The sequence below is a fragment of the Rhamphochromis longiceps genome, linkage group LG1 (genome assembly GCF_057381845.1).
Source record: "Rhamphochromis longiceps isolate RC_006_pf linkage group LG1, R_longiceps_female_GT1.1, whole genome shotgun sequence".
Lineage (NCBI taxonomy): Eukaryota > Metazoa > Chordata > Actinopteri > Cichliformes > Cichlidae > Rhamphochromis > Rhamphochromis longiceps.
Genome location: NC_140557.1, coordinates 29535106 through 29585936, shown reverse-complemented (window position 1 = coordinate 29585936; position 50831 = coordinate 29535106). Strand labels below are relative to the sequence as shown.

Here is a 50831-nt window from a genome sequence, read left to right as displayed (position 1 = left end):
CCCCACACACCCCTCACACACACTCTTCACCCTGCTGCCTTCTGGCAAGAGGTATCGGAGCATTCAGGCCCCGACTGCCAGACTGCAAAACAGTTTCTTCCCCCAAGCCATCAGACTCAGCACTCAGTGACTGGACTGACACATGCACACTTTCACGCATCAAGTTACTTTTTGCACAATGCTCAGTCTTTTTGCACAACCCACTGTCATTGTTGCACTTTTCTATTGCACTGTGTCTGCACTGCCTTGTGTCTGTATCATTCTGTTCTGTCTAGTGTTGCACTGTTTTTGCACACTTGAACTTTATGTAGTCCTGTGTTGATTGTCTGTAATATGTAGCACCATGGTCTTGGAAGAACGCCATCTAGCTTCACTGTGTACTGTACCACTGCACATGGTTGAAATGACAATAAATTCACTTGACTTGACTTGTTCATGGGGTTTCTGAGTTTCAGAAGCTCTCTGTTTGGTCAACGTCCTGCAATCCCACTTCGTTGATGCTGCCCGATCCTCTGGAAGCTCATGCGAGGCAGAGTGTGGCGTGGTTTGGGGCCAGGCTGCAGGAGAGGTGTGGAGCAGCAGGTTCAGGGGACAGTGTCAGCGCAGAAACAGCTGATGCTGGTCAGACTGATTACTTTGCTCTCCTCATTTTAGTAGCTGCTGGTGCCTGGAGGAGACAGTCTGTTTGAGGCTGAGAGAGTGTCAGGCGGACTGGAGCCGAACGGAGTGGACAGCTCCGACTTATATGTGGACGTTTGTGCATATAAACATATAAATAAAAAGTGAGACAGAGACCGGAAAGCTCTTTCCCGTTGTGTGTGGGTGTGTGTTTTGGGTGTCGTGTCGGGGACGGTGGCAGAGTGCTACACAGACGTATCAGGGTTCTTTTCATTCTGTAAATCTGCAAATTTTGGTAAAGATTTAGACATTTCTGTATCTAAGTGGGCAAAGGAGAGGTCCAAGTTTTCTGTGGGGGAAGTTGTGTTTATTCTGCTTTTGTGTCAACTGGTAACCAGTCTGAGTTTTCTGTCGCTGTGTGTTCTGTTGCTCAACCAGGGTATCGGGAAAAATATTCTGCTAGGAATTATAGATGTGCTTTGTTTCTGTGTCAGCAACGTCTGTGCCCATGCATTCACCTCCAGGGCCTGAGAACAATAATACTGAGTTGGTTTCTGAGTAACTCAACAATGATGTGGTGTCTCCTGAGCCTATGGAATGTTATGTATGTTATGGAGTCTGAGTGTTTTGATTCATTTTCTGTTTCTGAGCTGGTCAATGCTGAACAAATTTTTTGTGTTCATAAAACTGTCCACTTGGAGACTGTTTGTTGCGGTAGTCAGCCAGCTAAATCTGAGACTGTTTATTGTGCAAGGACACTAACCTCCGCAGAGACTGATTATGCTCCTGAGCCAACACCTCCGTAAACTGTTTGCTGTGTTCCAGAGCAGCCGCTTTTGGAGAATGTTTATGCACCACACCCTGAACTCCTAAAGATTCTTGCTGCGCCTGAAGCCACCCCATCCGTCCCTGCTCCTAGGGTGAGGTCAGGATGGCCCAGCCTGTCCCTGCACTTGCATCAGTTCCTCGGGTAGGGGTGGCTGGTTCCAGCCAGTCAGTATATATTTCAGTCAGTTCCTGCACCCATCCTGGTTCCTAGGGTGAGGACAGCCAGGACCCGGCCTACCTCTGCACCTAAGCCAGAGGGACACCCATCACCTGAGGCGGAACCTGAGCTCAAGTATCGTGGGCACCCAGAGCCTGTACCAGAACCAGAGGCTGAGGGTCCAGGGCTCCGTCATAGTCCTGGGTCAGTTGACCCAGTGTTATAAGTTTGTTGTGGATTTTCTAGAGTTCCTACAGTTGGCTAATGTTTATAATGTTTCATGTACTCTTCCTTGTCCTGTCACTGTGTCCCCCTTTCTCCTGTGTTAATTCCCTTGTATTTATCTTGTCAGTTGGTGTTTCTCAGTCTCTGTCTCTGTGTTTATGCTTCCTGCTGTATTTTGATGGTCTCTCATCTTCTGTGGGTTATGTTTAATTTGCTTCCCTCTGTCTCATTTCCCTGAAGCAGTTCATTTTGGTCTCCTGGTGTATTCTATCTCCAGGTGGTAAAAGTACAGACATTCTTTACTTAAGTAGAAGTACAGAAAATAGTGTTAAAAAATTCTACTTAAGTACAATAATGAAGTATTTGTACTTCCTGCAAAAAGTCACATGAGTGTTGCCTGCAGAAAGGATCTCCAAATAAGGAGATGCCCAGAAAGCTGCAGAAGAAGAAACATGAGCTGCTATCAGACCTGAGGCCACCCTCACCTCTTTCAACCGATGTTAACATTCAGTTTCTGTGACCCACAATAAGTGTATACTACCTGGGCGTGGCAGCTTTTGTCTCTGAGACAGAGAGAGGAAGTCCATGGAGCCATATAAAGCTAATTTGAAATTCGAAACGTTTTGATAATAAATTGTGAAAACTTAACATTTAAGCATATTTGTCTTCTCTCTCATAGAAAACCCCAACAGTCCTCAGTTTCCCTCTGTTATTTGTCACGTTGTCATCTTACCTGCCCTTATGCTGCTCGAGTGTTTGTTTTGTGTTTTCTATGTCTTCCTCTGAGTTTGCTAGTTTTTTGAGTAATTGTATTTTGAGAACACAGCAATAAAGCTGTTTTTGAGTTCACACCATGCCTCCTGATTCCTGCATTTGGGTCCAACTTCCTGCTTCAGCACAGCCAACACATGACAAAGGCCAATATTAAATGGACTGGTTCTTATATTTTGCTTTTCTGCTTGAGCACTGAAAGCTCTTTATATAACGTGTCTCATTCACCTGTTGATACAAGCAACTTATTTCTATGCATTTTCTAACTAACATTCACACACCAATGGATGCATCAGAGAGCAACAAGGACCCAAGAATACTTTGGCACACACACTGGAGCAGCCAGGATTGAAACTACCAATACTCTAATTAGCAGAAGTTTAAATATTTAGTTTAAATCTTGTGTTGTTTCATGAACTCACCTAACGCAGAATAAAGTGATTAGTGAATAGTATTTTTGAAACCTCTGTAAATTTATATAACACTCCCACATATATATAACCCAACACTTTCAAGCTCACCCATCTCCTATAGGCCACACAAAGCAAATACATAACACACTATGTTAGCGTGTGAAGCATAAGGAGTGTGTGTAGACTTGGCTGCAGTGACTTTGCAGCTCTTTGGAAGTTGGATTTGAAATAACACCCCCAAATGATGGAAGCCGTTGCATAAAATTAAGACACGCTTCTACATACCTTGTAAAAATGAAAACATCTACCAAAAAGTAAAAAGAGAAAAACAAGCAGGCTAGTCACGCATCTTGCTCGAGTTTAAAAGTACGAGCCGCTATGATCGCCTAAGGGTAGACTGCACAAGGTTTGCAACCCTGCATACTGCTGGGGTGTGATTGTTTGTGCATTTGTTTTAATACGTGAGTAATCATCTACAAGGGAGTTGGCATAGGGACAACAATGGCCTAATGTGTTAGGCTCTTCTGTTGGCAAAAGTATATAAAAGAGGCAGCCTGCTGGAGGAGAGAAGGAGTAAAAGAGACACAAAGGTACATAGGCGTTTGCTGTCACGTGCCATGATGGAGATGTATTAAAGACTTTTCTAATGTTTACTAGACTGTTGTGAATGTGATTAAATTAACTCTGCAAAGGTTATTAGGCTCAACATAAAACACTTTTTGGCATAAAAAAATTAAACGGCTTATGAACTGTAGTGTATACATTGATACCAAGGGAATAATATCATTGTACTAATTTTAACAATTAATCCTAAACAGTTACTGAAAATAAGAAGGGATGCTTATGTGTGTTTATAAGGTTTAATACCACACTTCTGGATTGCTGAATAAGCTTTGCAGATTTGCATGGAAAGGTTAAACATCATGATGAACTTGTGTTTATTATACCGTCTGCCTGACTCAATTAGATAAATAAAGTCTTTGGCATTAGATTAGATTAGATAGAACTTTATTAATCCCTCGGGTGGGTTCCTCTGGGAAATTCGATTTCCAAAAAAGCACAGCACCGACAGAAGTTACAGAGTTACAGAATATTATATATATATATATATATATATATATATATATATATATATATATATATATATATATATATATATATATATATATATATATATATATATATATATATATATATATATATATATATACACACACACACACACATATATATATATATAAATACAGAGACAATATAAATAAAATATACGAAGGGGATAAATAGAGTAAATAGGAATAAAAATAAAAATACAAGTGAATTGCACATTTCAAGTATTGAGTCTATTGCACCGTTGACTATTTACAAAAGTATTGCACAAAAGGTATTGCACAGTGAGGTGAAGAGGCACTACAGCTTAGTTGTTCCCCCCTCCTTTGTCCTCCTGTTTCCCCTCCCTCTCCCCTCCAGAGAGGAGTTAAACAGTCTGATGGCGTGTGGGACAAAGGAGTTTTTAAGTCTGTTAGTTCTTGTCTTTGGGAGAAGCAACCTGTCACTGAACAGACTCTTCTGGTTGTTAATGGCCGTGTGCAGAGGATGCCTGGCATCCATTAAGTTGGACCTTGAAGTGTAGTAGAATGAGCTTTGCCCTTCAAATACTATAACATGTCCTCACCACAGCTGGGTCATGCAGTTTTTAGAGACCGTCACTGTGTTACAACATTACTTAGCCTGTGGCCATAACATTGCACTTTAGGTATGTGAAGATGCCATCTAATTTGAGAAGGCGTGTGGGTGACGTGATTACAAAACAGGGCATGTTAGCACCCATGTGTCTTTTATCTCAGACCCACAACTTTTCTGGAATTGTTGATTTGTGCAGAGAAACACTGCTTATTTGTGAAGCTTTTGTGTTGATGCTAACCTAGTGCAATTAATGAAATGATGACAGACAAAAGACACACACACCACTGATGCTGGAATGACGCATTTCATGCATGCAATAAAGAGGTGCACCCAAACTGTATTGCATCAAATGCATACATGTCCATACCAATTAGAATATTTTTCTTTCTATTTAAAAATTTGCAGAATTACATTATATAGAAAATGCAATGACTGCCTTCCATGATAAATGACTGGGGATAGTACCCAACTATAATAATAATGGATTGGATTTATATAGCGCTTTTCAAGGCACCCAAAGCGCTTTACAATACCACTATTCATTCACTCTCACACACTGGTGGAGGCAAGCTACGGTTATAGCCACAGCTGCCCTGGGGTAGACTGACAGAAGCGAGGCTGCCATATCGCGCCATCGGCGCCTCTGGCCAACACCAGTAGGGTAAAGTGTCTTGCCCAAGGACACAACGACCAGGACAGAGAGCCCGCGGATCGAACCGGCGACCTTCCGGTTACAGATACGCTTCCCAACCCCCTGAGCCACGGTCGCCCTATGGCACATTAACACACATACATTTGCATATGGAGTATAAATATGAACATTTTTGATACTTTAAAACTTAGTCAGTCTGTGACTTTAACTTTCTTTCCTCTGGTATTGATGTTAGTGATTCATGTCTGGACATTGTAAATATTATGGCCAACCTGACTGCGCAGGATGATCGACTTTAGTTTTTCACCCACACTCATCAGGATTTTTTTTAAAAAATAAACTTATGACACATAACTTGATGACACAGGAAGATGATTGCGTAAATGTTTGCAACTTGAACTAAATCAGTTCAGAAATAAAATCTTTCACATGGTTAAATGTGGAATGACCCCCAGAGTGAGACAGAGAGGCTAAAGCGGAAAGACATGCTGCCAACGGGCTCTTTGTGTGGCAGCCAAGAGTGTTGAGGAGTCACGAAATCCTGTTGCCGTGAACTTGATTCACAGAGCTAACTGAAATCTAACAAACACAGATAGAATTTAAGTGGATGTTAACTAGCTGAAAAAAAGTACATTATACATTGTACTTATTTGAAAAAAGTACATTTTTTTCAAATACTACATTAGTATTAGTACAATGTTAGTGCGCTTAAAGGCCAATTAGATTTTTTTAAATCTAAAATAATAAATTTCATATTCTTAGTGACAAGGTTTGCCTTTGAAATCAAAACACTTCAGTTTAACCATAGTACTTGAGTAAATGTACTCTTCTTCCACTAACAGTAAATCTAGTCAACAAGTCAAAAGCATTGTTATAAAAATTATCTTACTGTCATGTCACGTTATGACGTCCACGTGAAACCTCACGTATCAGTCGTGATCCAACAGCGCCATCTATAGACGGAAGTGTACCCTGCGTCTTACCGCCCCGACCCATCACCTCACTGCTGCAAAACACAGCACAGGCCGGGCTACAGTAGTCTGTCTGTGAATAACAACAAGGAACACCAGCAAGATGTCTGACATGGAAGATGATTTTATGTGCGATGATGAAGAAGATTACGACCTGGTATTTATAAATAAAATTATTCTGCTTGCTTGAATATTGTTAACGTTTGTCCGCTGAGCGCTGACACAAGTCCCGACAGTACATGCTAGCTAATGTTAGCGCTTTAGTTAGCCTGCTGGCTAGCACCAAGTTGACAGCGAATGAATAAAGTTAGCTTCCTAGCTGGCTATCCATAGTTGGTTTTGGCTGATATGCTGCTAACTGATATTAATATACTTTAAACACGTAGTTTAAAGCGTATCCAGCTGTCATTTGGATTTGAACTGCAGTCAGGAAAATCAAGTCAACTGGCTAGCTAGCAAGCATGACAATAGCTAACATTAGCTCATGGTTAATATTAATAGAATATTTTCACAGGCGGTCTGGCATGCTTAGTTTTTGCGTTAACTTGCTGAGAGTTTGTGGTGAACATGTGTTTTATACGTTTGAAGTGACTTTTGCGATCTAAGTTTTTACATTCTTGTATACTTAAACTTAGGAATACTCAGAGGACAGCAATTCAGAGCCAAATGTGGACTTGGAGAACCAGTACTATAACTCCAAAGCCTTGAAGGAAGATGATCCCAAAGCAGCGCTTAGCAGTTTCCAGAAGGTGGAGTCATACGCCAGAACAATAATTTCTTCTCTGTAGCTCTCTATTTAAGTTACTTAAAAATGGAATTTACTAACGTATGTTGACTTTGGTGTGTTCAGGTGCTGGAACTAGAAGGAGAGAAAGGAGAATGGGGGTTCAAAGCACTTAAACAGATGATCAAAATCAATTTTAAGCTGGTATACTTTGTAAAACCTTTCACCATTTTCTTTTACACTTACCCCACAAATTATTGAGAGGTGGTTTAATGTGTTTCTCAACTCTGTAGACAAACTTTCCAGAGATGATGAACAGGTACAAGCAGCTTCTCACGTACATAAGAAGTGCTGTTACCAGAAACTACTCAGAGAAGTCCATCAACTCCATTCTGGACTACATCTCTACCTCCAAACAGGTGTGGATAGACTGTTTGACATGCATATGTTTTGGGGACTTGAAGCGTTTACCGTGTTCAGTGTTTTCTAAAATCTACTTCTCTTGTCACTAGATGGACTTGCTCCAGGAATTCTATGAAACCACACTGGAGGCTTTGAAGGATGCAAAAAATGACAGACTGTGGTTCAAAACTAATACAAAGGTATACAACGATTTCCCATTGATTCCAGGTAGTCTTAAATAATTCTCTAGTAAAATAAATGTTCAGACTTTATTTTTTAATTCAGTTGGGGAAACTGTACTTGGAAAGAGAAGAATATGGGAAACTGCAAAAGATCCTTAGACAACTACACCAGTCCTGTCAGGTAATTTGTTCTGTTAATCTTTATTTTGCAGAATATGGAATATGTGTCTTTGGTTTTATCACAGCATTGTCTTGTAGATCTAATTAAATGCAACGTGGTTGCCCGGTTACTTCAGGCTGAGATAATATCCATTTCTTAATTAAGAGTTCAAATAAGTCTTTATTCACTACTTTTGTTATCATGAAGCTGCTGGTATGTTAGAAGCGTATGTATATTTCACAATAGTAATTATTTAATAAATGGTTGCTTCTCTCTTTTTTTTTTTTTTTTTATGAACTACAGACAGATGATGGCGAGGATGACCTAAAGAAAGGCACGCAGCTGTTGGAGATCTATGCTCTAGAGATCCAAATGTACACAGCACAGAAAAACAACAAGAAATTGAAAGCCTTGTATGAGCAGTCCCTTCATATTAAATCTGCCATTCCTCATCCACTCATAATGGGAGTTATTAGAGGTATGAAGGCGTAGCTCACAGAGCAGTTGCATAGTTTAATGTGCAACTGCTACACTATATATTGTCAAGCTTTTTGCTGCATAACTTGTGGTTTTTGCTTTTTTGTTTTTGTTGTGGTCCTGGCCAGAGTGTGGTGGGAAGATGCATCTGAGGGAGGGTGAATTTGAGAAAGCTCACACAGACTTCTTTGAGGCCTTTAAAAACTACGACGAGTCTGGAAGCCCACGAAGGACGACATGCCTGAAGTATCTGGTCTTAGCAAACATGCTTATGAAGTCTGGAATTAACCCCTTTGACTCTCAAGAGGTGGGAATTAGTTGTTTTATAATTTTTTGTAAGGTTGCTTTCCGTAAATGGTGATAGAGTGTATCTAGTAATATAAACAACACACAGATTAGCTGGTTGCCATATGTTTTTGCAGGGTTTGTTGTTGTTGTTGTTGTTGTTGTTGTTGTTATTTTGAAAAGGCATCCAGTGGATTTTATTCATTAATTTGTAAGTTGAACTGTTTTTACACAAAAAAAAGTGCACATGCAGAATTACTGAAGCATTCATGAAACGTGCGAACTGCTAATATTGTTATCGGGTTAATTTGTTTGTATGCATGATCTGAGGCAAGGCTAAATTTTTAAATACTGATCAGTCACAGATTTGTGCGTGTAACATTCGTATGCATTGTTAATGAATGAATAATGTTTTATGCTTAAGCTGCAAATAAGTCCTTTTTTCCCCCCCCAAGGCCAAACCATACAAAAATGACCCAGAGATCCTAGCGATGACAAACTTAGTAAGGTAAGCATGCATTCATATTCTATTCACTAATAGTACAGCATGCATCACAAAGTTAGTTAAGCGCACAAATTGTTAAACATAAAAAATAGTGCAGGTGTTGTTTAATCCAAAAAACACCTTTTCCGCTAGTACTTACTCAGATCGACTCAATGCAACTAGACTCTACTCTGTTTTGGTCATTTTCCTTTAGCTGAAAGTCCCTCGATGACATTTGTATGCAACAGGAATACCACAGCAACAGTGATGGTATATATTCTGGTTGGTGTATTGCTTTTTGTCAGACACGGGGACCATGGTGTTGTTTTATTTTTTAGCCTTTTCTCCTGTTGTGGGGTTTCAAAAATGTCTGGTTTGATTTTCATAAACGAGATGCTGTCACGCCTCATTAAGCGATATCACTGACTAGGCAATCGGTGGCTAGTCTGTTGATGTCGCATCTTTGGATTGCCTCAGATCAGTTGGAACCCTGGCTGAATAGGTTTTTAAAAAAAAGTACCTGGTACAGGTACTACCACCTAATGGAAAACCCTAAGTCGGTACTAGTTAACAAGGGCTATAAGTTATTACATACAAGTAATAAGAATAATCTAGTCCTGAACGGGTCTTAAAACGAGTTAAATAGAACATCAGATGAACTACAAAGTATGACATATTATACTGTGTCGTCGTTTATTTAACAAAAAATAGGGCAAAATGCAGAAACGGTATGCTGAAAACAAAGCTTTTTTAAAAAAAGAGGAGTTCATTGTTGATAAAATGACTGCAAGGTGCCCAGGTCACGTGGCACTTTGCAAGGCAAGCTGACCGCCCCCGTGCTTGACAGTTGATATGAGGTGTTTTTCCTGATATGCTGTGTTTGGTTTTCTTAAAAGGTTGTGCTTTCTGTTATGGTCTCCACCTTAGCCTCCTCTAGCCAAAGGATATTGTTCCATAAGTCTTGTGGTTTGCTCAGATTCACTTTTGCAAACCTAAGCTATGCTGTCATGTTCTTTATAAAGAGAAGATGTTTTATCCTCGCAGATCTTCCAAACAAGCCATACTTGTTCAGTCTTTTCCTCATTATACTGTCATGAACCTTGACATTTAACGTGTTAACTGAGGCCTGTAGAGTCTGAGATCTAGCTCGTGGATGTTTTTTGCAAAATCTCTGAGCATTCCACAGTCTGACCCTGTTGGGATGTTCACTCTTGAAAACACTTGTCTTGAATTTTTTCCACTTGTGAAAACAGTGGTATGGCAGACTTCATATTGTTTGGAAATTGCCTTAGAAACCTTCCCAATATGATGAGCAGCAACACAAAAGATCATTGATGATGCCTTTCATCCTTGGCATTGTGTTAACACACACCCAAATGCTCCAAACTGCCAAAACATCTGCTTTCATAGAAGTGGTCACACTTGCTAATAATCAGTTAATCAAGCATATTTGATTCACAGCACATGCTCCTACTTACCTTCTGGATTTCTATGGAAATAGTAAGGATGTATTTAGTTTTTCTCAGAGATTGCTTCTGCATTTTGATTTAGTTTTTGTTAAATAAATAATGACAATGTAGAACGTATTGTTTTGTAGTTCATCTGAGGTGATATTTACCTACCTGATCCTTAGTAGTTGTATTTATCTGCTAAGGGCCAGATTGTTTTTATTACATAATGATCTCTATGATCACTGTGTGGTTGTTGCTTGCACACTGTCTCCAGCTCCGTCACTAAACCAAGCATTTCACTACATATCGTACTGTGTATGACTGTGTACGTGACAAATAAAATTTGAATTTGAATTTGAAATTGAAATTTTAAACCGTGTCTGTAAGGAGAGAACAAGCTTTAACACAAAAAGAGACTTTTAACTGGCAGAGATTGCCATCAGTCCCAGGCACATCATGTATAAAAATCATTTCTCGGAAATCCCACGTTCTATTCAGGTTTACTTAGGGTGTGTGGGTTAATAATTTAAGTTGTGCAATTGCATGCTAGTTGTAATCGTTTTTAATAGCCTGAACAGTGATATATTAACAAAATTAGTGGTAGTAGGCTTATTCATAGCAGCTCGCAAAGCAGTAAGAGGATTTTTATAAATGATCAGCCCATATTTTTTTTGTCTTCCTGAAACTTTTACTGGTCTTCTGCTTCCTCTTTTACACTCTTTAGTCTGCATGTTTGCATAAACAACAGGCACAATTTTGTGTTCTACGATTAAATTTAAGACTTATTACATAAACAAGAAGATCGGAATGCACGCTCAAAACTGCAATAAGAATGGTGTTTACATAAAAATGTAACATTTTCGCAATGTGTTTGACAGCTTTCAGGATGAGAGTTTGTGTGTGGGTCACGGGGACACCATAAATACAGTAAAACAACAGTGACTGTTTTCCCTTTCAGCGCCTACCAGAACAATGACATCACTGAATTTGAGAAAATCCTGAAAACAAATCACAGTAACATAATGGACGACCCTTTCATCAGAGAGCACATAGAGGGTGAGTGGTGAACGTGACTTCAGTCCACGTGCTCAGTGAATGAGTTTGAAAAGTGTATCTGATTATGTGATGTTCTGTTGCAGAACTCCTGCGCAATATTAGAACTCAAGTACTTATTAAACTCATCAAACCGTACACAAGAATACACATCCCTTTCATATCAAAGGTAAGACCAAGGGCAATAAAGTTGTCCCATACATTGACTCTGTCTGTAGTCTTTCCTCTTTAGATAACCATTTATGCTCATTTGAATTTTTTTTAGACTTTAAATGGGTTCTACTGAAAAGCATTCACTCAAATTCAAGACCAAAAGGCTGAATGTGGAGTACAGAACAAAGATGGTGTTCAGACAGAATCTCATGTTGAAATGTTGTTGATTCTGGTTATACGTCACATTCTTTATTATCAGTCTAGCAGTCTTCGCTTTCAAAACTGAACACAGTGTATACACTATGGGAAGAAAGGTGTAAATGTGACTCAGGTGTAAAAAAAGCTCCATTACTTTTAGTTTAACATCATTGCCTTGGAATGTGCAGCTGTCATTCCGGCACAGATGAAAGGAGCTGATTTGGTGAGAGGCATACGTTTCTGACTGAAAGGAAAATTTGGTTTCCCTTCCCAGTCTGTCACTGTACTTTCAGTCTTTAAAGATTAATGGAATCAAGTATAACAGAAGTAAATAAAATACTGTTTTGGCATCAACATAACTTTATCCTGATGAAATCAGCATATGGAAGTCAACAGGTATATAATCACATTAATGGATCTCCAGAAAGAAGTACTAAAATAGTATGGTTCTGTGGTATAATATGTAAAAATGTGAATTCAAACAAAAAAAAAGAACTGAAATGTACATTGTAGGTTTATTTCCCCTGTTTATTTCAACCTTGATTAGCAACGTTTGGTTTAAAACAGAAAAGAGAGCTAAAGTGTCTGATAAACTGATAATCTTCACATAAGTAGGGGAATTATTAATAATTCAGAATGTTTAGGTATACTTGTTGGCGTGCATCTGAGTGGATCGGTCTTCACTTCTTCCTTTGTGTTTCAGGAGCTGAACATTGATGTGTGCGACGTGGAGAGTTTGCTGGTGCAGTGCATCTTGGATAAGTAAGCTTCTCACATGTGTGCTGAGAAATTGAGCAGAAAAAAGATCCTTCCTGTAGATAGATGTACTTCCTCATATTTTGCATCCTTTGGCCAATAAGGGAGTAAGGCGGGTATGAATAGACAGTTTCAGTTAGATCTTCAGTTTAATTTACAGTCTTACTGTAACAGTGACCTTACGTAAATGCTTGTGTAAATGACATGCCAAGATGTGAAAACAACACACAGCGTGTTTTTACTTTTAGTCATTTTCTTGTTGTCATCTGCAAGGTTTTGCTACAAGATTGAAAGTATCAGGAAAAGAAAAACCACAGTTATTATTTTCTTTTCCTAAATATGGTTTCAGAAACTGAAATCTTTAAGTTTTGCTTCTTTGTCTTCTCAGTTATTCTGCCTCTGAAAGGAGGGCGTATGTAATCGCTTCCTTCTGCTTGTTCCTCTGTTTGTCTATTTGTTAGTAATCTAGTGTCCACAGTTTGCAAGATATCAGATTTTGGGTGATGTTAGATTCCAATAATGAGCTGATTTAATTTAGGTGGAAATCAAGTTCAATGTGAAAATCAGTAAAAACGTTATATTACTCACAATTAACAACAATATTCTGGGTCTTGGAGGATATTAGTACCTATGTTGGCTTAAGTATTTGAACCTTGACGGACCTTGTTAGCGCCCCAAGGTCATTGTTGACTTTGGAAAGAAAAAAAAATTCAAGAAACCATATAGGGTAGTCATGACAAGGCATGGAGAGGGCTGTACAAAAAACTGTTTTATTTTTTTTCTCATGCGCTACAAAATGTCACAGTGATGCCATAACAGGGTGATGTCATCATATTGTATTAAAAGCAAAAAATTTAGTATAGCCGTTGCTCTTCGTTGGGGAGTTACACTCGCTGATTGGTCTTGTGTTCTGTATTTTCTTATGTGTTTTTATTGTATCACATGGTAATGGTATTTTTAAAAATAAAAATTGCATTTTAGTGCTGCACTTTTTAAAAATCCACTGAACTCCTATATAAAATCAAGTGGAAGTCTTGTAAACACACTGATACTTTTCTTTCCTTTTCCTTCACAGCACAATCCATGGACGAATTGACCAGGTGAACCAACTACTAGAACTGGACTACCAGAAAAGAGGAGGGGCTCGTTACACAGCTTTAGACAAATGGACAAATCAGCTGAACTCCTTGAACCAAGCCATTGTTAGCAAGCTCACATGATGGCCTGTAAAATCAAGAGACAAGGAGAAATGGCATGTTTGAATACATCCATAAAGTTATGCTACTGTGCTCCTTCAAGTTTATCCTCTGAGTCAAGAGGCACAGCACAGGCTTTGAGAATGCGTCAATATCAAGAAGACCTCCAGCACTCTTAAGACAGTGTTCAGAGTGTGTTGTTTTGTGCTGATAAAAGGAAATCACTGGCACTTGTTTTTGTTTTCCGTGTTCCTAATTGGCAAATCCTTTCATGTGCAACACAAAGTTGCTTAAGTTGTGAAACAAAACCTCCAAATGTGTATGAAAACCTGTACACAGTATTTTAATGTATGCTGTTGCCTGTTGGTAATAAAGATTTCTCTCAGCACTAAATGAGTTCAGCTGCCTTTGACTAGCTACAAACTTTGTGCTTTGGGAATTTGATCAAGTAGAATTGAATAAATAAAGGTTTTGAAACTGTTAGCATTGAGATTCATTAGCATTTTCTTTCGTGTTACTTTGACTTCCCCTTTGAAGATTTTTTTGTGCGCTCGTGACGTAAAACGGTTTCCAGTCGCTTGAAACTTTTTGGACCTCAGCGGCTTCCGTTCCAGGTGACACCCATTTTCCCCCTGACAGCAGTCCGCTCCTCGACACCAGCTACTCTGCTGAGAGCGCAGCTAGCTGACGCAGCAGCAGCAGTTAACGGTGGGGGTCTGCTTAGAAACTGGGTGTGAGTGACTGTTGGTTATTAATATTTACAATGAAGAAATTAAAAATACTTCAATCCTGACGTCCACACTGTGGTCGATGACGGTCTGGCGCGGCGTCGGTGACTGACATGGACGCGAGTGACAACAAGGTACAGTTTATTTCAAATTGGTGTGGGGTTTTTTTGGAGTGCTGCTAACGCTTTAGCCTTTAGAAATTGATAAATAACGTTAGTTTATATCGAGGCCCCAAAAATTCGGATCCTTTTTGCATTGCTCTTAAAGCGATAGTGTAATTCAAATGGCTTCGTTGCGTAAATGAGCTTTTTGGTGTCATTATTCGTACTAAAGCTACAATGAGCTTCGGTGTTTTGTCAAGCGACAGCAATAAAAGCACTCCTCTTATTTGGCTAGGAAGCTAATAGTAAAACGGCTAACGGCATTTAAAGCGTTAAGGGCGATTTTTTTTAAGGTAGCACACGGTGTGTTTGTTCTCTATTGTTCCAGCATTTTTGTTTCTGGTCATTTTTTTGTCTTGGGAATATATCTGTGGCAGTACTCCAGTGGTTATGGACAGACTTGCTTAAATGTTAGCACGGCTTGCTAACTAAAGCTAACACCTTTGCTGTTCTTTGAGGGTGCTTGTCATTTTAGTCAGAACGATAGGTGGGCGGTAGCAGTACTTTTTTTTTTTTTTAAATTAACTGTGTAATTGTGATCGTAATTTCTTCGAGACTTCAGAAAAAGGTTTCAGTCAGGTGGGTATGTTTGCATGTTTGCTGTTGTCATCGGAGAGGCGGAGAGGAATGTCTGGTTCTTCTGCATGTCTGTCATTCCTCTGACGCTGTTAGCTATGCAGAAAGTTGACTTTTCTGTTCGGAGGCTTTTGTTGCCAGTCTCTCAAAATAACCTGGCATCAAAATCGCTCCCTCCTGGTGATTTTTCTGGATGAGACAGGTCAAATGCGATCCTTTTTTCTAAGAAAATACATGTGACAATGCTGATGATGTTCTTCTCCTTAATTTATGTGTAACATTCTCGCTGTCCACCCTGGTTTCAGCACACAATCGCATGCTGTTTGCCGGTGTTTGACAGCAGCTGGTGTGAGAATAAATGCTTGCACAAACAAAGGCTTGTGAGATCAGTAGCCCCCCAGTCCATCATCCCCAAGGGATGCACATCTGGGTCTGACCTCATTGCCCTTTTTTCAATCACAGCTGACGCATTAACCATCTCAAAAACGAGGTTAAATCAAGCTATGAATTCTGACCAGCTATGTCTTCCTTCACATTGTTAGCTGGATTCTCTACTACTGTTCAAAATGCAAGATTCACCCAGAGTGCACACAAGGCCTCCATATTGTGGCTTGGCTGATAATTAGCTTATCCTGTCGTACTGTCCCTACTTTATCCTCTCAAACTTAATCCTGTAACATCGTCCTGTCAGCCATAGTATGCAACTGCATACATTTAGAACTACTGCTGTAGTTCTCAACTCTGGGGGAAGTATCGTTCTGGTCATGGACATTGCTACCGTTCTCTGGGGGTCTGGGAGTTTCAGAATCTTTCATTTATGGCTGTGTGATCGTCACCAAACTGGCAGAGCAGGCTCCATTTACCATAACGCTCTTTAGATTTAATGAGCTCCATAGGTTACATAAGAAAAGGTGGTAACTACCCACAGACAATAGCAGTGGGAGACAATAGCTGTCTGTGACATCCCCTGGCTGCACTGATACTCCATTCATGCATCCCGACCAGTTTCACAGAAGTGAGGGGCCATCTTTGTACTCTGAACTCTGTCACCTCTCTTCATCTTTTGCAAAATGGCAACTTAGACCACGGTCTCAGAGGTGTGTCCGGCTCTTGTAAACAATAAAGGAAAAACTAATGACGCACAAGAGGGGTAGTTATATTTGGTCCGTAGTGCTTTACTTAATATTTTGCATTTTGTTAATATTAATCAAATGTATTTCAAATCAAGTCTTTTTTGGGGGGCCTCAGGGCATTAGTGTTTTGCTTATTTTTCACCAGGACCTCTTGTTTGTTTATTTCGTCAGACAAGCATTTAAGGAGCATGTAATAAGCTGTAAAGCGTCTTTGGTGACATGATATTAAGTAAAGTTTTTGACTTCTACTTTGAATGCAAATTACTTCTAGACAAATGGCAAAGGAAACATTTTGAGGAGAGTTTGGAACTGAACTTTTAACTTATATTTTGCTTAATTTTTTTTTAAATTATTGTAACGTTCAAGGCCTCAAACATTATCTTTGAATGTATGATCGCGATTGCCCTAAAAATAAAAATGAATAGAAATTGCTAGTTAGGTAACACCCATTATAAATGACATAAATGTGTCATAAAAATATTCCAAACTCCTCTTGGCTTCAGTCGACCATATAAACGGCAAGTGTTCTGTGTATGTCTCCCTTCCAGTTGGGTGTTAAGTCATATCTCATCTCAATGAAGTTTTATGTCCTTGTGTTAAGGCCCTCCTGTTTGTTTGTTTTGTTTTTTAGCTCTTTAAGACTGTAAACCAACAGAAACTGTATGAGGAAATGTGTGGCATAGTTTATGATTACTACAAAACACATAACACTGGTCAGTCTGCTGGTAGTCAGTGAATTGCACTTTGTCTCTTTTGGATGTTTGCTGCTATAGTATTAATGTTCCTGGGTATAAATTGTCCCCTGTCAGTGTTGTTTTGCAGTGTTTTTAGAATTAAGGTTGTAAAGTGTTTCCATTAGCTAGAATTTTTTTTAACGTGAGAGCGATAGCTTATCAATCATCACAAACCTGCCCGGGCAGAGAACATAGAAGGGTTTTCATGATTATATTGTTATGACCTGTTGCTTCATTCTACAGCTATCTCAAGTAGGTGTGGGGTTGCAATAACAGTACAATAATGTTATTCATTGCTCTCTTTAGTTACATGTGTGGAAAATGTGATCAGCTGGCTCAGTGACTAGTTAGAATTTGAAAAATAGATCTTAGGTGGAGATATGTTTCCGTCTTCTCATGGAGCCAAATATTGTCTGCCTTTGTTCAGCATCTGTCATTAATCTTTCTTCATTCATCTCTGTGCAGAATGTGAAGCTTTCACCTGAAGTGGAACCGTTCATCCCACAGAAGAAAGGTCTTGACGGATCACTAGTCAGCATGAGTCTTTCTGGCGAGGCAGGTGGAGGAGGGGGCGGAGGCAGTGGAGGGGTGGAAAGTACTCCCATTCCAAGCTACCTCATCACCTGCTACCCTTTTGTCCAGGAGAACCAACCCAACAGGTAGTGTTACTCTCCCAAAATGAGGGGACATTTGGGTATGGTTGAAACCTTTAAGGCTGAAACCCCAACTCTTGTCTCTGAGCTGATGGGACTGGTGGTTCCAGTTCAGGATAATTATGGATTTTTCCAGTGTTGCTAGTGTTGAAATATCGCACCCTGTAGCATTGTGGGAAGTCTGGTGACTTTTGAACTGCATAAGAACAATCTGCTCTCTTCTAAACTGTTCGCCACTACTTCTATTTTTGGAGTAACTCATTTATTCTTTGTCACTAAAGTCATTGAAAAAAACACACATTTCATTCCCAATGTTGTGCTTCACAAAACGAGATGCTGATCAGATCCTTGAAACAATGCGCTGATTCTGAACCATTACATTGCTCTGTAATGTAAGACTGTTTAATTATGAATGGAAACCTCCATAGCTTTAGAGAGTTTATATCGAGGGGTAATCTGTGTTTCCAGTCCCTCTTTCTTTGTCCTGAGTGATCTGTTATATCCTGCGAACATCCGTTCTTTTGTTTCCTTCCCTACAATTTGAATGCAAGGAAATGCCCACTATAGCAGGCTGGCTGTGAAAATGTCAACTGGATCGTTATCACCATTTGTGTATTTTGTGCATGTACCCTCTTACAAACCAGCATTACATATGATAACCTTTCCATTATAGCCCTCTTATTTTGTAGAGGACATATTAATCAGTTGTCCCAGCAGTGCTACATGTTTAAAAAAAAAAAAACGAAGACACGTTTTAAACACTGGAAACAAATTCCACAAAGTAGAGATGCATTGGTATATAAAAAAATTTCAGTATTTGCCGATATTTAGCTAACATGCAATGTTCTGTGGTGTACTGTATGTTGTTGTTTAGTGTGCTCAGGGAAGGGAGTATTGTTCTGTTTAAGTTGTTACAGAAAATTTTTAGCTGGCTTTAGACAGCTTTCCACAAAAACCCTGTGGTGGAGAAGACATGCTTGATTTTCATGGTTGCGTTTAGTTGAAAGGGTGTAATATTGGTAATAATCCAACATGTCATTTTTCTGCTGCTCCACAGGCAACATCCCATGTATAATGGAGGAGAGCTGCGCTGGCAGCAGCCTAATCCTACCCCTGGTGGTCCATACCTGGCCTACCCAATCTTGTCTTCTCCCCAGCCGCCTGTCTCTAATGACTACGCTTACTACCAAATCATGCCTGCGCCATGCCCACCTGTGATGGGCTTCTACCAGCCCTTCCCTGGCACCTATCCAGGTCCAGTACAAGCTGGAGTGGTCAGTCCTGTGTCTGCAGATGTCAGTGAAAGACCCATGGCACTGGGGCCAGCATATGGAATGACCAGTCAGCGGGGGAGAGGCATGGTCCGGTCTAATGTTCTCCCAAAGGTGCAGAAGATCAACAGCTTTATTTGGATTTTGTTCTACTGATGTTATTCCACACTAAAACGTTTGCCCCCATTTATCTCTATCAACTTTGTGAGAATGCCCTTTCTTTGTTCTACAGCAACATTTGGGTGTGTGCCAGCCTACAAGAGGTCGTCGGCCTCCAACCAGGAGTGTAGCTGTACAGAAGGAGGTGTGCACCTTAGGGCCGGATGGCAGGACTAAAACCGTAATGTTGGTGGATGCAGCACAGCAGACCGGTACGAATACTGTGGCTATAATTAAAGATATGTTTAATTCCTAGCACTCAGGCTGTATGCAGGATTTATGTAACAATAAACAATGTCAAATAAGAAAGACTTTTAAGTCTGAAGACTGAATAATCTGAGTTCAAATATGACTACGGTCAGTCATGTTCCTTTTTTCCTATCGCTTGAAGGAAGCTGAAGTTGAACACATTCCAGACTTTGTTAGAGTTAATTGCTTTACGTAACAACAAGACTCTTTCCTGTCAGCGAGGAAGTAGGACACAATACCAGTAAGAGCTGGGTCTAGTCCTACAGGTTGATGTTGGTGATGTCTGTGCTTCTAAAAAAAATAAAAACAAAAAAAAGTGGAATGCTGATTTTCTAGTTAGAGAGGTTAACCTTTCGCAGACAAGTATGTCAGCAATATTTCTTTTGCTTGAGTGAGCTAACAAGCCTGTTTAAATAGTTTGACTCCACAGCTGGGATTTTACAACCATATAATAATAAAATGTCACATTGATGGTCGGAGTAAAGTTGACTGAAGTTTTATTACATTTGACGGTCTAAGTTTCCTCTACCTTGTCCTCAGATTTCCCAGGTGAGGTATCAGGGCGTTGTGCTGCCGAGCGAGTAAGTCCTCTGCTGTGGAAAAACCGAACAAAGAGAAGACGGGCTTCCCATCCAGCTGAAAGCTACAACGAGACTGGTGCAAGTGAAGCCGATATAGACAGTGATAGCGGCTACTGTAGCCCCAAACATAACCAGGGAACCGGGGCGATGCAAAGAACAGCAGAGAACGCAGCAGCACCCATGGTATGTTGCCTACTGACAAAGTCCTCCAAAACCAATAAACTTACCTTTGAAATATATATTTTATCAGCAAAGGATATTTTTAACTCTAATCATGTGAAGGATAAAATAAACAAAGCTGTACAGATGTAAGATGGGAAGAGGAAGTTGAATATTTTTAAAGTCACACCGAAAGGTCAGTTACAGTGTCTCTAGCTTTAGTAATGTGATATCTGTCAAAATGTTCTGATGTGTACTTAGAGTGGAACTTAAATGATTGCTTTAGAGCAACACACAGCCTAGAAGCTGCATAAGCCTAAGGACTAATGAGCGAAAGTGATAGGTAGCATGTACATTTTTCATCAGATGTAGCTTAAATTAATTTACAATTTTACAGTAAAGGTGCTGAGGGCACTTTGAATCAGAGGATTTGTTTTTGTTATACTTGGAAAAAGTATAATAAAAGTATAATGTAGTATAAAGTGCCACATTTCCAAATTTCTCTTTTAGTCTATTTTTTCTTTTTCATGTTTGCTATTATAGTTATAATAGAGCCAATTTAAGTACATAGCAGAGCTAACACCAATGAGGGAGCTGTACTAAAGTCTTTAAATTTATTTGCCCACGTAGTGAAACACACAAATGGCTCAGCTTTTTTTTGTCCTTTTGTCTGTGTGTGTTATAGGGAGTAGAGGCTGGTGTAATGACTGGTAAGTGTGGTCTAAGATATTTTCTGAGCTCAATTTCACTTTGTGTTTTATTCTGATATCTATTACGTATCCTGTAGTTATTGTATTAAAAAGGATGGAGGTGCTCCTTTTGTATGAGAAATACTTCCCCCCCCCCCCTTTATATTTACTAGCAGGTACCTGGGTAAATGTAGCATCTCAGGCTACCTCAAAGTCCTGGGTGGACAGAAACGGTCAGTTTCACAGAGCAGATCAGAGGAAGAATCCCGAGCAGAGAAACTTCTCACAGGTAAAATAGATCCCAGTGGAGCAGAGACAGACTTGTTCAGCATAATGTACTTTAAAGAGAAATAATTGTCATGTTTCAAAATTACATAAATCATTAGCATTCTTCTTTTTGTTGTTGCCATTTTTAGATGCCTTGAAATACTGAGTCAGCTATATGTGTGAATTAGTTTATTTTGCTATTTTTGCTCTGGCCTCCTTTCCCAACAAGTTCCCCTCCTTTGATACTAGCTACACAAATAGACCGGGGTTGAGAAACTTGTTGAATATCAGTGGTACCCTGTCTGACTGGTGTGTTCACTCTCTGTTTCTGCCTTTCAGGATTACCACAGTGGGTGTCAAGGGCGTATGCCACTCAACCAGTCGGAACAAAGACATCCGCCAGTAGCAGTCACAGGCACAGACCTCACTCCAGAGCCCCTCTACTTTGAGGTGAGCGAGTGTTATCTGTGAATATCTCAGTACTGTTACCATGACATGTCTTTTTTTTTTTAGAGAATTTGAATTTTGTGCCAAATGGATTTCTGTGGATTTGCTAGGATGAAGATGAGTTTCCAGATCTTGCTTCTGGTGGGGCCGCTCAGCGCAGCAACAAACCAGAATCAACTCCAGCTCAGACACATACGCAACCTAAGCTGCCCAAAAACCTGGTAAGGCAAAACCCCTTTTGAACACAGTTCTCTGTGCCATCATTTGAATATAAGGGCTGTGTATGTGTCCTTCTTATATAGGGAGTGCAGAATTATTAGGCAAATGAGTATTTTGTCCACATCATCCTCTTCATGCATGTTGTCTTACTCCAAGCTGTATAGGCTCGAAAGCCTACTACCAATTAAGCATATTAGGTGATGTGCATCTCTGTAATGAGAAGGGGTGTGGTCTAATGACATCAACACCCTATATCAGGTGTGCAAAATTATTAGGCAACGTCCTTTCCTTTGGCAAAATGGGTCAAAAGAAGGACTTGACAGGCTCAGAAAAGTCAAAAATAGTGAGATATCTTGCAGAGGGATGCAGCAGTCTCAAAATTGCAAAGCTTCTGAAGCGTGATCATCGAACAATCAAGCGTTTCATTCAAAATAGTCAACAGGGTCGCAAGAAGCGTGTGGAAAAACCAAGGCGCAAAATAACTGCCCATGAACTGAGAAAAGTCAAGCGTGCAGCTGCCAAGATGCCACTTGCAACCAGTTTGGCCATATTTCAGAGCTGCAACATCACTGGAGTGCCCAAAAGCACAAGGTGTGCAATACTCAGAGACATGGCCAAGGTAAGAAAGGCTGAAAGACGACCACCACTGAACAAGACACACAAGCTGAAACGTCAAGACTGGGCCAAGAAATATCTCAAGACTGATTTTTCTAAGGTTTTATGGACTGATGAAATGAGAGTGAGTCTTGATGGGCCAGATGGATGGGCCCGTGGCTGGATTGGTAAAGGGCAGAGAGCTCCAGTCCGACTCAGACGCCAGCAAGGTGGAGGTGGAGTACTGGTTTGGGCTGGTATCATCAAAGATGAGTTTGTGGGGCCTTTTCGGGTTGAGGATGGAGTCAAGCTCAACTCCCAGTCCTACTGCCAGTTTCTGGAAGACACCTTCTTCAAGCAGTGGTACAGGAAGAAGTCTGCATCCTTCAAGAAAAACATGATTTCCATGCAGGACAATGCTCCATCACACGCGTCCAAGTACTCCACAGCGTGGCTGGCAAGAAAGGGTATAAAAGAAGAAAAACTAATGACATGGCCTCCTTGTTCACCTGATCTGAACCCCATTGAGAACCTGTGGTCCATCATCAAATGTGAGATATACAAGGAGGGAAAACAGTACACCTCTCTGAACAGTGTCTGGGAGGCTGTGGTTGCTGCTGCACGCAATGTTGATGGTGAACAGATCAAAACACTGACAGAATCCATGGATGGCAGGCTTTTGAGTGTCCTTGCAAAGAAAGGTGGCTATATTGGTCGCTGATTTGTTTTGTTTTGTTTTTGAATGTCAGAAATATGTATTTGTGAATGTGGAGATGTTATATTGGTTTCACTGGTAAAAATAAATAATTGAAATGGGTATCTATTTGTTTTTTGTTAAGTTGTCTAATAATTATGCACAGTAATAGTCACCTGCACACACAGATATCCCCCTAAAATAGCTAAAACTAAAAACAAACTAAAAACTACTTCCACAAACATTCAGCTTTGATATTAATGAGTTTTTTGGGTTCATTGAGAACATGGTTGTTGTTCAATAATAAAATTATTCCTCAAAAATACAACTTGCCTAATAATTCTGCACTCCCTGTATCAGGCAGTGATACCATCCCTGACATAAAACATGAACAGATGTGCCATTCTATTTTTTCTACATTAATAGTTAAATGTGATTTATATAAGAAATATATTTTATTTTTTATTTAAAAAAAAATAGGAAATGCAAACGTTTTGATATAATGGCTAACTATTACTTCATACTTTGTGTATATAGCAAAGTGTCCAGCAAGATTTCTTTATCTAACTAGTGTCAGTGCACATCACCTCCTTAAATAAGTACAAACATTTGGAGTGTATCCTCCTACTCACCATCACTCAGTTGTGACACAATTATGTCTTTCAGTGTGTAAATGTAGTTGATAATTGAAGTTGTACATGATTGAGGGGAAATTGAGAGTGCAGTTAAGATGTACCAAATCACACACAGGATGGAAAAATTGTTTTCTGACAGCTGGATATTTTGTTGTTGTTGTCCCCTGATGGTTGTGTATCAATGCAGCCAAATCACCAAATATTGTATTGGGAAATCTTTGCATCTTTGCTAATGTGTGCATCTACTTTCATAACAGCTGGAAAATCTGCCAGAAAACTCCCCTATCAACATTGTACAGACACCCATCCCCATCACCACTTCTGTTCCCAAGAGGGCCAAAAGCCAGAGGAAAAAGGCTCTTGCTGCTGCCTTGGCCACTGCACAGGAATATTCTGAAATCAGCATGGAGCAGAAGAAACTACAGGTATGAACTCTGCTTATGTTCCCTGGGCTGGAACAGGCTGGAACTCACCACTTCATGGCCTTAAAATATTATATTATTATTTTTAGCACACAAACCTGGTATTCTTCAGTTGTAATTAACCTTTTAAAAATTCTATGTACTTTTTGTCTCTTGTCATCTGACAGGAAGCTTTTATCAAAGCAGCAGGGAAAAAGAGCAAAACCTCTGTGGAGCTTGACCTGGGAGACATGCTGGCAGCTTTGGAGAAGCAACAGCAGGCTATGAAAGCCAGGCAACTCACCAATACCAAGCCACTGTCTTTTACAGGTATCGGGAAAGTTAATCATATGTTAAAAAGTGGCTTAAAACCTACAATACAAATTGGAAATAAGGATTTAAGCTAAATCTATCAAAAGTAAGCTCTTTACTTTGAGGCTTGTAGTAGGTTGTGCTCTGTAGATTTATAGTGATTGTTGCCTAATGCTGCAGAATTTGTGTTGCTGGCTTGGTAACGGTAACTGACTGTTACCTCTGTGTCCAGACAAACCAGGGCTGCACAACTATGGCCAAAATTATATTTACAATTATTTTGTTCAAGAGCATCTCTTAGAAGAAAAAAAAAAAAAAACCTTTCAGAATGAAGTCAGGACACTGCTTTCACCATTACAGTGTATTCCTGTTGATCTTTCTAAATGAATCTTAGCAGGAAAGTAAGATGAACTCTTTCATTCCATTAATTATACCCACACGATGGATGTGAACATATGCAGCAAAGCATTCAACAGCTATGAGATCCCTTTTATATCCTGTGACGTTTTGCATACAGCATGGGTTTTGCTACTTTGAAAAAACTAACTGCACGAGAGGAAACGTTTTTCCTAAAGCATTTGTAACTGTTCTTAGTGGACATGGATCTTTGGCATTAATTCTACTGCAGTTTGTCGTGTGTTTTCAGGCAGCTTGCAGGATAAATCTGAAGTACTCCATTTAACAACTATGTAGCAACTGGCTGCTTTGAGTTACAAGCTCTTTGCCTTCTGCTGTGCATAAAGTGCAGGAAACTTCAAGCTGCACACAGTGGGGAGCAGCTGTGATTGGCATGTGGTCGAAGTTAGGCAGCACTTAATTTGCTTTGCATTTTTTTAATTGGCAGAACATGGAATTTAAATGTTGCCCACCTGCTCATGTTCATGTAATTGCAGGAAGCAAAAATCGTGATCAAGATAAAAATTTGATTTGTCATGCAGCCTTGAACCAAACATCACGACCCCTATGTTCACACACATCTACATATACTTAGATTTCATTCTCTTTGTCTGCAGTTGGAACAACTACTCCCTTCCACAGCTCAGGCTTTACCAGTGTGCCATCTATGTTGAGGGGTCATCAGCAGTCGCACTCGACCCCGCAAAATCCCTTGGACTCCACTGCACCTCGTATAAAGAGAGGGAAGGAGAGAGAGATCCCCAAAGTCAAACGACCAACAGCCCTCAAGAAGGTTAATAATTTAAGAAAGTATATTAAAATTCTCTTTAAGTACCTTTGTGTTAGACATTATTTTTTCTCTTTGTTTATGTAGATTATTTTGAAGGAACGTGAGGGGAAGAAAGGGAAGCCATGTGCAGAACAAGAGTCATCAAGTCATGACGAACATGGGGATGAGTGTCTACATTTTACTGATGATCTTACACAAGAGCCTGCTTCTCAGGAAGGTCAGTGTCATTACCAAGAAGTGAAGTAATTCAGTACCCACGCTTTTCTTTTTTAATCCGTTATAAAGTTCCTCATTCTTATTTGTGGTCTGTTTTTTGTGATCCAGAAAATGGTCTGAGTGTGCCCAGTGATACATCCCTTTCCCCAGCCAGTCAGAACTCTCCTTACAGCATCACCCCAGTGTCCCAAGGTTCTCCTGCCAGCTCGGGTATCGGAAGTCCCATGGCTTCAAATGCCATCACAAAGATCCACAGCCGACGTTTCAGAGAGTAAGTGCTCACTATTACCCCGCGTGAACTGAATAACTGTGACTATCGAATGGGGCAGACCTTTAGTAAGAAATGCCTGGAATGTCTGCAAAAACCAAGTGTGGTAACAAAACTGGTTAGTAAAGCAAATACTTGCCCCACTCAAAAATCACAGAGCCTCTGCTTGTAAGACGCATACTCTGAATGTTATCGGGTGTTTTTAAGGGCGGATCTGTACAATAAAGAATTGTAGAGTATGGCACAGATGCCGAGCGCATTGTCCTCTCTCTGCAAAAATGTATGCCAGCAGTCACAAATACAGCATTGTCCCTCTCTGGCCCCTGATGTGGGCCTATTGTGCCAACCCACTCGTCTAGAACAGATTTAGCTTTTAAGTCTTCAAAAGGCCTCTGTAGCCACACTCCTCCTCTCAGCTATGACCCCCAGGACACTTGTTCCCCAGACCACACCAGTAGAACTTCCAGTAGCAAAGTATAGTAGCATAAGCATTATGAACAAAGAGGCAAACAAAGCTGTCATGAAGAGCTGCATAAACTTTGAAAGTCATTTAAAGCCTTGTAGGACATAAGTCAGTCCCAAGTAGATATCTCCTAGTCCTTTTTTGTTAGCCATAAGACACTCTTCAATTAACTGTTACAATTAAAAGAATGTTTAGCATTTTATTGTCATTTTCATTTTCTTTCTTTCTCCCTCCCTCTTCTGCAGGTACTGTAACCAAGTGCTGAGCAAAGAGATCGATGAGAGCGTGACTTTGCTGCTACAGGAACTGGTTCGCTTCCAGGAGCGAGTCTACCAGAAGGATCCGACCAAGGCTAAATCCAAGCGTCGCCTGGTCATGGGTCTCAGAGAGGTCACCAAGCACATGAAGCTTCATAAGATTAAGTGTGTCATCATCTCTCCCAACTGTGAGAAGATTCAGGCCAAAGGTGATTATTGCAGCACTACCTCCAGCATCAAGCCATATTGGGTCATATTGTCTAAGGTCTGACCAGCTGAGCTGCCAATAGGTTTGAGTTCATATGATTATTTGTTAATATATTTATGTTGCAATTAGAAATCAGTCACATGTTGCAGCTAACAGAGAAATGTCTGTTTTTAAGGACCATTACAGCAGTTTTCATATTTTAGCTCTCCAGCCTGTTTTAATTCACTGTTTGTGGCCTAATAGAGTCATTTTCAGGAACAACAAAAAAAATAAATGATAAAAAAAAGCTAAATAAAAAAACTATACTACTTATTTAGCACTAAACAGCTCACACACTGAGCAATGACGAAGCTCAACCAAAAATGGATTCAAGAAGGGGAATGCAGTACCTGTGTTTGCTAGGCCAATGTGGTTATTTTGTTGCCACGAGATATTAGAGGTACTATTGCATTACCACAAGTAATGTGGTAATGTGTGACCATAAGATCAAATGCACATAGCCACATGTTAGTAATGCATGGCCACAAGATATGTCATTTCCTGCTGGCCATACTGGGCAAGCTCTGCAGTTATTATTATATGAAAGCCGGTTTATCTGCTTTAGATTAATTAGATTTTTTGAGATCTAATTAGGGCAGGTTACCATCACTGATTTCTACAACTAATTCAATTCTGATTCACAAGGTCTCGATTTCATTTTATTCTATTCGATTTTGACTCGGACAGTCAGAAAAATCAGAATTATGAGCATTTGTCTTGGACTTGTACTATCTAAACCTTGTAAATTAAAAATATTTAATTCAAAATTATTTGACTATTTCTTTGCAATTAGATCGTTTACACTGAGTTTGTATGTACAAAAGCAGAGCTGACACTTGTTAGACTTAATCAGAGGTGCAAGCATCACAGCAGATGCCTTTGTGTCAGAGTAATTGAGGATAAAACCAAAAAATATGAAGGAGATTTTCCTGGCCAGGCTTTTTATAGCAGATAAGCACCTTGAAAATATTCTGCAGTAGATCAAAAACGGAAGGAAGTGAAGCAGAGCAAAGTTACAGAGGTTTTATTAGAGACACAGCAAAGTGCTTTGTGATTTGGCATAATTTGTAAAAGTTTACATTTCTTCAGTACTGAACAGCAGAAATTAGGCTTTCTTGTCGGGGAGGAAAAAACAAAAACCCAACACTGAACACAAAAGTAGACTTGACCATAAAAAGCAAACAGATCTTTGATGGGAATCTGGTCTTGAAGTCAAGTGAGAGAGAGGAGGAAGTGTGATTGTTATCATGGTGGAAGTAAAATGGCAAAAGTAAGAGGGAATACATGACAATGTTTTTCAAACATGACGCGTAGTTTTTGTTTTCTTCTGCTGCTGGATCAGTGAATTTTGGTCAGAGAGTAACAAAACGTGCAGTTTGGGAATCTGTGAGATATCGTCTTTCACCACCCGACGGCATGTCCGCGTATGTGCCGTTGTGTGACCGGGGGAGTCTGCGCTTTGTGTATACGTTTTTGCGCAGAGTCTGTTTACCTGCTCTTTAATTGTTTGCTGTTTTAGCTATCTGGCGGTTGTTGAAATTGTTTTGTGAGCTTTAAAGATTAACCCGTATTAACCCGTGATCGTCACTCATGTCACTGTGGGAGCTCCAAATGGGGTGGGGGTGGGTGTGTGTGTGTGTGTGTGTGTGTGTGTGTGTGTTGGTTTTTTGTTTTGTTTAGTTTTCTCTTCTTCCCGAGTGTGATACATTTGAGTCACTGATTGTTTTTCTGTGCTGCAGGTGGTTTGGATGAAGCTTTATACAATGTAATTGCGATGGCCAGGGAGCAGGAGATCCCGTTTGTGTTCGCCTTGGGCAGAAAAGCTCTCGGACGCTGTGTCAACAAGCTGGTGCCCGTTAGTGTTGTGGGCATTTTCAACTATTCTGGAGCTGAGGTAGGACACTCATGTCATTTTAAACCTTTATCCACATAATCTGCCCAAGTTGGTGATGATGATGAGCTCTCTGTATCTTTTTGTTTGTTTGTTTGTTTGTTTGTTGTTTTTTTTAAATGCCTTTCTCAGGGACTCTTCAACCATTTAGTTTCTTTAACCGAAGAGGCTAGGAAGGCCTACAAGGACATGGTGTCCGCTCTGGAGCAGGAGCAGGCTGAGGAGGCTCTGAAGAATGACAAGAAGGTCCCTCATCACATGGGGCATTCCCGCAACCACTCTGCTGCTTCAGCCATCTCCTTTTGCTCCATCTTCTCTGAGCCCATCTCAGAGGTTAATGAAAAGGAATATGGTAAGCCCTGTTTCTGTTTCTTTACTATTTGTTTTATGTTATCAGTGTTATCAAAGAACCTCTTTGGCAGTAGTAGCTGGTTGGAGTAGAGTTCTGTTTATCTAAATGTACAGTATATTAGTTGTTACAAACCTAGGTTTAAAGGTCGAACAGAATTTTCTGTGGATAAATCCTGGGGATGGTGAGATAATTAATGGGGAAACAAGGTAGGCAACACTAAGGTTTAGAGAAATATGGTTGTTTTCTTCGACTTTTCATTAATTTAGACTTTTTTTCCTGAATAAAATTCAGATAGTTCTATTTGGAAGTATTAACAACTCAAACATGTGAAAGGTTGGGGACCACTGGTGTAATGTTTTTAAGCTATTGTGTAGTGTGTAGTTTATTGAGTTACTTTCCTCACCTGTAATGTTGGTGATCTGAGAAAATGGACCGTGTGGTTGTATTTTTCCTTCAGAGACCAATTGGAGGAGCATGATGGAGACTTCTGATGCCCCAGAGCCTGTAGACAGCGAGCTGAGTCGCCCTTCACCCTTAACAGGCACCCAGAGAGACAGTCAGGCCCCGCCAGTTACCAACAACACCGCCCCTCTTGGCGCTACCGTTCCCCAGCCCAGGGCTCCGGCTCCAGAGAGAGATGAGGTCCGAGCTGACGACAGGCTGGAGCTGGCCTCTCAGCAGAGCACAGAGACAGGCTCGTTGGATGGAAGCTGCAGGGGGCCACTGAACTCATCCATCACTTCCACCACTTCCACCCTGGTTCCTGGGATGTTGGAGGAGGCTGAGGAAGAGGAGGATGAGGAGGAGGACTACACTCCTGAACCCATTTCTGTAGAAGTGCCCACTCTGAGCAGCCGCATTGAATCCTGGGTGTCCAAGACCCTGGAAAACCTCCAGCTGGGAAAGAGCCAAGAAAGTACTGAAGAGGAGGAGGAAGAGGATGGAGAAGAGAGGGTACAGAGTGAGGATGATGAGGACCTTGATTCAGCAGAGATCACAAAGACAAAGATGGAAGGCAAAGAACAAGCGGAGGCTAAAAAGCCCACTGGTTGAAATCACTTACACACGTACATTCCCTCCTTCTCACACATCCCTCTTCACAGCAACCAGCAGCCCTCCTCCTTTGTGTCTAGCCCCTGACACAAGTCATAATCTCAGGTATCCACCCAGCTGACCAATGCTCTCTCTCACACACACACACACACACACACACACACACACACACATTACAGAGAAACTGACCAACGTAAAACCACACAGAGTCACAGACCAAACAGCTAACAAAGTCTGAGGGTTATAGATTCACACCAAAACTCATCTGATGATTTTAAAAGGATGCCCTCTTTATTTTTCTTTTCATTTTTTTTTTTTTTTGGCCCCATAACCTGCAACACTTGAATATAGGGTGGAGCGTTCCCTCCTCCACAGCTGAACTCTTTCAGAGTCAGGAACATTTGTGGGAGCGAGCGATGAGCGCTCAGTGACGTTGAGCTGGTGTCTGCAGCTCACAGAGGAGGAAGGTTGGAACCTTTCAACTCACATCTTAACTTTATTCAGAGCTCGGAGGGTTTTCAGCTCTGCAAGTATTTGTGTGTTTGCGTGTGCGCTTTGGAGGCACAGTTTGCATTTATTTTGCTCTGTCCTTTGGCTTTAGCTATGTAAATAATGTGTGTGTTTGTGTGTTTAATTTCACCTCGCTGCTCCAGGAGGAAAAGAAAGAGAGAGGGCATTTCTTTATAACTGCTTAGTTGGCAATTAGCTTTCATCACCGAATATTACAGTGTCAGGGGTTCTGTCTTTGTACCAAAACCTCTCCCGCGCATCAGTTGTCTGTGTTTTTTAATGTTTAAATAAATAAGTGTCTCATTCTGTATTCAGATGATTTAAATTACTTAACTTCTAAGAAGCAAATCAAGCTTTGTGAATATAACCTTGTCTAGGTGGTTCTACTACAATATGTAATGTTTTGTCATATTGATCTTGCCTATTGTCAAATTATTTGGGGTTTGTTTTCCTCTGAATGGAGTCCTAGTTCCTAGATGCTGTCCATGCTTCATAAAAAAAACAAAACAAAGAAAAATGCTCCTGTTTTTTTTCCACTCACTCGTGTTCTCTGATGGCGGGGCTCTCAAGCCGTCTCTTACCAAGGTTCCCAGCATCATTATCATCAACACTGAGATCTTTAATCAATCCCGAAAGTACATTTTCCCTAGTAAATTATGAGACACAACTTGGTTGTTACTTTCTCAATAGTAAAGCACTGAGCCTGTGTGTGTAGTTTACAGCTTCATGAAATAATTGGGAAACTGGATGCTGGAAGACAAACGTGTGAACTAAAGAAATTTGTCTTTGCCCCCCCCCCCCCCCCCCCCCCCCTTCAAACAACATTTGATTAAAACTAAAATCCTCAGTGCTTCACTACCGCTAGTTAAATAAGTCATCACCAAGTCATGCACATGCCTTTGTAAATATAATTGTACAAAGGAGATTTTGATTTTGCATTGTATTAAAAAATACAATCATCCTGTTCTTCAAGCCATTTGGTGGGTTAAACATTGTAATAGTTGGAATCCAATTAGATAAAAGTATTCGATCGTGAATCATGGAGAGGTGTTGGCCCGTCGACAGTGATGCAGTACGTCAGGCTGTATGCAATGTGGAGATGGGACGCGACGGTGTACTGAATATCATACTTGGGATTTTGAAAGTATTTCTAGTTTGATTCAAGGTACGCTGTGTAGGCATATTTTTGGTATGACTTCCATCAAAGTGTTTAAAGTATGTTATTTGACAGCAAATGTGTTTTTTGCACTATGTAAATACAGTACTGGTAAAGGTCTTGTAACTAATGTGAACAAAGAAAAAAAATGGTTCAATGAAGTACTTTTTTCAGCGTGTTTCTCATCTTTACATGGATATTTAAGATGGTCTCCTTAAGACTGTACATCATTAACAGCATTGTTAGAGGCTGTTTCTCATTACCCTGTTGTCACTCTTAACCTATGGACTGATGATTAACATCATTAAAATGTTGTTTAAGAAAATCTTCTGACTGGTGCCTCATCTTCTCTCCTTTGTTAACCTAATTTGGGTTTATTTATAAAGAGCCAAATGTGTGTTCTTTCATAAACACATGCAGCCTGAAGATCCCCCACAAAGAAAGAAAAATGATCACAATAACAAGGTTAAAAGAACCAAACACTAAGTTTTAAACCAATAAAAGATGAAAAAGTCTAGAAATTAGATTAGTTAAAAGTTCAAATGAATGCCAAATGAATCAAAAAACACTGCACAAGAGCTGAAAAGGAACAACAGAATTAATCCGCTATGAGTTTCATAATAAAACTGATTTTGCTCTTGTGGTCGTAAAGGGATGGACATGTTAGCTGCTGCTGCTGCTTCAGGATTCAATATGTTGTGCATTCAGAGATGCTCTTCTGCTTACCTTGGTTGTAATGAGTAGTAATTTGAATTTTTCTCAGCCCAAAGCAGTCTGGCCATTCTCCTCTGACATAAGTATTTTCTCCCACTGAACTGCCGTTCGCTGGGTATTTCCCCTAGAAAACAAAGTATTCTGATTCTGATTTTCTCTTTTTAAGATCATTCTCTCCAAACCCTAGAGCTACACTGATTTGCTGCAGCGTGGTGGTTGCCGTAAATGTGCAGTTGAACAGAGCTACCAAACAAAGCAGCTCCAAGTTTATAGTTAACAGACCAGCTGATTACTGAAAAAAGTGGTAGCAACATCATATAGATTGTAGTTTTAATAAACGGCCACTAGGAAGGGACAAAACTCTGCCGTAGACATCACTCAGATTTCAATATTGCATACTCTTTGACAATAGCTAGTGGTGTGTAATTATTATTTTATGGAAAAAGGTAAAGCTCCATGGTTTAAAATGCTTTTACTGTGGAATTTGAGAGTATGGCTGCACCGCTGCAATCTGAAAGACAATCTTTCAATCAGGAATAACACCAGTATGTAAAACACTGTTTAAATGGCGCCTGGAATATTGTTCTGATCGGGATCAAAGGGAAATGCAAATGCTTCAGTTAAATCCTCTTCCTCCTGTGTGTTAATTTGAACAATACAGTCACTATGGGGTACATTTTATTGTGTAAATCATGTCAGTCATGGTACCAGTGATAAAATGTTATTTTCCAAAGTAAGCCAAATTAATGATAATTTATTTAAAACATCTCTAAGGTGGAAGTCATGTTAGAAGAAAGGAATGGAGCACTGCTTCAGTGTAATACTGAGTGTGAGTGTGTGTGTGTGTGTGTGTGTGTGTGTGTGTGTGTGTGTGTGTGTGTGTGTGTGTGTGTGTGTGTATGTGCACAGCATGAGTCACCCTGCCTGCCTGTGATTGGATGGTAGTTTATGGGTGAGGGAGGAGAAAGAGAGCCTTTGGGGGCCGTCTGTCAATCTCTCCTCTGCTCCATTCACACATTCATCTGCATGCAGCGTCATGAGAGAGACAGGGGAAGTGAGCGAGATCTCATTCATAAAAAAAGAGAAAGTTCATTCATACACGCTGCACAATCCTGCTGCGCCTCAGAAAGAAAAGACAGAGGGGAGGAAAGTTGATGTGAAGGTGAAGCTGGGAGCCTGGCAACTGACTGAGAAAGTGTGTGGGTCAGTAGGATGGGGCTGTACTCTGCATGACTAGAGTGGAGCAGACTGGACTCTAGACTTAACAGGACATCCCAGAGTCCTACAGTGGTGAGTTGAATCTGCACAGCAGGATTCCCTTTAAATGATCTGACGACAGAGCGCACCCGACACAAAGATAGTTTTCAGACGCTCCTGAAACCTGATGTTATTTCTTCATCTCCTTTTACCAAAATCTTTAGTTAAAATTCCTTAATGGTGACCTGAATTTTCAAGTTTCCTTTTTTTTTTTTACATTTATTTCAGCGTTCTCCTTTGCTCTGTTTCCTGATTATGAGAGAGCAAACCTTATCCAGGTTGAAATCACAGACGGGACTCCTACCAGGCAGGTCGCTTAATCAGTACAATGAAAATCACAGTGCGGCTGATTTGATTCTGACACTTTCTTTTTCATCTTCTACAGGTATGCTGAAGCGTACTAAATACAGTCGACTGCGCAACGATTCTCCAACATCTCTGGAGGAGAACCCCCAGGGAATGTTGCCCCTGAAGCAGGACCTCTGCTTAGACTCTGAATTCAGTCAGCTGGGACTTGGGATTACTACACACCACGGACCATCCACCCTGAGGGATTTCATCCCCCGCATGGCCAACATCCGACTGCAAAGCCCTATTTCCCGGCAAGGCCTAAAAGGACAGACAGACACAGCCAGAGGCAGAAGCATCAGTGCCCCTACTGACAAACCCTTGTCCAGAACAGAGTGGGGTTCAGGAAGTAATGAGAGATTTTGCACTCACGCTTCCCTCAACGCTCCCCTATCCACGGGCCAAAATCTAATTCACCCTGCTTTGCTCTGCACAAAAAGACCTATCACCCTACAACGGATGGCAAGCCTTCCTTGGACCCCTGGATATCCTCCCTGCTCACATCACAGAGGTGGTCTGTGCTGTGTGAAGATTTCCTCTGCAAAAGGTGATCGTACAGTGGTGGGGACAGGAAGCAGAGCAGTTCACCATCACATCAAGGTACCTGACCCTGCACATGTGCATGATCAGATAGAGTAAACCAACATTTTACTTGCCCAAGTAATTCATATTCTTAATTTTGTTAATGTGTGTAAAATTCTTTGTGTGTAGAAATTACCAAAATGCTGTGCAAGCTCCTTTTCTCTGTACTATGCAAGTCGTCATGACCTAAAGATATGCCAGATTTCAGCAGTGTTAAATTACTGTTTACTTAGTGCCACGGCCAAAATAAATACACACACGTGAACATGGAAAATACACATATGCATACACTCTCTGCTCTATCCACACCGTCACACTCACAGTCACTCCCCTCCTCAGTTAGAGCCTCCTATGTAGGCAGTAGTGACTCATCCTAGCTCTCTGCTTCCCTCTAGTTCAGTCCTGCTATGTGTGTGAATGCATGTGTGTGAATATATCTAGTATCAGCATGCTGTCCTAGAACAGAACCCATCTTGTCCCGATGGCAGAGGTGTGTCCACACAGGCCTGTGAGCTGACCACTGGTGGAAATGAGAATGGACTGTCTGATTGACCTCTATAAACAAGCACACACATATGTTTCTTCTGCCCGCTCAACCCACCCATGTATACATATATTGATTTAAGTCTGGTTTTTATCAATGGACTTACTCATCCTGCCTCCAGCCTATGAGGTCTGCGATACTGAATTTCCTGCCCAGTAGAAGTGGGACTCGTCATAGTGTATTTGAGCACATGGCCTGAATATTGCCTGGTTGCTTCTCTGTCTTCCTCACATCTATATAGTCTGATAAATTCAGTTACAGTCAGACACATGTCAACATTTACCTCAACTCTGAGTTGTCTGGCATTCTAATAAGCTAAAGTAAGACTGTAAAGATTGTACTGGCTACTTGTCGCATGGTTAGAATCTGCTGACAGGTCGCACATTAAAATGTAGTCACAGCTTTTACTTTCTGCTCACTTGCTTTGCTTAAAACTGCCATCTTGCTTTTGCTTTTGTAAGCTTGAAACTTACTTATTTCTTGGGTATTCCAATCAGAATTTGCTACAAAGATTTTAAAGGTTAGTTTTGGGCAGTAATAACTCAAAGTAGCAAATCACTGCCTCCGCCAAGGACTGTGTGCCTGTCATTCAGTTTTAATTTTTAAATGTTATTTATAATGTTATTTGTAAGGTAAAGACCCTACAATAATACAGAGAAAACTCCAACAACGAGCATGTACAGGAAGAAAAATTCCCTTTAAAATGGAAGAAACTACAAACTTCTTAAACTAAGAACAAATATAAATATACACAGAGTACAACATTCCCTTTAAAGTAAATACTGCACAGAGAGTGAGCTGCCTTAGCAGAGGTTTATGCTTTCAGAGGTCTTCTTGTTTTGTTTTGTTTTGTATGATTTTATCAGTCTTTGTTGTGGAAGGATTTTGACCCACTCTTCTTTGTAAGGTTGCTTCAGTTCATTGAGGTTTGTTGGCATTCGTTCATGCACAGCTCTCTTAAGTTTCCAATACAGCATTTTCTGTTGTGTTGCATTCTGGACTTTTGGTTGTTGCAGCACTTTTAGTCTTTTCTTTTTCAGCAATTCTGTTGTAGATTTGCTGCTGTCCTTGAGATCATTGTTCTGTTACTTCACCCAATTTTGTCCAAACTTTAGCTGTTGCACAGATGGCCTCATATTTGACTCCTAAATATGTTGCTATACAGAGGAGTTTATGGTTGACTCAGTGACTGCAAGGTGTTCCGGTACTTTGGCTGCAAAACAAACCCAAATCTTCACCCCTCCACAGCTGTGCTTGACAGTAGGTATGAGCTGTGTTTGCTGATATGCTGTGTTTGATTTTTGACAGTCGTTGTGCATCATGGCCACACATTTCTGCTTTGGACTTGTCTGGCCATTGTCCCTAATGTCTTGCGGTTTTTGCAGATGGAACTTTGCAAACCTAAGCCACGCTGCCATTTTATTTTTAGAGAGAAGAGGCTTTCTCTTGGCAATCACTCAGAACAAACTTGTTCAGTCCTTTTCTAATTGTACTGTCATGAACTTTAACGTTTCACATCCTAACTGAGATCTGTAGAACCTGAGATGTAGCTCTTAGGTTTGCTGGGACATCCACTCCCTGGAGTGACATAGTGTTAACATAGCTGAATACTCCAGACCAGCAAACTACCAAAATGTCTGGTTTTTTAGTGGTGGTCACACTTCCAGATGATCATTTAATTAAGCGCATTTGATTAGCACCACCTGCTTACCTTCTTAATGCCAGTGGAAGCAGTTAAGGTGGAGTTAGTTTTTCAGTGTCCTGTGAAATCTCTTTAAGCATCACTTAAAGAACCCTGGGGTACTTTCTTCTGAATAACTAAAATACCTTTATTTTAATAGCATGGTTATATATAACCAACAGACAAACAAAAACAACAACTCCAGTGTGTTTCAGAATACATTCCTTAAGAAGTTAAACCGATTTCAGGAAAACAATGACATAATTTGGATATGAACTTTAAATTTCTGCTCTGCGTATCTAATTTATTGATTGTTTTCAAACTAGCATTTCCATCCCGTCTCACGTGTTCTATTACACTTTTTTTTAAAAACAAAATTCCCATTCCCAGCCACAAAACTCTAAGAACGCACATGGATGGAACTTAAATGACTTAAACACAATGCATAAAACCACTTTCTCTCTCTATCAGCTTTCTGGAACCTTCTCGAAGGCCCAGTTATTTCCATTCCTCTTGACTCGTTACAGCTATGTGTAAATCTATGTTGTCTGCCGCAAATCAGCTCATGAACTTTTCACCTTTTCTGCAGAATCATTTTCTTCCATCATAAAAACTAAAAGTGAGGATGCAATAACAGAAAATTCATGAAAAGTGACCAGACTCCTGTAAGAGTGTTGTGTTTCTTTAATATATTTTAATTGTTGTTGAAAGTGCGCACCTCAGAGTCCTCAGGACTCTGTTGGATGTTCCTGAGACTTTTATTACTAGTATTATTATTATAATATATTTTTCCATTGTTTTTTTTTCTGTGTGTTTTTCTAGTACATGGGTAGTGTGGAAGTGACCCAGTCCATGAGAACCCTTGACTTTGATACAAGAATGCAAGTTACACGGTAGGAGGTCCTCTCTGCACCCCTTTCTAACAAACACAAACAAACACAAATACGAATATATACATCTAATGATATAATACATGAACGTATAATACATGCAACATAATCCTGACTGCAGGGGAATGCCATATATGGATTAGGTGCTGTTTCGCTTGCACACAGATGAGGAAAAAAAGTGAGCAAAATTGCTTTATCCTGAACTCATTTAACTTTTATTTTCCCAGCTAACCATGTGTAGCTTATTTCAAAAATGTTTCAAAGAGGGAAATCAAATTAAATGTATAATATTTCATAAACGGGGCTTTCTCCTCATCATTTGATATTGAAATCCTAGTGCAGGATGCCATAACACAGCCCTCTCTGTTTACAGAAGCGCTGTTGAATGATGGAGCAGAAAATCCAATTAGATGAATTTCCTCCTAATGATCCCTCAGTCTTATTAAAAGAGAGAGAGGGAGACAAACCTCAATCCAATTCTTACAATGTGTTTTCAAGAAGAAAAACGGTCTTCCTGGAAATCAGCATTGCTTCCTAGGTAGTGGGATGTTCCATTCGTGCGCGTGGGGGTGTTTTTTTGCTTTGCCCTCGCTGACCCAAGCGTCAGAGATACAATCTCAGCTCAGATTGACTTGATTTAAAAAAAGAAACATACCAGGAATATTTTGAAGTGTTACTGCTTTAACACTGCAGATGGAAGTTTGTGATCAGCTATTCTAGTTATGTTTTTTTTTTGTTGTTCTTCTGTAATTTTTTCTTCACTACAGTGATTATTGCAAGTTATCCTTAAAAGAAGGATTTATAAGTTACAAGAAAACTGAATTTGTAAAAAGCTAAAAGCAAATTAACAAAAACAACATCTTGCAACTAGTTAGACTTCTTAAAAATAAAGACGAGGAGGATTTCGTAACACTGTAAAAGACCACGTGGGCAATGGCAAGCAGCACAACAATTTAATAATGTTTCTAAATGCAAAATTGCAAAGAATTGGAAGATTTCATCATATCATTAAAAGATTCCAAGAATCCAGAGAGACATTGGCGAAGGACAAGGCCAAAAACCAATATTGAAAGGGTGTGATCTTCAAGACCTCAGGCAGCACTGCATTAAAAATAGACAATACACAGATTTTATAGTGGAAATCCATGTGTGGGCAGCTGAAACTCACTGCTAGTGTAGACAGTTTGTGTCCTGGTCCACAAATGCAAATTGAAAATATGCCATACAATTAAAAACAAACTAAGAAACAAACAAAAGCAGTTAAAAAAAAAAAGATCCATAAAGGCCGCTACTGTACCTTCTTTAAGCCAAAGCTCATTTAAGATGGAGCGCAGATCACCTGCCTCCATCTCACCCTCCATCCTCCTTTGTCATACCAATCTGCATGTCCTCCTTCACTACATCCCTGAAACTTCTCTGCAGTCTTCCTCTTTTCCTCCTGCCTGCAGCTCTATCTTCAATATCCAGTATATCCGCTATACCTGCCCTCTACTCTCAGTACACATCACAATGTTGTCTGGAAACAGTGTAGTCCACAGAGACTCCTGCCTGACCTCATCTGTCAACCTGTGCGTCATCACTGCAACCTCAGGTCTCAGAGCTGATCCCTGATGTAATCCCATCCCAACCTTGAACCCGTTTTTCCCTCCAGCTGCACACCTGACCACTGTCTCGCTGTCTAACCTGCTGCACATCCTTTCCAGCTCCATCTCTCTGCCTCTGCCAATTTATACAAGTTTTTGAATCTTGCATACAACTCAGTATAAGCCTTTTCCTTTGCCTTTTTTTACTTCTCTCTTTCCTCCCAGTGCTGCTGTCCACTTTCTTATTTCCCCGATATCCCACTTTTTCTTTGCTAATCTATTCCTTGGAATATTTTCCTGTACTTCCTCATTCCACCACCAGGTCTCCTCGTCCTCTATCCTCCATCCAGAGAATACACCAAAGACCTTTTTTGGACTTTCCCTAAGTACTACAGCTGTTCCATTTCCTGTCATCTGGTACCTCTTCTCAACCGACCAACTCTTTCAACATTCTTCTTTCTTTCTTTCTTTCTTTCTCATTTAATCCTTGGCTCTGTCTTCACAAACGCTTTTTCTTGATTTCCAAAGTAATCATTCAGACTACTAACCAATGCTGCCTGGCACATTCTCTCCTGCCACCACCCTGCAGTCTCCTATCTCTTTCAGGTTGCAGCTTTTGCATAAGATGTAGTCCACCTGTATTCATCTTCTTCCACTTATATACATTACCCTATGTTCCTGTCTTTTGTTGAAGTACATGTTTACCACAGAATATTAACCAAAAATTCAGAAAAAGTTATTAATTGACTTGCATGTAATTGAGTGAAATAAGTATTTAATCACCCAGCCAGAATTCTTGCTCCTACGATTAGCTGTGTGCACATGTAACACACAGATTACAATCAATTACGGATACTCCTGATCTCATCTTGTTACGGACAAGACCAAATACCTGTCAATGGACATCAGGGACAAGATTTTAGACCAGCACAAAGATGGAATGGGGTACAAGACCATCAGCAAGAAGCTCAGTGTGAAGGTGACAACTCTTGCTGCGATTATTCAGAAATGGAAGAAGTTTAAAATGACCGTCAGTTGCCTCTGGTCTGCAGCTCCATGCAAGATCTTACCTCACAGGGTGAGGATGATCCTGAGAAAGATGGCGAATCAGCTCAAAACTACACTGGAGGAGCTTGTTAATAATCCTAAGACACTTGGGACCGCAGTCACCAAGAACACTGTTAGGAACACACTGCGATATGCAGTGGATTGAAGTCTTGCAGCACATGCTTAACAAGGCACATGAACAGGCTCGTATTAAGTGAACATTTAGATGATTCAGAGAAGGACTGGGAGAAAGTGCTGAGATTGGGGGAAGAGAAATGCTGAGCATGTGTGCAAACTTAGTGACCAACTACACGAAATGTCTTATCAGTGTGCATGCCAACAAGGGTTTCTCCACCAAGTACTAAGTCATGTTTGGCTTTTGAATCAAATACTCACAGCGACATGCAGATAAAAGGATACCTTTTGTGTAATATGTTGGGGGTTTTTTTTGGTTGTGTGTACTAAATGTACTCCAAAACTAAAGTAATAAAGTATTGCATTTGAGTAAGTATATTTGGTTACATTCTTCCAGCAGTGCATGTATATGTGCTTTCTGTAGTGTAGTTTTCTTCCTCTCACATGCACATCACATGTCCGCAGGGCACACCAGATCACATACAAAGGTATCTCTGTGTTACTGTGTGCATGTGCTTATGTGTCTATGTGTTTGTGTGCAGAGAGGCAATCAGCAGACTTTGTGCGAGGACATTGCTCAAAACAGCAGTGAAAACTAAAAGGGTAAGGCTTGTGTACACAGACAGGCACACACTCATACTCACACACTCTCTCTTTCTGCCACGTTCAGCTGGAATAACAGTGGTTTTTGTCATCATTAGCCTGTTTGCAAGGGACTGTCTTCTGTTCTGGGTCAGACAAACCTGCAGTTTTCTGGAAGAAGGATCATCCTCACTGTCTCCACCGACAGTATGACTCTAATCGCTGCCTCGTCCTTACAGGTGACAGTGTCAGCATGTTAAACCCCATCAAAACAGCCTCATGTCAGGTTTACTGGCAAACCTATCTGCTATTGTATCATTTCCTCTTTTCTCTTTCACAGAAGATTGCCCACCACCCCATGCAGACCATTTCATTTGCCTCCGGTGGAGATTCAGTATGTTCATATTCTCAAATCTTTCCCCTTGTACACGTTGATGATCAGATAGGGACACAAACAGGGTAGCAAGAGCACAATCACACACACAGTGAGTAATTTGATTTAGTCTGATTATTGCATTGGTGTACTACCATTTATGGAGGATTAAATCATTTCCTGCCTCAACTCTTGATCATTCTGCTCTTTTAATTAGTGGTACAAGGTCAGCATCTGAAAGCATGCTACAAATGAAACTTCAGACTTTGGCAAAAATGTCTAAACATTCCCTTGTGATTAATTTTAATGAATATGATTTATGCAAAGAACCTCTGATATTCAACAGTATATTATCCCCAGCATTCAGAGTGTGCTGGGGGTATACTGACCTTTATTTTGTTCAATTTAATTTGGATTCTTCATTCTTGGGAGTGTGTCACGTGAATGTTTTGCCTGTTTCAGAAGCGAAGCCTTCCAGAAAAGTTTGACAACCACCTCCTTAAGTGTTTAAAGCTTGTTGGTACTATATAAAAGAGCTGGCAAATATAAAGAAAAGATTTTATTTGATGGGTTATTTCTGCTAGAACTGTAGCAGTGATTAATCATGTGACTGCTTGTGAGTTTTCTCTTAAGGATTACTCTTTCAAGTCTGAGTCATTTAATAAATGTGTCTGTTTACGGTTTTACCCTTAATTTGGCTCATTGTAAAACTCTTGAATGTAATTCTTGTGCTAATTAATTGCTAAAGGCGACAAATCATGAAATCCTTTGCTGTGACTTATGCACTCATCAGAGCTAACTGCCTTCATCATCTTTACACCTTGCCAAGCGCTTATCAGACTAATTACTCAGGTCTATTCTTCTTAATTTGTTTCCCTCTGTGCGCACATATATCCACATGACAGGATTCAAGTTATTTGGCCTGAGTGAAAATTTCCTGTGCCCTAAAAATGTGTGTAATGAACATAAAAATCAATGCAGATCTGTCTGTAGGGCATGTGGTTATTAGCTGCTGTCTAGGTCAAACTGCATTTTGGTTGGCCTTTTAGTTCAAACACAGATTCACTACAAATCATGTGCAGAAATATACACTGACTAAAGATGAGAGAAAATAAGAAGGTAGTTACTCTCTGGGAAAGACAACACCAGCAAAGCTGTGGATGGGATTATAGCTCACCGTTTTTAATTAATTAGCCATACTAATCTTGTAGTGTGCTCTAAGCCTCTGCTCAGCTGGCTTGGGCACATGAAAGATAGCAAAGGGGAATTAAATTCAGTCTGACACATAAGCTTTATGGTGAACCATATTCAGCTTACTGTGCTCTTGTATTAGGCTGAACTCTTCAGACAAAGCGTACACGTGGATGAACATTAACTGAAAATAATGGGTGAAAATATAAATTGAAATTGAGCTTTCCACATGGAAAAAGTCTATCGAGTCATTTTTTGCATTTATAATTTATAATCATGCCTTTTATTGTGTTTTTCTCTCTCAATTTGTTTACAGGACATGGCAGATTACATTGCTTATGTAGCTAAAGACCTTGCCAATGACAGAGGTATGAGAGAGAGTTTGCTTTGAGCTGGCCTTACACTCAAATTTCAATTTACTGATTGTTATGAAAATAATGTTTGACTTTTGCTCTCTATGGCAGCCTGTCACATCCTGGAGTGTCCCGAGGGTCAAGCCAATGAGGTTATCAACAGCATCGGTCAGGCCTTTGAGACGCGCTTCCGCCACCTTCTCAGCCAGACACCATCGGTCCTGTCCACCAGTTCCAGGTTATAGCTCTTACATGTATATATGTGAATATATATATATATATATATATATATATATATATATATATATATATATATATATATATATATGCATGTGTGTATATATACATAAATATTATAGTATATTATGGATTTGCTATTAAATATAGAAACAATATTATGCAGTATTTACTGTATGGGACAGGGATAGTGGTGGTGGCCCCATGATCGGAAGGTCGGGAGTTCGAAATCCACTGAACGGCTACCCTGAGGTACCCCTGAGCAAGTTACCATCCCTACACACTGCTCCTCGGGCGCCCAATGGCTGCCCACTGCTTCACAGAGCGTATGGGTTAAATGCAGAGAGGAATTTCCCCACGGGGATCAATAAAGTATACATTATTATTATTATTATTATTATTATTATTATTATTATTATTATGTCAGTGACTCTGAGTGAATTCATATGTACATATAAGTATAGCTGAATATATGTGTATATGTATGATTGTATATAGTGCCATAAGTATTGGCCCCCGTCCTGATGTTTGCATATTTGTTACATTTAAATGCTTCAGATCAACAAATAAATTTTAATATGAGACAGAGAACCATAATCAATACAAAATGCAGTTTTTAAATGATACGTTTGGTTTATTAGGGCTAAAAACTATCTGAACCTACTGGGCCTTTGTGAAAAAGTAATTGCCCTCTAAATCTAATAACAGGTTGTGCCACCCTTGGCGACAAGAACTGCAATCAAGCACTCGTGATAACTAGAATAACTGAGGTGTGGAGGAATTTTGGCCCACTCTTCTTAGAAGAATTGTTTTAATTCAGACATACTGTTCATGTTAAACAAGCATGATTTATGCTTAAGTATCTCAATCAGATCATTTTGGCCTAATGAAAGTCCAGACTTTGAATAACCCATCAATATTTTTTTGAACCATTCGGCGTTGGACTTTATGGTCTGTTGAAAAAACCAAAGCGTCATTAAGCTTCAGGGCACAAATTGATGTCCAAACGTTCTCCTTCAGGTATTTCTGCTAGAGAGCAGAATTCATGGTTCCAGCAGTTTCAGCAAGTCCTCCTGAAGCAGCAACGCAGCCTCAGACCACTACACTACCACCGACATGTTTGGGGCACAAACCTTCCACAAAGTTCAGCTTTATCTCATCGGGCCACAGAATATTTTTCCAAAAGTCTTGGGGGTCATCAAGATGCTAATTGGCAAATGTGAGATGAGCCTGTGTGCCTTCCACTCCTGGGAAGGTTCACCACTATCTCTCACTATCTCACCCGGATATATGTAAATTAGTTTGTTTATCGGTTGTTTTTGAGATCTTTTAGCCTGTTTCACTTTGTCAGACAGGTTCTATTTAGGTGATTTGTTGATTCAGCAGGTCTGGCGGTAATCAGGCCTGGGCAAGTGAAACTGAACCCAGGTTTCAAAAAAATGTCATTAATTACGGTTAATTCATGGTTTAGCAAGGGAAGGCATATCAGGGTATCTTTATCTGATATTAAAATGTATCTGTCTTTTCTGTCCTTCCTTCCTTCTACCAATACCTCAACACTATGTGTATATTCAGACCGGCACTGAGAATCTGTCACAAATGGTGCCCAGAAGAGTTAATAATAAACCAAAAGGCAAACCGGGAAGGAGAATTCAGTGAACACCGTGACTATTACAATGTGAACCCAGGAGACCCAGGTGGAATAAAAGACTTTCAGGTCACAGAAGAGGAGAGCAAAGAAGATGCTAACATTCACAGGGTAAGACTTACCTGTAACACCAAAGCACTAATAATTTACAGTCACTTGAGTTTGTGTATATAAGGACAGGACCTTGAACACAATTTGTTCAGAAAGAAAAGTTCCCATTGTTGTTGTAAAAGCTTAAAACCACATCTCTTGGTGCTTTTCAGCATTTTTAAAGTGGTCGACTAGCATGAATACAGTTTAGTATTTGATAGTGTTATGTCATAGCTTGTCACATTACAATTTGAAACATATTATGTTGCAATGCATGAGACTGCATTATTTAAACTTATATTGTATAGGATGTACTGTAGACTATAATCACATCTATGGACTAAGTTCACAAACTTAGCATTGGCTAAAAGTTTTAGCATTTAGCCAACAGATAAGCTGGATCTGATTACTTTGCAGTAATCGCTGTAAATGCTGAAATGCTTTTCCAGGAGACTTTGTAACTTATACAAGGTCATTTTTAAATGGCAGCCAAAACGTGGTTTTTTTGTGAAGAAATATAGAAACGATGTTGTTATAATTAAATATGATAGCAGGCACACAGTGCACTAGCACATTTTATGGTCTTGTTATTGAGCACAAAGGTTGATCCCAGAGGAGAAACACTTGAGCTACTTCTCACCAAACATCACCTCACAAGTTTTCTTCACTTCCCAGAATTACCAGATGATAATTTCCTGTCATGACTGCTCATCTCTAAAATGTTACCAGCGCAGTTGCCCCTAAACACACACACACGTTCAAACGTGCACAGCCAACAATATGTGTCTGGTGTGTATGACTCATGGTGTGCCATTGCAGGTCTGTTTCCCTCGGCCTGTTTCCCTTTATGAGAACTGCTCCATCACAGATGAGACTCCAGCTCCACCTGCAGGTGAAAATCAACTGCGTTATCCGAGTCCAGTTTCGAGTTTGTCCATATAATGCATGTGTCCCTCAAGTACAATTATGACTTCTATGCCTCTATGATTCAGAGGAAACTGTACTTTACTTTAACTTGGTTATTAAAAATCAAATAAAGTGAGCAGTGCTTCAATTGGGGTTTAAAGCTGTTGCTTTTCAACTGTTGTTTTCTTCCTCTATCTAATCTCCATCAGATTTAGAGCAGTCTGAGATCAATACTGAACAACGCTCTCTGCTCACTGAGACGCGGGTCCAGAAGCTGATCCAGGAAGAAGGATGGTTCCACGGCAGGTTGGTAATCAATATCTGTTTGACTATGAGTGATGCGTCAAAATGCTGCTAATTCCAAGGTCATTCTCTCCCGTGGAATTTTGTTTGTTTCATCACAGGTTGGGAAGAGAGCAGGCGGAGTCGCTTCTCACCTGTAGCGGAGATTTCCTGGTCAGAGAGAGCAGCTCTGCCGCTGGTCAGTATGTACTCAGCGGTATGGAGGGAGCTACTGTGCGACACCTACTGCTGGTTGATCCACATGGACAGGTACAGCTCTGCTGGTGGATTTCAAATATCGTTTAAAGAAGAGAAAGAAAGCAACTTTTAAGCATATTTTCCATTTATTGACCAGGTGCGGACCCGTGATCAGGTGTTTCTGAGCGTTGGCCACCTGGTGCGATTCCACATGGAGAATCAGATGCCCATTGTTGCTGGAAGCAGCGAGCTGTGCCTGAAACAGCCGATCCTGCAAACACACAAACATTCACAGACTGCCAGATGCATGGTCTTGAATTAGCAGTGGTTTTTGAGATGAAACACAGAGAGGCCTAGCAACAACAAAAAGAAGAATAAGAACTTTTAAACCTTTAAACACTTTCAGCTGCCTCAAGAGAAGAGCACCCCTGGACATAATTTCCAGTGAGCTGTGATCATTTTTCCAAACTGTTGGGACAATTTTGCATTATTTGCCCATTATATTATTTACTGTGTGTTTTGTTTTTTGTTTGAGTAAACTCTCAAGTCACTGCTTGTGCCTGTATTGAGAACAGCCTTTGGCCTGCAGAACATCCTGTCTCGCTCCCAGGCAGTTTGCTATTATTTACTCAGTGTCTCAACACAGTCTCTGGTGTTGGCAGGAAATAACCAGAATGTTGGCAGGCTTTCCAAATCCTTTTCTATATACTATATTTGTCTCGTGCTCATTAGTTTTGATTTTCTTTTGTTTTCGTTCCCACTTTCCATGCTTAACTTGAGAAAAATAACTTTTCATCCCACTTGTTTGTTGCATACTGAATATGAAACTGCAGTGGTCTTTGTATCTAGAAGCCCCATTTAGGTCCACATTACATGTGGTTAAACACATCTTTGGGTCTTTTACACAAGTGATTAAATCGGATTTTGTTGGTGATTTATTTGACGTTAAACCTCTAACCAGAATAACAGAACTTTGTTTTGAAATCGTGTTGCAGTCCATCCAAGAGTTCCAGTCAATTCACGCCACAACAAAAAGATATCAAACTAATGGAATTAGCTTCGAGTGACTAGGGATTGTACCATAAAATAAACAGTTCCTCACAACATTGCCCACATTATTGTTCAATTTAGAAAAGCTAAAAGCATTCAGATGTCATTGTATTCACGATAACATTTAACTGAATAACTTGGTTGTATTGAAATTTTCTTTTTTTTCCCCATTTACTACAAAAACCTTAGATACCCTGCATAATTATGAGTTGTTATACACATACAGTCACCAACCCCTTCGTCATGCATGTAGACATTCCCAGGATGACGATGACGTTTAAATTGAGGATCAGAATGGGAAAGAAAGATGATTTAAGTAACTTTGAATGTGGTGTGGTTATTTTTGTCAGATGGGCTGATCTTATTATTTCAGAATAATACGACCAGCTGACTCACCGAGATTCTAGTGGATTGGGAGATTCACATTGTGGATATGCAGCTGACAAATCGTCACATCCACATGTACATATAGTGATTTTGAATCATATTGGCATGCCATCCTATCAGGTCAATATGGATCAAACTCCCTGAGGAATCTTTCCAGCACCTTGTTGAATCGGTTCCATGAAGAATTAAAGCAGTTCTGAAGGTAAAAGAAGAAGAAGAAAAGTTGATGTTATGGATGATTCATCTTCTGTACTTCATGGGCTGAGCTCACATGGTGAAGCTTGAAAGCAAGAGCCAATAAAATGTATTATTATTATTTCGTAAACTCCATGTTTAGGATCAGCATGGTAATTGCAACTTTGTGCAACAATTTTAAAGATTCTGGCTGTTTTATTGAACATGATTAGGTTTGGCCTTGGGAGTTTTACTCTGTTTCATTGGTTTACTAAATTTAAACACTACCAGCTTTTTGATTGTGATAGATAAAAAAGAAACATGGAGAAAAAAAATTCCCTTGCATTTCAAATAAGTGGCCTCAAATGATTTGGACTAAAGTGGACAGAATTGAGCCCAACTTTAAAGAAAACCCCAGAACATCAGATCCTAGTCAAAAGGTGTGAATATCAAACCATTAATCGCATTATCAAAAACACTGTAGCGTATTTATTTAACACATTATTACATATTCAGAGAAGAGCTTTGAAGGCCTTTCTAGAAGCCTGGAGAACTATTCCTGAAGACTGGTTAAAGAAACGACAAAACGGCTGTCTAAGTTTTTACCTTATGTACTATATTTCCATGTATAGTTGCAGATCTTTCAATAAATCCATTAACTTACTTTCCACTTGGAAAATATAAAGAAATCAACATTTTTACACAATGTGTGTTTCTTAAAAGTCATTATGATTTTTCATTTTATTTAAAATTTTGCATATAATATCTAATTATTTCTTCTTTACTGAAAGAAAACAAAAGGATGTTTCACTGCATCCATGTTTCACTGGATATTTCACACCACAAGGTGGCGCTATCAGTCTTTACAAGAGCTCTTCATCCTATACTATGCCAGCACATTTTCCCCTGATTGGTCAAATAGATCTGGATAGTTTTCTAAAACTGTATCTCCATTTAATCTTATATGCAATATAAAGCAAATTCACAAGAGCTAAATACAAAGAGTGAAACCTTTTTGCATTTCAGTGTCTGTTTTAATGATATTCACACAGATGTGTCTGAAAAATCAGTGAAAATAGCTGGTAATAAACAGCCTATAACAACAACTGCAGCGCTGCTCCCTCAGATTTCAGCACCCTGTCACTTGTAGATTTCGGTGTAGTAAAAAGAAAATGACTGTATGCTCAAAGTATGCAGTGGACTGTTTGGGGCTGTGCTGCCCTCTCAGAGAGACTTGGAGGGTCTCTCCCACACTAATCACCTTCAGCACTGTTTGCCAGGCTGAGACTGAGGAACAACTGGCGGTTGATGGGTAAATAAACTGCTCTGCCAATAACCGAGAGAAAAGCGACAAACACTGATAGGATATCTAAAGAACAGCAACACTCGAAGCCTTTTGTTCGGTAACTCTTTTGGATGTTATCACAGAACCTACATGCCATTTAACTTCCCACAATTCTTGGTAAAGAACAGGAAATGAACACACTTGAAATATTGTCCCCGTGTTTTCCTGAACACTTTATGCAGAAGGTAAATGTAATAATGATATCTGCGTCATTTGATACAGTCAGTAAACAGGCAGGGACTGAATGCATCTCTGTCCAAACAAACAAAAAAAAAAATCAGATATCATCTTTTAATATGAATGCTGTCACAAGGATGAAATTAAATAATTTTACAACCAAGAAATGCGGTTTTCCTGCTTCGCTCATGCCCATGTGGATTCTCTCTGAGTCACACGGACCTCACCCAGAACAACTCACCAAAAACAACAATGACCTAGTGTGTGATGCCATTCTTTCAGACTTGTGAGGCCTGGTGAGGGTCACATGTTGTCAAACTTGCGAGGTCACCATTTGACCTCTGGCCCCTAGCTTGCAAAGCTGCGGAGTGTAACTGTACAAGACAGTCAATTTATCAGACTGGTGTTGATAATTTGAACAAAGGAAATGTTTGTCTATAGATAACCCTCTACTCTTGGACTCTTGAGCAGGATAAAAGCATATTTTTACTCTGGTATAAAAAGAAATTTGGCACTTTCAGTGAAAGGCAGTAATTTTAAGTGACTTCAAAGACACCGATGATATTTCAGTTAGAAAAAAAGAAGGTTGGACATTCAACATTTGAATAGATATATGATCAGGAGGTTTTAAATGGTAATACTGAGACATTTTTGGTCCCAGCCTTCCAAACATCCGTTCGCTTCAGGTTCGTGGGAGCCAATCCCAGCTGTCTTAGGGCGAGAGGCAGGGTACACCATGGACAGGTCGCCAGTCTGTCACAGGGCCAACACAAAGAGAAAGACAATTATTCGGACTCACATTCACACCTATGGGCAATTTAGAGTTTCCACTTAACCTAACCCCACTAACTGCATTGTCTTTGGACTGTGGGAGGAAGCTGGAGTACCCATGCAAACACGGGGAGAACATGCAAACTCCACACAGAAAGACCCTGGTGGACCTAATTCCTGGTGGAA

At 40.0% G+C, this 50831-nt stretch overlaps 3 protein-coding genes across 5 annotated transcripts; all 3 read left to right on the top strand.

Annotated features, from left to right (window-relative positions):
• Positions 1-6324: 6324 nt before the first annotated feature.
• On the top strand, positions 6325-14232 carry cops2 (COP9 signalosome subunit 2). Its single transcript, XM_085405208.1, has 13 exons — positions 6325-6475; positions 6954-7067; positions 7169-7246; positions 7336-7461; positions 7555-7644; positions 7730-7807; positions 8090-8264; positions 8392-8570; positions 9004-9056; positions 11442-11539; positions 11623-11705; positions 12591-12649; positions 13719-14232. The coding sequence occupies exons 1-13, from the start codon at positions 6422-6424 to the stop codon at positions 13861-13863; spliced, it is 1332 nt and encodes a 443-aa protein (XP_085261334.1). The 5' UTR covers positions 6325-6421; the 3' UTR covers positions 13864-14232.
• Positions 14233-14466: 234 nt separating this feature from the next.
• secisbp2l (SECIS binding protein 2-like) lies at positions 14467-31571 on the top strand. 2 transcript variants are annotated; one of them, XM_085405196.1, is made up of 18 exons: positions 14467-14701; positions 17637-17830; positions 18882-19209; positions 19328-19466; positions 20044-20267; positions 20929-20953; positions 21109-21221; positions 21539-21649; positions 21757-21867; positions 24046-24213; positions 24378-24519; positions 25515-25690; positions 25772-25904; positions 26012-26174; positions 26880-27100; positions 28878-29032; positions 29162-29381; positions 29839-31571. In XM_085405196.1, exons 1-18 carry the CDS (start codon positions 14681-14683, stop codon positions 30432-30434), a joined length of 3240 nt encoding a protein of 1079 aa, XP_085261322.1. In that variant the 5' UTR covers positions 14467-14680; the 3' UTR covers positions 30435-31571. The 2 variants fall into 2 exon arrangements, with proteins under 2 accessions (XP_085261322.1, XP_085261314.1); XM_085405188.1 differs by having other exon boundaries at positions 21106-21221.
• Positions 31572-33847: 2276 nt separating this feature from the next.
• On the top strand, positions 33848-48926 carry LOC146678942 (SHC-transforming protein 1-like). 2 transcript variants are annotated; one of them, XM_085405176.1, is made up of 14 exons: positions 33848-34104; positions 34300-34378; positions 34457-35019; positions 38049-38119; positions 41424-41484; positions 41583-41702; positions 41804-41857; positions 43344-43395; positions 43492-43618; positions 45193-45376; positions 46175-46247; positions 46471-46567; positions 46666-46813; positions 46899-48926. In XM_085405176.1, exons 2-14 carry the CDS (start codon positions 34327-34329, stop codon positions 47061-47063), a joined length of 1767 nt encoding a protein of 588 aa, XP_085261302.1. In that variant the 5' UTR covers positions 33848-34104; positions 34300-34326; the 3' UTR covers positions 47064-48926. The 2 variants fall into 2 exon arrangements, with proteins under 2 accessions (XP_085261302.1, XP_085261295.1); XM_085405169.1 differs by lacking the exons at positions 33848-34104; positions 34300-34378 and having other exon boundaries at positions 34459-35019.
• The last annotated feature ends 1905 nt before the right edge of the window (positions 48927-50831 follow it).

Bases quoted from the DNA above. Each gene is read 5' to 3' on its own strand.
- cops2 (XM_085405208.1), top strand. From the start codon at position 6,422: ATGTCTGACATGGAAGATGATTTTATGTGCGATGATGAAGAAGATTAC. The intron at 9,057-11,441 runs GTAAGCATGCAT...TTTCCCTTTCAG, and splicing joins GCGATGACAAACTTAGTAAG to CGCCTACCAGAACAATGACA. The intron at 11,540-11,622 runs GTGAGTGGTGAA...GTTCTGTTGCAG, and splicing joins CATCAGAGAGCACATAGAGG to AACTCCTGCGCAATATTAGA.
- secisbp2l (XM_085405188.1), top strand. From the start codon at position 14,681: ATGGACGCGAGTGACAACAAG. The intron at 21,868-24,045 runs GTAAGGCAAAAC...CTTTCATAACAG, and splicing joins CTAAGCTGCCCAAAAACCTG to CTGGAAAATCTGCCAGAAAA. The intron at 24,520-25,514 runs GTATCGGGAAAG...CTTTGTCTGCAG, and splicing joins CAAGCCACTGTCTTTTACAG to TTGGAACAACTACTCCCTTC.
- LOC146678942 (XM_085405176.1), top strand. From the start codon at position 34,327: ATGAGAGAGCAAACCTTATCCAGGTTGAAATCACAGACGGGACTCCTA. The intron at 38,120-41,423 runs GTAGGAGGTCCT...GTTTGTGTGCAG, and splicing joins ACAAGAATGCAAGTTACACG to AGAGGCAATCAGCAGACTTT. The intron at 41,703-41,803 runs GTGACAGTGTCA...TCTCTTTCACAG, and splicing joins TCGCTGCCTCGTCCTTACAG to AAGATTGCCCACCACCCCAT.